Source organism: Haliotis rubra, unplaced genomic scaffold (genome assembly GCF_003918875.1).
Source record: "Haliotis rubra isolate DU_JTF1 unplaced genomic scaffold, ASM391887v1 Scf3, whole genome shotgun sequence".
In the NCBI taxonomy this organism is placed as follows: Eukaryota; Metazoa; Mollusca; class Gastropoda; order Lepetellida; family Haliotidae; genus Haliotis; species Haliotis rubra.
This window is the reverse complement of record NW_025766968.1, coordinates 5442462-5514550: the sequence shown is the minus strand read 5'-3', so window position 1 is coordinate 5514550 and position 72089 is coordinate 5442462. Positions and strand designations below refer to the sequence as shown.

The window sequence follows — 72089 nt, the reverse complement described above, 5'->3', positions numbered from 1 at the left end:
CCTCTAAGTCGTCATCAAAATCAGTGTTGAAATTTACTGCTGCCACTGTAGATACTCAGACCTTCGCGAAGGTCTCAATGCCTGTTGATGAAGCAGACAATCTATCCTTCTGACAACCACCAGTTCTCGAACACGTTATTATTGTGAGAATGGCACCGCAGACATCTATCTACCATTGAGAATGCAGCTGGGTCAGGAACTACGTTCCCGAACCCTTCCCAGCAGCGGACTATGATTTCGACATTCCGGAACCCAGGTTTCTGTCAGCCACCTAAGTGTGACCTTCGCAGACATCAGGGTTTGCGAACCCTATTACTCTACGTCACGCATTGTGAATGTTCCTCCTCACTCATCCATGAAGCAACCGCAAGCAACCTTCGTGAACCCTTCAATTATGTCGTTGATCAGGACGTTTCCAGCTTCTCAAACATCGGCGAACCCTGCTACACATACGGCTACATTGTTTCCGAACGTCCTCAGATTTCCATCTACCTTCACGAACCCACATACTTCCTTCACAAACCCACCTAATCTAGCCTTCGCAAACCCACCAATACCTGCCTTCGTGAACCCTTTTGCAACATACCAATACCCAGGAATGAATCCTCAGGCGTTCAGTCATTCATAACCAGATTTCATCACCAGGCAAGTCATGATGGCTATACATCAACAACAATCAAATACGGAATTGGATCGACCTGTTCGTCAGTCGACTCCTATTCCATCTATTGCTGACGATTCCATCTGGGAAGAGCCAGAGATCTCAGATGATAATACACAGGAGGATCTAAACTCTTCGATTAACACCGTCTTGGAACTCTTAGCCTGGATCGCCTATTGCGTCTCCTACACATAACTCATTGCTAGCGGATACATACCTTGTTCAGGAGGAGGATATAAACACCTTGACGATTCCGCCCATCAAACCTGTTTCGCAAGTGGCAGATACGCTGAAAGCAGCGTTCGCGAAAGCAATGAAATCACAAGGTCAACATACGCCACCATTTAATCAAAGTAAGTTCCCTCTTCATAATATGGATGACTTCCTTAAAGCACCTGAAATTAATGAGGATTACATATTAATGAGTGACTCGAAGTCTTGCTCTAACAGAGTTGAGGATAAGAAATTGGCTAAGCTTGATACTCGCCAGACACTCTTTGGGCTTGCATGCTCCAGAGCCATTAATGAAGCTATGCTTAAAGATTTACAGAATCCTCAGATAGACAGAGAAAGTATGTTCTTGTCAGCTATAGAGGCTCAGAAGAGGGATCAGGAATTCTTTTCAGATCATCTGGCATCTACTTCAGCTGAACTCACTATATTTCGACAGCAAGGTTTCCTTGCATCTTATCAGTGGTCTGACATGTACACTAAGCCTGTTCTTTGCAAACCAAGAAAAGTCTCTCAAGACTCGAAGGGCCAAATGCTAATCAAGTCAGTCCAGATAATGAATACCATGTTCAAACAATCGGTCCAGCGGACTCAATTCCAATCTCGCTTCTTGGGAATTCAACGTGCCAAGGATAGAAAGTTTACGGCTTCACAGAACTCCAAACAACCTTCTCGTTGCTCAAATGATAGCGCAAGAGGCCGATCTGCTTGAGGCTGCTTCTCCAGCTGTTCTCGCTTCTCGTTGATGAAGTAAAGGTTTGGAACGAATGGTCGCTTCCATCTCCAGTTGTTCCCATACAACTTTCAGAAGTGTGTAGATATCTTTGACATTATTGGAAAAGGACGACTACGTAACTTAAGTCCTTCGCGAAGACTACCGGATTCAGCTGAAAGCCACGCCCCCCTTGACCAGGTTCCACCTGTATTCAAGTATCCGGAGCTTCAGCTATCAAAATTGTCGGAAGCAATCAACATGCTCCTCATCAAGGATGCAGAAGAAATATTGACTCAGGACACGTTAAGTCCAGGATATTATTCCCCCGATTTTGCTTGTACCCAAGAAAAACTCAAAGGAGAAATTTTGTCTACTCTACAACATGAAGAAGTTCAACTTAGATTATCTACTGAAGCTAGACAAATTCAAGATGGTACATCTCTGCCAGAGCTACAACATCTCATGAAGCCAAACAACTTTCTGGCCAGCATCGATCTGCAAGATGCCTATCTGCACATCCCTATACACCCAGCCTCAAGGAAATATCTCAGATTCCTATTTCAAGGGCGACACTACCAATGGAAGGTCCTCCTCTTTGGAATTTCTTAGGCCCCGTGGCTATTTACTCGTGTAACCAAGCCCATAGTAGTTTTTCTACATCACAAGGGAATTCGCAGCGCCATTTATTTGGACCAAGGCATACAGGCTAATCAAGCAGATCAACTCAAACTTTGGTAGAACTTCACCATACAACTATTAACCCAGCTGGCTTGGCTAGTCAATCTCAGTTCCCAGACCTAATAAAGCTCTTAGGAGAACCAACCATTCAACTACCAGACTGGCCGAATCTAATAACACATCCGCACACAAGGCGGCCTCATGCAAATCCACAAGGATTCTAATTACATGCATGGAGCATATCGCGCACTGCCTCACCAGACAAGGGTATTCTACTAAAGTAGCTAAGGCAGTTACCTGAGCACTTAGATGCTCAGCTAGAAATCTTTATGATGACAAATGGAAGAGTTTCGACCAGTTTGCTACTCGTAAAGGATTCTCAGCCATTAAAGCTTCACACTCTCAAGTTGCAGAATATTTATGTCGTATGAGAGCTGTTAGACACCTAATAGTATCTACTCTCTCAACCTAGCTAGCGGCCATTAATTCAGTTCTCACTATGAACACGGGAGTAAAACTCACCAAGGTTCCAGAACTCGTCGTCTTATTATTTAAACTTGAAGATCAATCAAACAAGTTTAAGGTTCCCTCGTAATATCTCAACGTAGTTCTCCAACAGCTCACTAGTGACGAATATGAGCCTCTGATGGAAGCTAATTTTGAGTTGCTAACTCAGAAGACGCTATTTTTACTCGCCCAAGCTACAGCGGCTAGAATGCTGGAAATACACACCCTAGGCTTTAGCGGAATAAAATTCCACTATGGAGATCATCCAGCAGTTCATCTAGGTCTTCTGGTGTCCCCTGCCGTGATGTTGCTGGAATATTGCTAACAGCGGCGTAAAACCAAACTCAGTCAGTCAGTCATCTAGGTCTGAGATAGGACTTCATTGTGAAGAATCAGCTACCAGGTCAACTGGACAGACAATTCAACATTCCGGCTATATCTTCAATATTAGGACCCAGTGACACACAGGACTTATAATTATGTCCAGGCAAGGCATTGAAGATCTATCTTAAAAGAACTGCTATGAGAAGAAGGAATTTTAAATGCGTCTTCATCCTGTTGTCGACCGTAACATCTATAGAAGTCTCCAGAACTACAATCTCCTTTTGGATAAGAGCGTCATATTACAGGCATACAAAGCAGCAGGACTGGATCTGCCTAGAGCTTCCAACCCTCATAAAGTTAGAGCATTCGCGTCAACTTTAGCTCTACACGGCAACTGCTCTCTATCATCCATCATGGAAGGCTGCTTTTGGAGATCAGAGACTGTCTTCGTCAACCATTATCTCAGAGATATCGCCACAGAAGATCTATCCGGTACCCACAGTTTGGTTTCTCATAGACGATAGACGGGAAAAAAACCAACTCGACCTAATCATGTAGACTCGTAGACGTCAGGTTACTGTCTCATAACCACCGACAGAGAGTCCATGCTCCCCTGTCTTACAAGATAAGTCAGCACATGAGTGATGCGATTCAGTTTCGAAAGTAGCCCCTTTTTAAACATATGGATCATTAAGACAGCTAGAATCCAGGGCCCCATTCCTCAAAGCGATCGTAGGGCTACGACAGTCGTAACTCCCATACTTTAACATAGACTTACGACTGTCGTAGCGCTACGATCGCTTTGAGGAACGGGGCCCGGAATTCTCAGCATGTCTTAAATCCACAAAATGGTAAGATTTGGATTGATCGAACAGTCACAGGGAATCCAGATAGGTGGCTGTGGGATTCAACCAATAAGTATGAGTCAAGATAAGGAAAAATATGTAATTTTTGTGATAAAATTGATATTTTATACTTATCCTGACTCATACGCTGACGGCCCTCCCAACCGTCCCTTCTCAACACTATCTGGCCTCCCTGCAAGCCTTAGTGGGGAGAAAGTGACAATATGGCCACTGGTCACATGGGACAAATGGCGGGAAAGAGGCAAGGGGGCCCTGTTTGGGTGAGTAAGTTTTTGACTGTTCTTGGGAACATAAGGGCAAAGGTTTCCATTCAACCTTCTGAGGAAAAGGGAGATAAGGCAATAAGTATGAGTCAGGATAAGTATAAATATCGATTTTATCATAAAATTACATTTCTTTGAGATATTACTATGTAATATCAAGAGCTTTATGATAGAATATTCTTCAACAAGAAAAAAGGAAAGAATGAAAGAAGAAATTGTGAGTAAGTGAGTTTTGTTTTACACCACACTCAGCAATATTCCAGCTATATGGTGGCGGTCTGTAAAAAAAGAAGAAAGAGAAGTCACTGAAAAGTTAGAAAAGCTAGAAGAGGATACAGACAAATGTCCGGTTGATAAGAAGCCTATGGTGTTGTCCCGCTTGGACTACTGTAATAGTCTGCTTGGAACATGAACAAAGATCTGCTCTCCAGGTTGCAAAAAGTCCAAAATGCAGCTGCCAGATTGATCTGTAGAACCACCAAGCACAGCCACATCTCCCCAATCCTCATGCGTCTGCACTGGTTACCACTCCCAGCTAGGATAGAATACAAAATACTTAGCATGACTTACAGATGTCTTAACAACGCAGCTCCATCCTATCTCTCTAGTCTTGTAAGGGAGTATGTTCCAACCAGGACTCTGAGATCAGCCAATCAGTCGCTGCTCATCATCCCAAATGCACGTCTGAAGACATATGGACACCGACGTTTTTCCTACTTGTCAGCTATCCTCTGGAACAATCTGCACGTGTCTCTCAAAGAATCCCCCTCAATAGCCAGCTTCCAGTCTAACCTAAAAAGTTTCCTGTTCAAGAAGCACTATGACTTCTAAATGAACTCCTATTGTAAATATGTATATAGTAAGCGCCATGAGCAACCACTTGGTGATTGGATATAGGGCGCTATACAAATGGACTTATTATTATTATTATTAAGAACGATCTCCTTACGCAAATAGAAGACATGAAATGTAGACAGCTTGAACTGAATATAAACAGACAGTATAACATTAAGATCTAAAGCAGCTTGTATTAAAAAGCTGAAAAACCAACAAAATATTTCCTCTCATTAGAAAAACAAATGTTCTGAAATAGAGCTATCACTAAACTAGATGAAGAAGGTAATACCAAGGTTGTCACTTGAAGCAACTGGAGTGAGTGATTTTGAGTTTTACTGTTGAAAGACCAACCCCGTTTACCAAGTGATGTGGTGGGATAGCCTAGCGGTTAAAGCTTTTGCTTATCACGCCTGAGACTTGGGTTCGATTCCTCATTTTTGTATGATGTGTTAAGCCCATTTCTGGTGTCCCCCTCTTGATATTGCGGGAATTTTGCTAAAGCAGCGTGAAACTAAACTCACTCACACACTCACCTGCTTACCAAGTGAATTGTATCACCATTCTGTTTCTATAAATACCCTGGACCGACAAAGCTGTATTTCAAAATAGGTATCACCACTGCCATTCCTCTTACCAAAGAATTACTGTCACTCTTGAGCTTAAAATCATCAACCATTTCAAATGGACCAAAGAGTTTGGTGTAAATATTTATATAATACAGCCATGCACGACAATTCCCTCAAAATACCCAATTCAAGAATTATAGTAGATTATATTTCATATGAAAAAACGGGTCATGACTGTCATCGTCAGAAGGGTTTTGGAAGGGAAGTGTTCATACATTGCCTATTGTATTTGAAGTACTGTAGATATCATAGCTTATTTGAGTCGGGAATGAACAAGATCATTTGAATAGACAGCATTTCATAACATATTTGTCTCTTTAACTTTACCAAAACCAAAGTTACTATTACAGATAGGTCCAGGACAGTTTTCATAATAGAATGGAAATATTCTCTGGATGATCTTTAAAGAGGGATTTTGTCAAAAGCCTGGTGCCGTTCCAATCTACATCTAAGCATTGTAGTTTGTGCAATGAGTAATACTGAAAGTCTCATCTTTGAAAAATGTTCTTTCTTTTTCTAGGGGCACAGGGCCAAACACGTCAGGCTCCAAAATGTCCTTATGTAGAGTTATGTCCCTTGGTCATGCCAGAAACCTATGACTATGCGTTAGAATCCAAGTTTGCCCACTTTGTATTGAATGCACAATGCCATTTACAAAGTGGTCAAATGTAAAATGTTATATTTGGGATTACACTTTCTTAGTAAAGTACAGATTATGGTACTTTGTTGGGTTGAGTTCAATCTGGGATTCGAACCCACTTCGTATTTCCAGTTTTTTCATCACCATACCTGAGGTTGATTTTACCAGATTGGCAACTGCAGCACTTACTAGTTATAACTGGAATGTAATGGATAAAACTGCTGTTTAAAGTCACAATGTCACACGACATTTCTCTAAAAATACATAATGCATTTCTCTCAGTAATACTATGAGCCCTCAGGAAAGCAACAATATAATTTATTCCCCAAAAAACTACGTGTTTAGATTACAGTATTAAATAAAAGAGTTCAAATGAATAATTGCAACGTTGCATTAAATGGACTCTCGCTCCGTCTACCAAGCGAACATTAATTCAAGCAAGCCCCATAGAGTTATGGCTCTTGAAGCGCTCTTTACAACTATCCTATAACGCAATTTGTGATTGAGACCAGTTCGGCAAACACGGACAAACAACACATGCAACAGTTTTCAATGTATGGAGCAATCGTTTACATAATATGTATGGCAAGTGTTCTCTGTTTGGAAGTTGTTCGCCTCGAAGTTTCAATTATTGATTTCAGGAAAGTCGTAAGGGATAATAAGTCTTTTATTGCATCAATAGGAAGCTTAAGTGAGTGCATATGGCCCCAATATACAAAACATAGGCCAAAATATTGTCGGAAATATGTGACATTGTGCCTTTAAAATGTTAAAATATAACTCACTCCCTCCATTTCTTGCAGCTTATGAAATTGTTTCTTGTGTCATAAATACAATGTTATCCAAATTCCTGCAGGAGCGGAACTCTTTGATGCAGTCCATGCTGAGGAAGGAGAGTTTGGCGGCATGCCAATATATATCCAAGGATGTTCAGCCAATCAGATGCCTACTGGCTACATCTCATTCGATGATCTCATGGCAGCATCGTCTCCTGCTGGAGTTGACGCCAGCGTCCGTGCAGGTTTAACACCAATGACCCCAGGTTGTTACATTTACACATCTGGAACTACAGGTACTACAGTCATACCTTCAGAGTTTGTTTATGAACAGAGATGAATTCTTTATTGACAGGAGTGGATTCATACAGAATTGGTAGAGCTCAAAGTTAACAATGTCAAGCAATTCTGCAGTTTTAACATAACATTGGTGGAACACAGTTGTTGAAAAGGACTGGAATGTGAATACAATTAGTCTTAATGTCAATATATCTAACGAAGATTATTATCATCTGGGTTTCAGTGTGTTGTTAACTTCCTGTTGCCTGCAACTTGAAAAGGATTTCCATATTTTATTGTGTATAGTGCACTAATTATTTCATAAAGCATGTTTTAGTTCATATTATCAGCTCAGCTGCATTAGGAATAAACAGAATATATTTTCCGAGCCAAGGCTCGCTAAATACAATGTTTATTCCTAATGCAGGATATTACCATCAGAAAACACACTCATGTGATAACCTATATGTTAAAAATAATATCCATTTCCATATAGCTGACATGTTTAGCCATGATACTCATGAATGTTGCCCAGCTGTCAAGTGTCACGTCATGGACAACATCTGTAATGGCAGTTAGGTATGTCAGGACCTTAGCTTCATCACTAGCAGTGTCCTAGAGCCTGATATAGGTGTCGAGGCTATGGTTCACAAATGGAGACTCAATAAGCACATTTCTGTGTTTGATGAGGCTTTCACACAAAGCAGTTGATGCTTAACAATGTCCTACCATTCGCGGTCACAGGGCAGACATTGTCTCGAAGTTACAGGTAACATACTAAGATTTCCGAGGGCGTAAACAGGAGGAGATGCAATCTCATACACACAGATTCCAGAGACGATGTGGAGCAAGTTCGATGTTAATATCACTGAACCAATACACATCTTGATGTTGTTGCAAAGTGTTTCTACCCTTCATATTTTCAGATCTACATAAAGCTTGTTGCACCATTCTAGCCAACTTGTCTTACGGAGTTGATTGTCTGTTTTGCTTTAGGATAAGCTCGAGTATAGTTCCTCCTCTTGCTTCCTCCCTGTGTATCAGAGAACCAGCTTCAATCATGTATACAATGTAGATTTTGTCTGCACATTATATTTAATAAATAATAATAAATATTTGTTACCAAAATACTGAATGTCCTTGAGGGGGTGTGCTATGCTCAAGGAATGTGTCACCATGGTTATGGCTGCGTGAAGGAAATTAATGTTGATCTAATTATACAAAGGGTTCTACTATCTCACAGACTAATTGTAACTAGAAACAATGTCTGTCATGGCTTTGAGTAAATGTTCAGGATTCTGGCTCTTCGGATGTCCTTTTGGATGAATAAAAGTGGTCGTTGGAAATTGTTTAAAAAGCAAATCCAGAGATGAGTATGAACCCTGTGGAAGTCTGGTGATGTTTATATTATTTGGGTCGTTTCATATTACACTGTATACTTTGTTATCCATATCTTTATATTATTTGGGTTGTTTCATATGACATCTTATACTTTCTTATCCATACTGAATACAGTAATGTCCTGTTTGTTTTGTTTTTGATAAAAGAGGGTGATCTAAAACATGATGTAAGACTTTGTCTTGTCACAGTAGATGTATTATAAAATGAGATATTCCTGCTATATATTTCCAGCATGCCACAAATCTGATAATCTGCCCTTGATTTTAGTGCTGTGCTGGTTTGTAATGTAAAATGTTAATGTAATAATATCAGTCTCATATTTGACTCTCAGGAATGCCCAAACCAGCACCTATTTCTGTTTTGAGGGAATTGAGCATCGGCCTCGGGCCTTGCAATTGTCAACTGCAGCAGCAATGACATCGTGTACACCGTACTTCCACTTTACCACAGCTCAGGTGGAGGCCTCGGACTGATGGGGACAATCAGAGCTGGTATGTCGAGGATGCAATACATTTCTAATCCAAATTAAGAAATGTTTTTATACTTAATTCAGGGCTGCCCAAACCAGTGTTTATAAGGCAAATCAAACTCACGTCACTCAGTGGTGGTTTCTTGTTGGTGGACTTCTCGAAGGATGACGTGTTGTACATGACGTTGCCGCTGTACCACAGCGCAGGTGGCGGGCTGGGTTTCTACGGGTCCATACGTGCTGGTATGATGTCAAATGCCTGTCTTGTCCATTCCACAGCGCAACCTTAAAGAACAAATAAACTTTGTTTTTTTAACTCTTTTAACTATTACATATGAAAGATTTGTGTTCAGTCTTATGCGGAACACCAAATTCATTCTTTAAAAACTTGTGGTTAATTAGTACCAAGCAAATAAAAGTTGCCAAAAAGTCGCCTGCTTCACTCTCGCCCGCCAACGAAACCACAGACAGGCTACGTAACTCTGTCACCCGAGCACTGCAGTGACGTCATATGAGGAAGGATTTTCAGTTAGTTGTATATAAAGTGTGTAGCAAGCTCGTCATTTTGATGATTTCTCGACATCAACGAAGACATGCCAAATCGTTGCGCTTGTCGTCAATTGCTCCTAGAGGTCGGGCGATGGTGTCGCCATGCACAGATTTCCACAGGACCGCGCGCAGTTTCGCGGCAAAATGGGTTATGTTTGTGAGTGCGCGGCTTAGCGTTGTGGGAAGCCTGAAACGATATCTTACTTGTGTTCAGATCGCTTCACGGAAGTTAAATAATCAAAACTACATACTAGTCGTAGTAACATATGTATATGATTGATGACCATAAAGATTTTCCATGACACAACTTGTAACATAACGATTTCTGCCTCAGAAGCGAGGTTGTGGTCGGTAACAATAATACTGTAAGTACATGTAGTATTATATTGACACTCACCTCGCTTCCACGAGAGAAATTGTTATGTTATACGCTATGTCATGCAAAATCCTATTGGCCATCAATCAAATACATATTTTACTACCAGTAGAAAGTAGTTTTGATTTTGTAACTCGGTGAAAACAAACCTAAATAGCATTTATACTCAGACTGGCGGATGTTCGCGATAGGGTGCCGCCATTTTTGAAAATCGTGAAGTCACGGGCTAAAGTCTGTTAGAATTAATGAGATTATGGTTTGTGCTCATCAAGTTAGAAAATCAAATTTGAATCATAACCAAAAGCATTTTGCACGACACAACTTATAACATAACGATTTCTTCCACGGAAGCGAGGTGGGGGGGTCAAAGTGACAATACTGCGCGATAAATTTCTTGCTACATTCACGTGGTTAACGTGCACTCACCAGTATGTAGATACTAGTCAATATACGTCTTTATATTTGGTCTTATAATCCTAATTAGTTTATTATCATACTTGTATGCATTTTGAAACTAAATAAAAAGCAGACGATCTGCTGATACTTAAAGTGCATTTTTAAAAGGACTGTAATATCTAGACATTTTATAGTTTGCCAATGTGAATCATGATTCGCACACACGCCCTAGTGTATGTCTCATTACACTTCACGGCAAAAACAACGATTCTGTTGAATGCTACGACTAATGAATAAAAACAAAATGCAAATATTAAAATTAAAACATATTAAATTTATAGGAACAATGTCAGGCTATTACCTTGTTCGAGGAATGTGTCCATCAATATCCACAAAAACGAGTGATATGCCATTCATCTGCAGCTGTTCCAAGTAATGTGTCTTTTAACAGTCTAGTATACGAAAAAGTGATATATCGTTTCAGGTATGTCACATTGGTGTATAGTCTCATTGGTCACCCAAGATAGCACACCTGGCAACTGATTGCATAATGTCCGCCATTCTTTAAAAACGGTAATTTAGTTAGCTAATAATGAGCAATCAATCACTGTATTGGCGGTTAATCCTTTGAAGGAAGGACGTTGTTTTTAAGCAGACACAGACACGACAGAGTGTATTCAGTATAGATTAGTAAATCTACATACATAAACACTACCTTTTGACAAATCTGCAGTGTAAGATAAAAGTAATTAATCAATCAGCGTGTTATCGGTTAATCCTTTGATCGATGTTTATAATGTTGAATATTTACTCCAGACACAAGAAATGCCAAATGGGAACCTTTGTCGGGTAATCTAAGTGGTGTTACCACTAATTATACCTGTTATAAATTCATTAACTGACCATCAAGTGAATGATGACAAATAACATGTGTAGGTTTATACCACCTAACACAGGTTTTCAACGAGGGAGTATTAATTGCTGTATTGCATGCAATTTCAATTGCATGTGAAAACTTATGGGCCGACACTGTTTTGAGAATACAAATAGAACTTCATTGTTGCATAAGAAATACATATAATCATTTGCTGTGTGCTAAAACTGTATGTACCTATTTACCTAAGTAATGGCAAAGTAGGTTTTTTAGTTTACCGATTCAAATAAATCAAATGTCAATTTTTAATATCATACGTAATAGACGTGATATTTTTACATGACATGATTAAATATCGAGGTAAAAAAACACAGAAATGGGATCAATTTGGATCAGTTATTATGCAAATAAGGCCTAACTACACCAAGCGATTTTGACAGAATCATCTATGAAAACAAGTTGTAACCCGGAAACTAGGCAAAGCAGGAGACAAAATTATATGACAGTAGATTGTGAGAACATATAGTTTTCATTTTCCACAACAGTTGTCACGATTTCAGGTTTATACAAACTGTAAACAAGATAATTTACCCCCTGAATCGTAGATGAATTCTGCATCGGCCCTCATATCTATTCCTCATATGATGTCACAGAGACGCCCCGCTCTGATTGGTTGAAATTTCGTTCGTGGATGAGAATTGTGCACTGTTGTCAAAAAGGTCGATTTAAGTTGCTTAAAGATCGAAGTGAGTAGTTTTAATGAAGGGGTTTCATTTATAGCGATGCCAGTTAGTGATTTATGTATTTGTACCCCCCTAGAGTATATGTGATCTTTAAGGGCTCTCCTTATGTGTTTTATCAATCCAAGCTAGCAACTCAGTAATTTCTTTGCACATTAAAGTGCAAATGACCTCATCCTAAAACCAACAACAACAAAAGCTAATCAGTTGCAACTCAAGTACTCTTCCTTAGTTATTAACTGATGACGTAGCCCTGAAAAATCATTAGAAGTTAATATATATTCTGTTGTCATCATTTTTCACTCGGATAAGACACGATTACTCATAAAATGTTTAATATGAAAGTTTATGAAGCTAAAGTTTGTATCCAAAGTTCTGAGAACTTTGCAATGACGTATGTTTTTTCGCTTGGCTCATTTGCATGCTGTTTGAGTCCACTGAGTCTCCCAATAAGCGTTGTCATTTTTTTGATAGGTGATATAAGCAAATCTGTCACTTACATTTTTCAATAGTAAATTTTTGTTCTGGTGAGTTATGTTTCAGTAATCTCTGTTTCAAACTGTGACAGTATGATATGTTATTATTCAGAAAGGTCTCTTGTTCTTCAAGTTCTAAATCGCCAGGCAATCTGATTGTAAAGGTTTTAAAATAACAAGACTGACCACATGTCTTTTATTGTCCAACAAGGTGTACTCACTATATTACTGATAACTCTTAGACGGTGATTGGCTAAAGGTAAAACCTGAATCCCACAAAAAGTCATTGATTTAAAACTAGAATTATAGAAAATGCATTTCTTTCCCTGTGATTACTGCTCTAAGGCAATGCTCGGTGTGTCATGGTGGCACTAAGAGTAGATAACATTGAAGTCAGCCTGTCTCTGTCCAAATTTCTAGGATTTTTTTCAAAAGTAAAAAGCTTGAGTTCTATCACAAGTTAGCAAAGTCTGATGAATAACTATTGCTATTTCAAATGATTGTATCCTATTATACTGATTGCATAAATGCTCTGGTCAGTTAACTTTCATTTCTGGTGTCCCCTGCGATGATACATTGCTAAAATCAGGTTAAAACAAATTTCACTCACTCACTAACTCTCAAGTGTTGCCCTGTGTTGCTTCTTGTATCGTCATGGCTGACTGCAGTCATTTTGTAACACTGGTGGAGGAGGCTTTGTACTGCATGCATCTCTGCAAAGTTTGTATTGTATGTGACATGTACATTAGCAATTAAACAATTACTTTGCTGTGTAAAACAGACTGACGGACCTGAGATTGTAAGCTGTTGTGTTGCTATGAGATATTAATCAGGAGTCAGTTAGCTTCAAGTGTGTCACTCTAAATATTTTTGTTTTTTATATTCCCAATTTATGTTTTTTATCTGCTTGAGAAACAACCTAACCATTAATTGATTTGAATGATCAAAAGAAATGCATATGGGTAGAACTTAAAGCAAGGTAATATAATCATATGAACAGATTTAAAATATATGGCTTTCCAACTTTGTAGGTGCAACTATGGTTCTACGAAGGAAATTTTCAGCATCTCACTTCTTTGAGGACTGCTGTCGCTACAGGGTCACCATTATACAGTATATTGGTGAACTGTTCCGCTACCTTCTTTCACGGCCAGAGGTGAGTTTACTGGGTGTCGACCTACAGTATATTGGTGAACTGTTCCGGTACCTTCTTTCACGGCCAGAGGTGAGTTTACTGGGTGTCGACCTACAGTATATTGGTGAACTGTTCCGGTACCTTCTTTCAGGGCCAGAGGTGAGTTTACAGGGTGTTGTACTACAGTATATTGGTGAACTGTTCCGGTACCTTCTTTCACGGCCAGAGGTGAGTTTACAGGGTGTTGTCCTACAGTATATCGGTGAACTGTTCCGGTACCTTCTTTCACGGCCAGAGGTGAGTTTACTGGGTGTTGTCCTACAGTATATTGGTGAACTGTTCCGGTACCTTCTTTCACGGCCAGAGGTGAGTTTACTGGGTGTCCTCCTTCAGTATATTGGTGAACTGTTCCGGTACCTTCTTTCACGCCAGAGGTGAGTTTACTGGGTGTCGATCCTACAGTATATTGGTGAACTGTTCGGTACCTTCTTTCACGGCCAGAGGTGAGTTTACTGGGTGTCGACCTACAGTATATTGGTGAACTGTTCCGCTACCTTCTTTCAGGGCCAGAGGTGAGTTTACAGGGTGTTGTACTACAGTATATTGGTGAACTGTTCCGGTACCTTCTTTCACGGCCAGAGGTGAGTTTACAGGGTGTTGTCCTACAGTATATCGGTGAACTGTTCCGGTACCTTCTTTCACGGCCAGAGGTGAGTTTACTGGGTGTTGTCCTACAGTATATTGGTGAACTGTTCCGGTACCTTCTTTCACGGCCAGAGGTGAGTTTACTGGGTGTCCTCCTTCAGTATATTGGTGAACTGTTCCAGTACCTTCTTTCACGGCCAGAGGTGAGTTTACTGGGTGTCGTCCTACAGTATATCGGTGAACTGTTCCGGTACCTTCTTTCACGGCCAGAGGTGAGTTTACTGGGTGTCCTCCTTCAGTATATTGGTGAACTGTTCCGGTACCTTCTTTCACGACCAGAGGTGAGTTTACTGGATGTCCTCCTTCAGTATATCGGTGAACTGTTCCGGTACCTTCTTCATGGCCAGAGGTGAGTTTACAGGGTGTCATCCTACAGTATATTGGTGAACTGTTCCGGTACCTTCTTTCACGACCAGAGGTGAGTTTACTGGGTGTCCTCCTTCAGTATATTGGTGAACTGTTCCGGTACCTTCTTTCACGGCCAGAGGTGAGTTTACTGGGTGTCGTCCTACAGTATATTGGTGAACTGTTCCGCTACCTTCTTTCACGGCCAGAGGTAAGTTTACAGGGTGTCATCCTACAGTATATTGGTGAACTGTTCCGGTACCTTCTTTCAGGGCCAGAGGTGAGTTTACTGGGTGTCATCCTACAGTATATCGGTGAACTGTGCTAGTACCTTCACAACATGCTCTTTTTCACAACTGGTTCATCTCATCCAATATTCAGATATAATACCGATGGCTCTGGACTCATTGACTACTTCATTGCATGGTTGTACTGTTTTCCTTTCAGAGCCCTGAAGAGAAAAGTCATCAAATTCGAGCAGCATTTGGCAATGGTCTGCGCAGAGACATTTGGGAGCAGGTGCAGGCGAGATTTAGAATACCCCAAATAACTGAGTTCTTCGGGGCAACAGAAGGAAACACAATGTTGTTCAACGTCAGTAACAAACCTGGGGCTATTGGAAGACTCTCTCCACTGTTGGTGAGTTCAGTACGTGGACAGGTTTGATGGTCAAAGTCCCACTTTCACAAATAAACTTAAAGTGAAGACAAGTGAACTACTAAGGATGGAAACTGACAGCAGCATAACGCAACATACAGTCAATGTCCTTGACCATTTGTTCTTGTTTTCCGATGATGATTGAAACATTATCCAGAAATGGCAAACTTTTATGGCTGTGACTATGATTTTTTTACGCTCATTACATGAATATACAAATAATGTAAGTCCGTACGTACGAATTGGAATATCTTAAGAACTGTTCACTAGATTATTTTCATATTTGGTACCTATGTTCATCACAGTATAAGAAAGGTCCGATTCAGGTTTGGTGAGCTTGACCATTTCAAGGTCACAAGGGGACTTTAACGTTTTACCTGCATGTTAAGCTATCTCAAGAACCGTTCACTGGATTTTCTTCATATTTGAAACCAAGCTTTATCTAGGGAAAGCCAGGGCCCAGTCGATTTTGATGACCTTCACATATTTGTCAAGGTCATGGCAACACTTTGAAGATTTCAGCATGTAAACCTGCATGTTAAGCTATCTCAAGAACCGTTCACTGGATTTTCTTCATATTTGAAACCAAGCTTTATCTAGGGAAGGTGCAGGGCCCAGTCAATTTTGGTGACCTTCACTTAATTTTCAAGGTCACAGAGACACTTTAAAGATTTCAGCATATTAACCTGAATTGTCAGCAAGATATTTAACTGGTTAACTGGATTTTCTTCATAGACTTTCAAGACTTCCCTTGAATGTTTTTCAATAAGCAATTTCTTTAGTACTATTTTTGCTTATTTCATGCACTATGACATTCATGTCAAGGTCAAAGTCAGTCTTGAAAATATGTGAGTGTTTGAACATCAAAAGAGCAAGATATCAAGAGAGGTTGGCTGGATATGTTTTTGTTGACATTTAACTTAAACTTTCATTACTTTATAAGTTTGATTTGATATTTTGCGATGGGGGATTATGTCACCTTAGTGACAATGCTTGTTTCAAATTTTCTTTTGTCTTAATTACTTATTTATATTATTTTAACAGCGGATGTTGAGTCCAAATTACCAAACCTTGGTCAAATATGACATTGCAACCGCAGAACCAATCAGAGACAGCAACGGACATTGTATAGAAGTTAAACCAGGTTAGCTTTACCTCCACATTCAATATATATGTCTGAAGTTTGAAGTTTGTAGCACTTCCTAAAGAACTGGCATCACACCTTTGACACTTTATGCGAAATTTCATGAGATTTGAATCAGATTAAACCCCAAGCTTATGCCACTCATATACTCCATCATGCCCCGTTGCATCGTTCAAAAAAGTACATTCCAAAAACTGAACCACCAGAATTCTGCTATCTGCCAGCTTCACGCAAGACTATCACTGCTGGTAATCCATGTTCGTACACTTTCAAACCGCTTGGCCACAATCCTGTCCCAAATGATGAAAAAATTGTCCAAGAATCCCAAGTCCTAAGTAAATCATCAATAATAATTCACCATATTTAAGAATATACAACATTGTACAGTATGCAACACAAACACCACTCACACTCTCAGCTAATAAATTGTATGTCTAGCCAGTCGATTGTCATTAAATCACTTGCAATTCATTTATTGAGACTGAACTGTCACTACTGAAAACAAAGTATATCCTTTGGATGAGGATGCCAACTGTTGTGATTTGAATTTTTTATTGAGTACTTTGTGTGTTTTATGTAGGAGAGAAGGGCCTGTTCATTTCGGCCATTGCTCCTGAGTTGGAAGAAGTCAACTTCTATAAGGCATCACAGGAAGCCAATGAAAAGAAGCGTATCCGTAATGTTTTCAAGAAAGGTGACTCTTACTTCAACTTCGGTGACCTCTTCTACCTCGACCGAGACTACTTTGTGTACTTTGTTGATAGAATTGGTGACACTTTCAGGTTGGTAGCCAAATGTGATGAAACTATTTCCACTAGGATTAAGTCTAAAGAATTTTCTTTAATATCAGATTGTTTAACCAGATGCAATACCTCTTTACAAGAAGAGGACATTGTAAGAGGTCATGGCAGGTCAACTTTCGAATTAACCAATCACCATCAAGTCTTCTAATGTATAATTTCCGGATTTAATCAAGGAAATTTGAATTTGAAAAAATAATAATAAACAATAATATTGCTATGATATGTTGTATATACTGTTGTTTGTGAGTTTGTGACATTTACTAACTGAAAGGCTTTCCAGGGTGGTATTTGTTGTGTAGTGGTTTCTTTGGCAGAGATTGAAAATTTCCAATTCAAGGTGTTAAAGAATTTAAGCCATCTTGTTTTTGAAATTTGCACCCACACATCCTTTATTTTAATTGACTGGTAAAAGTTTGTGGGCTTTCTATGGAGGTGGGGTAGCCCAGTGGTTAATGCACTCACTCATCACACTGAAGACATGGGTTTGATTCAGCACATGGGTACAATGTGTGAAGACCATTTCTGGTGTTCCCCACTGTGATATTGTTGGCATATTGCTAAAGGTGGCGTAAAACTAAACTCACTCACTGACTCATTTCTATGGAGGTGTTGTCAAATCTTGATGCAGACAGCAGTTATATCACTGGAAGTTCTGATTCTTTACCAAGATTGTGTTTGATTTTTAAAATAAAACAAAAAGGCAAACTTTCTATTTAGTTACTGCAATATTTATCAGAACATAGATATCCTCTTTTCATCGCTGACTTGATGGATTGTCCCACAGCTATTACCATGAAAAATATTCAGTGCCTCAGAATGAATCTAAAAAGGTTTGTTGTCGTTCTCACTATAGTGTTAGTACATCGACTAACAGTGTCAACTCTGCTTGGTTTCTAGATGGAAGGGTGAGAACGTATCAACAACGGAGGTGGCCAACATTTTGACTTCCCTGGATTTCATCCATGATGCCAATGTCTATGGCGTCACTATTCCAGGTGGGTGTTTTCAGGTCTGTGGAAGACTTTTTTGCTGTAAATTGGTGGGAAATCTGAGGTTGTTATCCCAGTTAGCATGCTTGTATCATTTGTCCAATACGTAGTGTACCAGTTGCCTTTATTATAAGTTATCTGGATTCCAAGTATACCATAGTTTTACACTCATAAAATTCGAGGACAGACACTGGGTGCATCCTGTCTCATGAAGAATTTTATTAACAGTGAGTGAGTATGGTATTCTGATGTTTTTAGCAATGTTTCTGCAATAGTTTTTAGTTTTACACCGCACTCAGCAATATTCCAGCTATATGGCAGCGATCTGTAAATACTCGTATCTGGACCAGACAATCAAGTGATCAACAGCATAACATCGATCTACGCAATTGAGATACGATGACATGTGTCAACCCAGTCAGCGAGCCTGACCACCCGATACCGTTTGTCATTCCTGCAAAATCCCGGCAGAGGACATCAGAGTCAGAAAAAAGTATTAATATGCCAAGGTATATGCAGATTAATAGAATCATTCTGCATCATTCTATGTATTACTCCCAATTGTGTAGATCGATGCAGGCCACCGTCAAATAACTGGAAAATTGTTGAGTGTGGCGTTAAACAACAATTTAAGCTAAACCATCAGAGGTCAAATCAAAAGATACCTGTACAACCTGACCTGACCTGTCTAGATGAACGATGTGTTGAGCCAATCAAATGTTACCTCTGTAAAGTAATACAGTTTCATTTGTGGACCACCTCAGTTCGGCTATTTTGATCCTAACAATATAGACTCAAAATGACACAAATACTTCATTGTGTTCCCTTTTGTACGTACATGCCATGGTGCCAAGTACTGCAACTTTTAAATGTTTAGATTCATAACAACCATTGTTGTTGCTGAAATTGAGATGTCTGCTATTCTGCTCGAATAATTCACTTAATTTAGAAGCTTTGACTGTTTTCATGCAACTGACTAAACTGTCACACAAAGTGATATATTCAGCTTGTTCCGGAATAACACGAGTTGGTCAGGAATGGCTGATGTATATGTCTTGTGTCAGCTAGTTTTGTTATCAGTTGATTAGTTGAGCATCTTGTGTATTTCAGGGCAAGATGGTCGAGCCGGCATGGCAGCCCTGACACTCTACGATGATAAACCCTTCACCCCCGAGCTCCTGCGAAAAATCTGGAAACACTGTGAGGAAAATCTAGCTACATATGCCCGTCCAATGTTTCTGCGTCTTCAAAAGGAGGCTACGCTGACAGCTACATTCAAACAGAGGAAGGTTGAGCTGGTCAAGGAGGGATTTGACATCAACCTAGTGGACGATCCTCTCTATTTTGTTGACCAGGTCACTAAGTCCTACATTCCCTTAAAACAGGACACATACTCCCGAATCTTGACCACATCCAAGTTGTAGCTGTGGCAATGGGGTAGCCAGTTCAAATTGTAGGTGTCAGCACCTGTACCATGAACCACTGTTGCCTTGTAACTGACCAGGGGAACCTTATATCCTCAGTATTATGACATAAGTAAACTCCAGGTGTAAAGTCGAAGGAATATTGCTATTAGTTGTTACTATCTGTGTTTTCATGCGAACTATGTGCTTTGTTAAGAGTTTATATCTGGAATAGACAGTTTACTTCATCTTCCATCCAAAAGAAATACTTACTGTAATCAAGAACCGATCCACAATGTCTGTCCATTTTTATATTGTAATTAATGATTGTCCATTCATAGCACCATCTCAATATTGATGAGGGATGTGTTCAAGCACATAGCTTCTTATTATTATCACGTAAGGGAATCAACAAAAATCAGTCCACAGACTGAATTTCGTCTTTTTTAAGGTGATGGAATTAATCATTACTATACAGATCTCGTGATATTAGTCAGTGCTCTTTTGTTGGAAACTTATAGAATATATGCCCCTGGTCCCAATCCACAAAGCATTCGGAGCGTTATCTTAAGTATATTAATTCATTATAGGTTTATGAAAATCAAAGTGCCATGAACTCTTTGTGTGGATTGGGCACCTGGATTTTAACATATATATTGTGACCTGTGCCTGAAATTTACTATTGCTCAAAACCAGCATACATGTATGTGGCGGTCAGTGATTTTTTGTCTTGTTTCAGATAAACTAAAGACACTGTTTTATATGCTACTTTTTTGTGTCATGGCATGAAATCCATTTAAGAGGAACTCTGTAGATGATAGAGGATGTGAGACTTTTCTTGTCAAAGGACATGCTGATCTACAGAGACATGACAAAATAGATACTAGTATTATCGTGTTTGAAAGTGCCAACTTTTAAAGATCATGAGATGGGATAAAGGTTTTCCTTGACAAGAAAGGGTAAATGTTCTATTTGTTACGACAGATCTTACTGAAACAGACTGCAAGTAGTTTTTTCATAGACTGTTATTTCATTCAAATGAGCTGTAGAGAATCACAACCTTGTGTCTTTTGATATCAACACTCATTGATAGAAACTCTGAGGGTCTCTGATAAATAGCATCCCACCACATGGAGGCTTGCAAAATACTTCTGTAGACAATCTTGGATGTATATTTTATACAAAAAACACACAAGGAGATTCTCTTTATCGTCTCAAATCATTCTTCATAATTGTACATTAGTAGAATTCACGTTGCCTGCAAGCAGTGTGATGCAATTTGATGGTGGTTCTATAGTAATTCATCACTAAAACATGAGTCTGTGTATGTGTGATTGGCTGCAAGAAGTAAAGCATTGTACAGAGCCTATATAGATGTGCAACTGAGGACAATATGAATATTGAATAGATGTAACCAAAACGGCAGCAGGTATCAGGTAACATTTTTACGGCTTGTTTCTTCTGCTTTCTAAAGTCAGGAGCATGAGTCAAATGTTAGTGATGTATATTTATTATGAACCAGTAGCAATTGTCCAGTTCTCCTTGGTTGTTATCTGTTATATGCGTTAAAGTCTATATTTTAACCATCTTGAGTGACGCACAACATCGCTTTTTTATCAACAGATCATTCCAAAATGTAACTAAAATCTATTATCTGATACAATACTGCTCTGAAAATCTATGGACACCTGTGCCCGAGTTTGTGTCAGGTAAACTAATAACTCTGTGTTTGTTGTTTAACGTCACACTCAGCAGGATTCCATCTGCATATATGAAGACTGTAAAGCAAGCCTGGACTAGACAATACCATCATTGATATTATGGCCAATGATTCATGTCATCTGTGAACCTTGGTGTGCCAACAACCAAGTCACTAAGCCAGGATCATGTATCCATTGTATCTTGATGTTATTGGACACATGAAAAATGGTGTGAAGATTGGTCTTCACTTCTGTCATATGATGACTAGAGGGATCGGGTGGTCAGACTCACTGACAGCTGATGCATATGATCTTATCCCAGATCGGTGCTCATGATGTCCATCACTTGATTGTGTGGACCAGATTTGATTATTTTCTGTCCACTGTTATATCGGTGGAATATTGCTGAGGATGCGGTTACACAACAACCATGATGTCCCAGTATTCCAGAGTGATGCATCAGACTTAATGTAGAGTGGACGTTATAACAAAATGACAGATAATGCTTGTGGGTCATTTTTCAGTGTCAATACATTTATGTGTTTTTAGGTTTGTGGTGGTTTTAAATGAAATTTCCATGCATTTGATACTCATTAACACCCTCAAATCTGAAAACACATATTATTTATATTCTAGTTTTTGATGACAAGGTTATAATTTGTTCCTGTAGAATCAGATTTTACTTCAGTGTTCATTTATTTGACATTATATATCACAGAATTAATTCAGCCTCTTTAGTGTACACATTAATTACTTGTTGTAACTTGGAATAAGCCAGCTTGCAGAGTTTGTTTGAAATTATGCATGAAAGCCAAGGGGTACTCACATAACTGTAGAAGTACAAACATTCCAGATTCAAAGACCACAAGACCAGCTGAAGCAAACCTCTGTGACCAAAGGATCCCGATTTCTGAAACACTGCCTTAAATTGCTCCCATTGTCTGATGCCAGTGTGGGTAAAACTGGTCCATAATACCTACTTAAGTTACTGACTGTAAAAGTGCAACTAAGATCAGCAAGAGTGGAAACTTTATAGTCAAATTTTACAGTCAGTTATCTCCCTTGCTTATGGAAGACGTATCATAATGGCTTCCACATTCTGGCAAGGCCGCCAACCATGGCTTCTTAGTTTGCTTCACTATTTTTGCACAAAGGTTTCCTTATATAGCTTTGGAAAAACTAAGAAAAATGGCCGGGCTCAAAATAAACAGGGCAGGGTGCTGCACCCTGCTAAAAATGCCTTGCGGAAACTCTAAAACATTTTTACCGATATCCAAATAGGAGTTTTTAGGTATCTGTTCAACTAGATACCGGTGATCGAAAAACTGTTTCATTTGCTGTGTTATGTCATCTATGCGAGGCTTTGACATTAAAGTGAAAAGCTTTCTGTTGTGATCATGTGTCACATGCACATACCTGACCAGTGTTGTCTTAGAAATGTCCATGTTGTCTGTTTAGTGACTGCTTTTTATATTCAGATTTTCATTTATTCCAGGCCTCATTTGACTTTTTGTCAGGTTATATTTTAAAATGTTGTTTCATTAGTTATATCGATGTGTTTTTGTATCTGAAATCGACTATATTCACTTGATCTTGTATCATCACTGTTACAGTGTGGCCATATGTTTTGACTATTGGGTAACAGAAATCAACATAGTTTTTGTTACTGTCCTTCACAGAACAGCTATTATGTTATAGCTGTTTTTAGCCTTTGACAACTGTGCTTCATGAAACTAGTACATTATTCACCTTGAACTTGGAACATGTCAGTACTGATTCCTGGATATACATGCCGCCCTGAGTTAATACTGTCAGTGGTCGATATATTCTCATAGACAAATAACACCAGAAGCAAGGAGCAATACTTCATATAAAAAACTTGAAGTTGTAGTTGTTTGGAATTTTTTGTAAATATTTATTAAAAAGCCAATAATTAAATGAACTTAAGGTTTTAAAAAGAGTCTTTGCAAGAGAATTTGATGATGACATTGTCCATATTTTATCAATATTCTAGATGGAGATCTTTTACATAATTTGGATCACAGTAAGTCCGGATCCATATTCAAGAATATGAACCAATCTTATACCTTGGAAAGAAATCCCATAATCTCATCAATGTTTTGGATAGTGTATATCAGCCAAACCTATGCTTACAACAGTCAAAACATGTCACCTGTAGAAGCTGTTTTCAGTTGCCCTATTTAACCATGAAAACATATTAATAGTTACAGCTAGATTAACACTTGATGTTACCAAACATACTTTCCTGTCTTCCATTGCCTATATGATAGAAATAGACTGTAGCTTGTGTTATACATTGAATATACATTTTCAGATGATTATTTGTTGTTTGTATAACTAATAATAGAATGATTTAAGATGATTACTGCATTTGATACCAGACTAAACTGGAATTGATTATCAGAATTCAGGGATATTCTTGTTTTAAGCTAGATGACTGATTTTAGAGCTGTGATACCTGTATAAAATGTGAATCAATTCAAGATAAAGTCCATTTTTGCAAATGATGGGATTGTTTTGCTGAAACATTTTGAGCAAGTAACTGTTTTCATTCATCGATTGAAGGACTAAAAAGTATATCCAAGTTGTTCCTCAATATAAAGAAGTTGACATTCATACATTCTAGCCTTTATGTTGAAAGGATGAAATGCAAAGTTTCAAAGTGTTCATCTGAAGTCTGATCAATACTGAAATCAACCATACACACACCCTTGTACACAAACTCAAATACAGAGGAAAATAGATGTTCTGTTAGTCTTGGGTAAGTCCTCTTGTCTAAAGACTGCCTCCGTGGTGTAGTGGTTAGAGCGTCGGCTCGGAGAGCAGAAGGTCGTGGGTTCGATCCCCGACTGCGTCATACCAAAAGACGTAAAAATATGGTACTTGTTGGTCCCTGCCTGGCTCTCGGCATTAATAGGTACAACAAGGACTGGTCGGCTTGGAGTCAGTATAATGTGTCTGAGTGGGGTATTCATGCTTCACTGCGGTTTGGTATCTCAGTGGGCTAGCACTATAAAACCAGCTTAAGTCTGGGCTAGTACAAGCAGCTGCACATACACATATACATCGTCACCTCATCTAACCTCTTGTCTAAGAGAGGGATGAACAAGTTTGTGATGTGCTACCAAATTTTGGAATCTCTCATCTTGCATCTGCCTCAAGTATGAATGACAACTAAAGACAGGTGAACTTCAGATACTAGGATTTATTCCTTTGAAACAAATTTCATCTTAGAAGTATGAATGAAACAAAGAAAAGAGATAGAAGTAAACTAAATCTAAACATGCAACCTTCATAATCTTGGACAGTTTATGTTTACAGATTTTGTATTCATTTACACATTGTATACAAATCAAACTGTGGCCTCCACCTCCCCATCTAGCCACACCTACACCACCTGTACTAACCATGACTTTAACATGTTGTACACTGTATACAAACTACAAGCCTATCCAAACAGTGACCTCCACCTCCCCATCTATCCACACATACACCACCTGTATGACGTCACTGCAGTGGTCTGGCGACAGAGTTACGTAACCTGTCTGGTTTCGTTGCCGGGCGAGAGTGAAGCAGCCGATTTTGGGGCAACTTTTAATCGCTCGGTATTAATTAACCACAAGTTTTTTTTTTAAGAATGAATTTGGTTTTCCGCATAAGACTAACCACAAATCTTTCATATGTAATAGTTAAAAGAGTAAAAAACAACAAACTTTATTTGTTCTTTAACATTACATCTTGTACACTGTATACAAACTACAACTTGTCAAGCCTATCCAAACGCCATCTTTACCAGCTATGACATATATTATAAGTTGTATGCTTCTCTAGAGGGTAATACGGTCTGATGTACGCCTCTTTGTAGCGGTGTCATCCCTCGCCTACCGGTTCGGGTGACACTGCTACAAAGAGGCGTACATCAGACCGTATTACCCGAGGGAGAAGCATACAACGTATTTATCTTACCGCAATGTTAAATGTACAAACTATTTTATTATATGATCGCTACCGACTATATGACATGTAAACAAAATGGCGTCTGCCACTCGACTGGATTTTTTTAAATCAGTGAAACATATTCTGACAAAGGTGAACACTGCTATAAAAATGGAGTGTGCAAGCGATTCAATGTTTAAATGGTTTAAATAAAGCAGTGGAAGTCGGTTAAATACATCTGTATATAGTGAAATCAATAAAGCCTAATCGAACGGTTTTTGAACTCCGGACACTGCATGCGTCAGGGAGACGGTGATTTCGTAGACAAAACCAGTTCGTAGACGCGGTGAATTCGTAACCCAGACCGGTTCGTAGACGGTGATTTCGTAGACGTGTATAAATAATTGAATAATAGTATATATTAAGTTTGATTTTTACTTAGAATGTTTATAACGAAGTTGTTATGCTTTGTTTTCAGTGATACGAAACTAAGGGCAGCTAAAGACTCAAGAAAATGTGAATGAATATTTTCCCGTATGCTTTGTTTTCAGTGATACGAAACTAAGGGCAGCTGAGGACACAAGAAAATGTGATTGAAGTGTGAACGAATATTTTCCCGTATCTTGTCTACCTTCTTGAGGTTTATATACCATAAGTGTGTGTACAGGTAAACTTTGTCGGCGGATTAGAGAAAATTAGTCTACTCATCATAATTGCCGACTGGTTTCATTGTTGTGGGAGGATTAACAGTTTTCACTGAGTTGTTGTGAATGTGGAAAGAGTTCCGCCCGTACGAATTCACCTACAGCCATGCGTCATACGATTGTTAGCGATACAGCTTCTCGGCGGAGAGTTTGGCGGTTACCGTGGCAGCCGGTAATATTTTTTGCAGTCGTCACCCTCCTGGGAGGGGTGACACGGAAACTTATTAAAGCGTCATTGACCAATGAAATTAAAGTATTTTACATGAAGGTAAGATAAGTTATGTCCTATCATCTGATATCTAACAGAAACTGGTCTATGAATTTGAGTCCAGTTCAACATTATAACATTGAGTTATCACTTCACTTCTTCACTTGTATGTTACTTATTCCTAAGAAGTATAACTACTGGACAGGAATGGGGAGCTATAACTCTTGACAGGGAAAGGAACTAGAAGTACAGCCTCTGATAGGGGCAGGAAATGGTGCTAGAGGCACAGGGAAGAACAGGGCCTGGATTTTCAAAGCTCTCTAGCGCTAAGATAGTCGTAAGTTAATGTTAATGTATGGCACTTACGACTCTCTTAGCGCTAAGATAGTCGCAAGTTGATCTTAAAATATGGCACTTGCGACTATCTTAGCGCTAAGAGAGCTTCGGAAATCTAGACCCAGGACTAATATGCGCACTTTATAGGAAGAAAATCTGCAGCTTCCATTACCAAGAACCGAGTCCATGAATCAACGTTTTTAGTTGCTTGGCTACTTGATTGATCTACTTCGTCAAGACGTCGTTTCTTTTCATGGCGAGATGAACCAGCTTGTTGTGACATGATGAAAGGAATATGATTAATCACTCCTGTTCCCCACCCACCAGGGATACAAGGGTGGTATACTCCAGTAAATACGACATAAATAGCTACCAAATAAAAGCGTCTACCAAATGTATTGTCAGGCTGGTTCGGCTCTAAAAACACCCTTGGAGACATATAGAATTTTGAGATTTCTACTTCACCAGATTGGCCCATGAGCCACCGCCTTCTGGCATAGGACTCCAGGCAATGAAATATATTGATAATATATTGATAATTTGAAAATTGGAAAGACCAACACACCAAAATGAGTAAAATGTGCAAAAATAGTCACCATGCACAGGGCTTGTCGTGAGCAGCCGACTGATAGAATCGGGCCTATTCTACCAGCCGTCTAGGTGAAGTAAGGGCATAAGTGGTGTGTTGGGCAAAAGGAACACGGTTCTAGGCTCCCTTGCCCTCAACCACCAGAATCCCGCACTCCACCCATACAGGGGCGCAACCCACGGTAAACAGGTTGCCCAATTCGGTCTTACGACCAGCAATAGGGTGCTGTAAACTTATATGCCCCCGGGTCCGCACGGGGATGAAGAGGTATTAGCGTTACCCAGCACCCACCACGAGGAGGTTGCTCTTCAAGGGTGCCTTCTACACAGATACCCCAGTGGGGAAGCCTAGAGGTTAAAGCGTTCGCTCGTCACGCCGAAGGCCCGGTTCGCTTCCCCACATTGGTACAACGTGTGAAGCCCGTTTCTTGCGTCCCCTGCCGTTGTATTGCTGGAATATTGCTAAAAATACTCTCTTCTCTCCTCCTCCCACCCTAACTTCTGCACATATGATACTATCATCTACGTAGATGGTATATTTTAGTCTGTGACACAAATAAGCTTCCACACATTTGCACCATTATATAAACTGTTATGAAAATATTCACTTGGTGGAGAACTGTCTCTGTGAAATGAAAATTATAGTATGTACAAAATATCATAACAATATTATTTTTTATATACTGAGTCAAAAAAGAAACTTCACATTTTTTCTTCAGGGCACTATAAAAGAACAAGAGATGGTAAGATGGTTAAATTGTTATTATTTCATTGCTGAGATCTGTGTGATGTACTCGATACACTGACAGTGCCATAATCAGTTCCATTAGGCTATGTACACCGCCGTTCCAAAACATGGGTATACAGAATGTCAAGTCACAATATGGACGTCGAAAATGGAGATTGGCAGCCCGCAACCGATTTCGAATGGTCTGTGAGGACAGTCGACCTCTAAACATCTCAGCCCTGGTTCGTGTAGCCGGCAGAAATCTGTCACGTAGGTGACGTAGGACGAGTTGACGGTCTTCTGCTCGTGACGTCACACGTGGACGACCCGAACTTGGGCGATCAGAAGTGGTGCCAGTTTGTTGTAGACGACCTCGCAAGTCATACACAGTCAATAACTGATCATCCCACTTGCACTTGCGACGTCAATAACTGATCTTCCCGCTTGCAACATGCCAACGGCACGTTCACGTTGCACATTTGACAATTGTGGCATTTCAAGTACCGTTAGAACTGTGGTTTAAAAGTGTTTTTTCAATTCTTGAGGCCAATGCAAACACGTGCATATGAAAAACCTGATATGGCACTAACGTCATTTGCACGACGAATGGATGGGTTTGAGTGGGTTTTGCTAACGTTTTTCTAGAGTCGAAAGATAGGGATCCCATTTTGGATACATAGATGTATCATGAGAGAAAAATGATTCATTATTTTTCAAATTACATTTTGTGAAGTTTCTTTTTTGACTCAGTATATATGGTTTCTTGGTTTTATATGCCTACCCTTACATTTTCAGTGGTTTTGCAAAGGGAGATCATTTTTGTAACGTTAAGAGTAGGCTCCCTTTAATCAATTAACGTTAGAAAAAATAAGTCTTTGATTTAACATGTGCATTTCCGGGGAAATTCATTTTGTTGTTATCCTGAATGTTTCACTCATTTACTTAAAGATGTATTTAGAAAGATATATAAAAAATTTCCGCTGTTGTTTAGGTCACGATTGCTAAGTTCAAGCTCGGCTCCTATGAATCTTCGTTTATCGAAGGGTATCATCGCTGTCACACCTCTGCTCTTTTGAAAGTTTGTTCTACATATTTGAGGTCGTAAGCTTTCTGCTTGCTTCAGTAAAGTAATTCAATGTATAGATACAGTGTGTGTGTGTGTGTGTGTGTGTGTGTGTGTGTGTGTGTGTGTGTGTGTGTGTGTGTGTGTGTGTGTGTGTGTGTGTGTGTGTGTGTGTGTGTGTTTGTGCGTGTGTGTGTGTTGTCGTCGGTCGGGCAGTAGCATTCAATGCTGTAGCACACAGATTTATATGTTTAGGGTCCCTTGTTATACTGAGTGATGTTCTTTTTGCCTTTTTTCAAAGGAGACTAAGTTCAGATTGTAATTTAGTCTTTGATATAACTCTATTTCGATTGCCAAGTCATATGTTTAGGATTTGTATTTAGTACTTAACAAAGGCCTGGCTATTATAGGCTTACACTGACTCATGTTGTTAGAATAAGGCCCTTTTTGAAACATTTATGGTAAGAATAAACTGAACCCCTTCTAAATTTATACATAGATGATATGCAGGTGGATACTGATGTCCAAGATCGACTTTGTTCTAATTGAACATGAGGTACATTAGGTAAAATCACTGAATGATCCATGCATTGTACTTTACAGATTTTTCTGACTAAAGTTGGGGCCCCTTTGTGCGTGCGATTTCGTTTGGTTGGGAGACTGTAAAGCCACTAGATTCAGGTTCTAATTTGTGCTATTGGTAATATAACCAGCTGATTAAGTCAGCTCATACATTATCATACTTGCATGTATTCTATTTTACAGATTTCTCTTGTGAGACTTGAGTTTGGAGTTGAATACTCTAGTATAATCTTGAGTTGGTGCAAGAGAGATAAACTGTGAAGGTAACTGACATGAATTGCTTTAGGCATTGGTATCAGACATTGTCCCTCTCACAACTTCACACATGTATACAATTACATTCATTTCAAGAAACAGTGAAATAAAATGTATTATGATTTAATAAATGTCTCTTTTCTAATAATTTGTACTTAGAATTACATCCAACTGCACTTTAGAACCACAAGATGTTGTGTCCCAACGAGAGTTGGGTGAGCCTGGATGACTTTCAGCCTCACTGTACCTGTCTCTACCCTCACACAACTTGGACCGATGCAGCTATCCCCCCCAACACCACTAGGTCCATCAGCCCCACTAGCCCTACCCCTAGATCACCCATGTTTGGTAGTAACAGACCAGACAGCCCCATCAGCAAGTATCTAGAAAACCAGGACTCATTCTTTTATCCAGAATGTCCCAGATTTAATTCATTCTTTGACACCAGTGATCTAACACCAACATTTCTATCAGTCAATCCAGATATCTGGTCTGTCAGCCCAAGTGATGAGTCTCTCCCAGCCAGCACCAGCTCCAGCCTGACCAGCCTGAGCTCCACCAGTCTTACTGACCCCTTCCCCAGCTCTTCTACCCTTTTCCAGAATTCTGAGGAATTTTTCGATGATCTTCTTCCCTCGCCATCTTCCAACACAACCTGCTTCAACTATGGCCTCACACCTAGCAGATCTCTGGAATCAGACATGTCAGGTTTGCCAGATGACATGAACCTCTCAGATACATTTTACAAAGAAATCTGGTTATATAACACCTATGACCTTTTTCAGGATGGACCACTACTGTCCGCACGCTGCATGTCTCTTCCTGTCAGCCCAGTGAGCAGCTTCACCAACCTGAGTGAGTGCAATGTGTCCTGCAGTCTGACCAGCCTGTGCCACCAAGGAGTGTCACTTCCAGTCCCCAGCAGGAGACCTGGACCCCTGAACAAGGTGGTGGATAGGAAGAGAAAGAGAGATGAGGTGGAGGTGAAGGTTTGTAAGAGGGCCAGGCTATAAGTATGGTAGTCAGATTTACAATGTTTGTCTGAATGTATGTCTTAGACACTATTTTAGTACAATTAATTAACTTTTCAGGGTTTTATATTTTACTGACTAGTTCTAAGTGTCTTGCTGTTGTTCTAGTCACAACACTCTACTCCAGTTAGTAATACCTTACAGCCCAGTTCTTACTTACAGTCGCTACATATGTACTTTAATTCCTTTACTGATGGTCCTAGCTCATGTCCCTATCTCTTGATCTCACAACCATTACATTCCTTGTTCCTGGTGCTACTTGCTAATCATGTTCTTGTGGTCTTTTCCGATATTTGTGGCCCTGCCATTGGTTCCAGGTCCTGTTCCTTACTGTACTTATTCGGCGGTGGGGTAGTCTAGTGCTTAAAGCGTTGGCTCGTCACGCCAAAGACCCGGGTTCGATTCCCCAAATGGGCACAATGTGTTAAGCCCATTTCTGGTGTCCCCCGCCGTGATATTGCTGGAATATTGCTGAAAGTGGCGTAAAACTAAACTCAGTCAGTCAGTCAGTACTGTACTTATAGCACCATTTCCTGCTCCTATAAGCAGGTGTACTTCTAGTTCCTTTCCCTGTCAATAGTTACAGCTCCTCATTCCTGTCCCTGCCAGTAGTCGTACTTCCTATGTAACATACAAGTAAATTAATGTAACAACTCAGTGTTGTAATGTTAAACTGGGCTCGATTTCATAGACCAGTTTCTGTTGATATCAGAGGATAAAATATAAGATTATGTTATAGCTGGTAAACATGCTGAAGCTGTGGCTATGGGGAGGTGGTGGTGGTTGGAGGAAGGGGGGGGGGCTGTTTGTGTAGACTTGTATTATACAGTGTATAAGATGTAACTTTGAAGTCGTGGTTAGTACAGGTGGTGTAGGTGTGGCTAGATGGGGAGGTGGAGGTCACTGTTTGATTGGTATACTTGGTATGAACTGAAACTGTGTCAAAGTCTCTTTTTAAACCGAAAGCACGTTTATGTATTGTCATTTTAACAATTTAAGAAAAAATTCTGAACAACTACTTGGATCAGGTTTGTACATGACGTATTTCACCTTGCTTTTGTCAATGAGAATATATTGACCACTTACAGTTTTAGCTGAGGGTGGCATGTTCATTCAGGACTCAATATTGACATGTTCCAAGTTCAAGGTATATAATGTACTAGTTTCATGAAGCACAATTGTCAAAGGCCAAAAAATAGCTATAACATAATAGCTGTTTTTCAAAGTACAGTAACAAGAACTATGTTGATTTTTTTAATACTTAATAGTCCAAATATATTGCACATGATACAAGAATGAACGAAAATCTGAATATGAAAAGCAGTCACAGACAACATGGACATTTCTAAGACAACACTGGTCTGACACATGATCACAACAGAAAACTTTTCACTTTCATGTCAAAGCCTCATATTGATGACATAACTTAGCGAATGAAACAGTTTTTCAGATACCTAAAAACTCTTTTTTGGATACTGATGTACCGTATATTACCGTCTATAAGCCGACCCCATAGATAAGCCGACCCGATAGATAAGCCGCCCCCAAACTTGACCCTTAAAATCAGTGTCAAAATGGTATGTTTCGTGCATAAGGTATGTTTTCCAAAGCTATCTAAGCGAACCTTTGTGTAAAAATAGTGAAGGAAACTAAGGAACCATGGGATGTGGCCTTGCCAGAATGTGGAAGCCATTATGATCTATCTTACAAAAGCAAGGGAGATAACCGACAATAAAGTTTCCATTGTTGCCGATCTAAGCTGCACCTTTACAGTCAGTTAGTAGGGGTAATGGACCAGTTTTACACATACTGGTACCAAACCATGGGAGCAAGGCAGTGTTTCAATAATCGGGGATCCTTTGGTCACAGAGTTTTGCAGAAGTAAAATCTGAGTTTTCAGGAACAAATTATAACTTTGTCATCTAAAACTAGAATATATAAAATATGTTTTGAGATTTGAGGATGTCAATGCGTATCAAATGCATGGGAATTACATTTAAAACCATCACAAACCTAAAAACACATAAATGTATTGACACTGAAAAATGACCCACACGCATTATCTGTCATTTGTTATAACGTCCACTCTACATTAAGTCTCATGCATCACTCCGGAATACTGGGACATCGTGTTTATTGTGTAACCCCACCCTCAGGATTATTCCACATATATAATAGACGACAGATTAGATTCAAATCTGGTCCAGACAATCCAGTGACTGCCATCAGGAGCATCGATCTGGGATAAGATGATATGCATCAGCTGTCAGTGAGCCTGACCACCCGATCCTGTTAGTCATCGTATGACAGAAGTGAAGACCAATCTTCACGCCATTTTTCATGTGTCCAATAACATCAAGATACAATGGATACATGATCCTGGCTTAGTGACTTGGTTGTTGGCACACCAAGGTTCACAGATGACATGAATCATTGGCCATAATATCAATGATGGTATTGTCTAGTCCAGGCTTGCTTTACAGTCTTCAGATATGCAGATGGAATCCTGCTGAGTGTGACGTTAAACAACAAACACAGAGTTATTAGTTTACCTGACGAAAACTCGGGTACAGGTGTCTGTAGATATTGAGAGAAGTATTGTATCAGACAATAGATTTTAATTACATTTTGGAATGATCTGTCGCTAAGAAAAAGCAATGTTGTGCGTCACTCAAGATGGTTATAATATAGTCTTTAATGCATATCACAGATAAAAACCGAGGAGATCTGGGCAATTGTTACTGGCTCATAATAAATATACAAACATATGACTCATGCTCCAGACTGTAGAAAACTGAAGAAAGAAGCCATTTTGGTTACATCTATTCAATATTCATATTGTTCTCAGTGGAACATCAATATAGGCTCTGTACAACTCGTAACGTACTTCGTGCAGTCAATCAAACATATACATACTAGTGTTTTAGTAATGAATTACTATAGTATCACAATCTAATTTCATCACATTGGTTGCAGGCAACGTGAAATTGTTGGTACGATGATGTCACCGGTTTCTCTGGCCCTGAAGATGTTTACTTTTAGATACTGGCTATCGTCATGGACAGTTATGAAGCATGATTTGGGACAATAAAGAGAATCTCCCCCCCCTGTGTGTTTTCGTACCAAATACATCACGGCTTGTCTACAGAAGTTAGGTATGTTCCAAGCCTCCATACATAAATAGATAACAAATAGAACATTTGCCCTTTCTTGTCAAGGAAAACCTTTATCTAACCTCCTGAACTTTAAAAGTTGGCACTTTCACGCACGATAATATCTATTTTGTCACAAAAAGTAGCCTGTAAAACAGTGTCATTAGTTCATCTGAAAACAAGACAAAAATCACTGAACGCCACATACATGTATAGAGGTCACAGAATATATGTTAACATCAAGGTGCCCAATCCACAAGAGTTCAAGGCACTTTGATATTCATAAACCTATAATGAAGTAATATACTTAAGATAACGCTACGAATGCTTGTGGATTAAGACAAGGGGCAGATATGTTTCTGTGAAATGAGCACTGACTAATATCGCTAGATCCGTATAGTAATAATTAATTCCATCATACTAAAAAAGACCACATTCCAATCCAGACCAAAACCAGTCTTGGTATACGTTCGTGGATTGTTTTTGTTTACTACCTTTCATGATAATAATAAGAAGCTGTGTGCTTGAACACATCCCTCATCAATATTGAGATGATGCTATGAATGGACAATCATTAATTACAATATAGAAATGGACAAAAATTTCGAATTGGCTCATGATTACAGTAACATAAGTATCTCTTTTGGATGGAAAATGAAGTAAACTGTCTATTCCAGATATAAACTGGTAACCAAGAATATTCCTTTGACTTTACACCTGGAGCTTACTTATGTTATAATACTGAGGATATAAGGTTCCCCTGGTCAGTTACAAGGCAACAGTGGTTCATGGTACAGGTGCTGACACCTACAATTAGGACTGGCTACCCCTGCCACAGCTACAACTTGGATGTGGTCAAGATTCGGGAGTATGTGTCCTGTTTTATGGGAATGTAGGACTTAGTGACCTGATCAGCAAAATAGAGAGGATCGTCCACTAGGTTGATGTCAAATCCCTCCTTGACCAGCTCAACCTTCCTCTGTTTGAATGTAGCTGTCAGCGTAGCCTCCTTTTGAAGACGCAGAAACATTGGACGGGCATATGTAGCTAGATTTTCCTCACAGTGTTTCCAGATTTTTCGCAGGAGCTCGTGGGTCAAGGGTTTGTCATCGTAGAGTGTCAGGGCTGCCATGCCGGCTCGACCATCTTGCCCTGAAATACACAAGATGCTCAACTAATCAGCTGATAACAAAACTAGCTGGCACAAGTCATATACATCATCATTTTGTGAAGTAAACAATAACAATACAGAGAGAGTTTTTTACAATCACATTTTTCCTCAATATATACTCATGGAAACGAAAAAGGGAGCACATGAAAGTACAGGTGTTCCTTTATTTATTCCCTTTATTCATTTCGCCCACAGTGCAATATAGGGCTGGGACGGATACTCGGGTACTCGAATCCGGATCGGGTACAGCTGGATTCGAGTCCAATTCCAAGGAATCGAGTACCCGGAAAGGGTGAGAACTCTGTAATGTCAAGGGCATGTAACTCAAACCAAGAACAAAATGGACGACACACATGCTAAGTGTGTTTGGGCTCATTTTGAGCTTGATGCAAATGGCAAGAGAACGAAATGCCAACTCTGTGGTACCATGTTATTTATTGTGGAAGCAGTGCAAGTTCAATGAACAAACATCTTGCTTTAAAACACAACGTAAAACATAAAGGTGTTCATTGCATTGTGTAACTCTAATTGCTTATTAAGTTAGTTCATTAAATGCTGTTAAGATTACGTTGAATTTTGTTATTTCAATTTCATGAACACATCTTTTACTTCTGTGTCAAGGCTGAATACATTCACTATATAGAGACTGACTGACTGACTGAGTTTGGTTTTACGCCGCTTTTAGCAATATTCCAGCAACATCACGGCGGGGGACACCAGAAATGGGCTTCACACACTATATAGAGATTGTAATTAAATGATTCTATGTGTTGGGAATATCAATTAAAACTAATGAATTAACATATTAAAGCGAACGTTTATTGAAAGAGCACATTCTGATTTGCAAATACAATGTTCGACTGATTATCATGACAATAAGAAGAAAGTGATCAGAAATATATAGAAGCACAATTCACTTAGATCACATATAATACCATTTTAGTTAATATACATTTTATAGTTTAACAAATAATATCAGCATACAGTTATTCCAATGAAGATACGCAATGTTCACTTAATGTATACAAATTTAGAATATTTAAATAACAATAGTTTTGTGTGTTTTATTTATTTAAACGTGAAAATATAGCATTTAGATATATTCTCTTTATCCCTACATTCACACAAAAAGTATTTCAATGCAACTTTTAATAATCTTCTGGAAGGATAAAATTTAATCACTGTATTAGTTTGTATTGTATATTAGATTAAATAATGCAACTGAGTTAGTGCAACAGAGCAAAATGACCAGTCTTCCCTCATGCGAGCGAAGCATTTTGCTATGTTGCTAACTCAGTTGCATTACAGTTTGCCGGTCTGTATATCTCGTATAGACTTCTCCAGTCAGTAAATACATCAATCAAATTTTATTCTAGGTAAGTTTACAATAAATCTACATGTAAAACATTATAGGTTCAGTTAGAATATCACACCTGAAGGTAGTTGTGTACTAGTTGACAAAATAACGTGTCTTTCTCATTGACGTAACACACATTTACATCTTTGGTATTGTCCGGTTAATGGATGTTATTATTAACGATTGTTATTTAGTTGCACATGAGCAATGAGTTGTCATGTCACAGTAACAGTGCGAACGAAAAGTGCTGTGGAATGTACGTAATGGTGTTACCCTCTATATTAGTTAAACAGACGTAAATTAAATAGTCTAAGATCAGTTTCAATGTCTTATTGCCATCCTTTCAAATTTTGTATAATAATTTCTGTCAAATCGTGATTGGATATTCAGAAAGTTGACAGAGCGCTGTATTCCTTACATTTCCGGGTACTCGATTCCGATTCGGGTAAATACATGCGGGTACTCGATTCCATTTTTTCCTACCCGTCCCAGCCCTAGTGCAATACATACCTTGTGAAGAAACCTGGAAAAGAATAAAGGAAAACTTGTACTTCCATGTGTTCCCTTATTCGTTTCCATGAGTATATCACTCTGTGTGAAAGTTTAGGCAGTCAAGTTGTGTGAAAACAGTCAAAACTTCTAAATTCTTGGTACAAGCAAGTGAATCATTTGAGCAGAACATCGGACATCTAAATTTCAGCACACAAAAACGGTTGTTAAGAATCTAAATACCTACAAGTTGCGGTACGTGGCACCATGGCATGTACATACAAAAATACCATGAAATATTTTTGTCAATGTGAGTTTCTATGGTTAGGATCAAAATAGCTGATAAAGTTCAAGTAATACATCGAAAGATGCAAATGATTCTATTAATCTGCATACTTTGGCATATTAATACTTTCCTGACTGGTGATATTGCAGGAAAATTGCTAAAACGGCAGAAAACTATACTCACTCACTGTTAATCCTTCGTCAGACAGTCTGTCCTCGAATGTTATGAGTGTATAACTATGGTATACTTGGAATCCAGCTAACTTATAACAAGGCAACTGGTACACTACGTATTGGACAAATGATACAAGCATGCTAACTGGGATAACAACCTCAGGTTTCCCATCAATTTACAGCAAAATGTCTTCCACAGACCTGAAAACACCCACCTGGAATAGTGACGCCATAGACATTGGCATCATGGATGAAATCTAAGGAGGTCAAAATGTTGGCCACCTCCGTTGTTGATACGTTCTCACCCTTCCATCTAGAAACCAACAGCAGAGTTGACACTTTTAGTCGATGTAATAACACAATAGTGAGAACGACAACAAAGCTTTTTAGATTTATTCTGAGGCACTGAACATTCTGAATGGTAATAGCCTGCGGGACGAGCCATCAAGCCAGTGATGAAAAGAGGATATCTATGTTCTGATAAATATTGCAAAAATTAGTTAAATCTAGTTAAATGTTTTTTTGTTTATTTTAAAGATCAAACACAATCTCGTTAAAGAATCAGAACTTCCAGTGAGTGATATAACTGCTGTCTGCATCAAGATTTGACAACGTCTCCACAGAAATGAGTAAGTGAGTTTAGTTTTACGCCGCTTTCAGCAATATTCCCGCACTATCAAGGCGGGGGACCCCAGAAATGGGCTCATGCATTGTACTCATGTGGGGAATCAAACCCGGGTCTTCAGCGTGACTAGCGAATACATTAACATTAACCTTTAGGCTACCCCACTACCCACAAACTTTGACCAGCCAATCAAAATAAAGGATATGGGGGTACAGCTTTCAAAAACAAGATGACTTATTCTGAAACACCTTGATTTGGAAAATTTCAATCTCTGCCAAAGAAACCACCACACAAATATAACCCTGGAAACCCTTCAGTTAGTAAATCTCACAAACTCACAAACAACAGTATGTACAAAATATCATAACAATATTATTTTTTATATACTGAGTCAAAAAAGAAACTTCACATTTTTTCTTCAGGGCACTATAAAAGAACAAGATATGGTAAGATGGTTAAATTGTTATTATTTCATTGCTGAGATCTGTGTGATGTACTCGATACACTGACAGTGCCACAATCAGTTCCATTAGGCTACACCGCCGTTCCAAAACATGGGTATACAGAATGTCAAGTCACAAGAATAAAAATGCGAAATGTCTCAGTTCAATATCGTGTTTGGCCGCCCCGCGCATTCACCACTGCCAAACACCGTCTCCTCATCGACTGCCTGATGCTTGTGAACACGTGGTTGGGGATTCTGCGCCATTGCTCTTGCAAGGCAGCGCCAAGTTCCTGCAAATTCTGAGGTTGGTTCCTAAGACCACGAACCTTCTCCCAAGTGCATCCTAAGCGTGCTCTATTGGATTAAGGTCAGGGGACCTCGATGGCCAGTCCATGACGTTGATTCCAGCGTTTTGAAGGAAATTTCGTGTCAACATCGCGGTATGCGGCCGAGCATTATCATGCTGGAACTGAAGACCTGAGCCATGAGCCGCCATGAAAGGAACGAGATCAGGGGTGAGCACCTGGTCGCGGTAAGCAGCAGCTTTGAGGTTTCCACGGATGACCAGAAGTCGGGAACGGTTGTTCCCACAGAAAACACCCCACACCATGCAACTTCCGCCCCCCGAATCTTTCGACTTCCTGTACACAACATTGGGCATACCGTTCACGACGTCGTATCCAGACTCTATGCCTGCCGTCCGCGAATCTGAGGGTAAACCTGGATTCATTGCTAAAGACGACTCGATTCCAGTCTCTCTGGGTTCATCGGAGGTGTCGTTCGGCCCCCAGCAGACGTTGACGTTGATGAAACGGCGTCAATATTGGCCCACGATATGGACGTCGAAAATGGAGATTGGCAGCCCACAACCAATTTCGAATGATCTGTGAGGACAGTCGACCTCTAAACATCTCAGCCCTGGTTCGTGTAGCCGGCAGAAATCTGTCACGTAGGTGACGTAGGACGATTTGACGGTCTTCTGCTCGTGACGTCACACGTGGACGACCCGACCTTGGGCGATCAGAAGTGGTGCCAGTTTGTTGTAGATGACCTCGCAAGTCATACACAGTATGACGGCTGCATCCCATTGCTCTTGCGACGTCAATAACTGATCTTCCCGCTTGCAACATGCCAACGGCACGTTCACGTTGCACATTTGACAATCGTGGCATTTCAAGTACCGTTAGAACTGTGGTTTAAAAGTGTTTTTTTCAATTCTTGAGGCCAATGCAAACACGTGCATATGAAGAAAACTTCGATGCGAAAATCACGTGATCGACTGCACGTGCAAAACCTGATTTGGCTCTAACGTCATTTGCACGACGAATGGATGGGTTTGGGTGTGTTTTGCTAAAGTTTTTCTAGAGTCGAAAGATAGGGATCCCATTTCTGATACATAGATGTATCATCAGCGAAAAAATATTCATTATTTTTCAAATTACATTTTGTGAAGTTTCTTTTTTAACTCAGTAATTCCGGAAATTATATATTAGAAGCCTTGATGGTGATTGGTTAATTCGAAAGTTGACCTGCCATGACCCCCTACAATGTCCTCTTCTTGTAAAGAGGTATTGTATTCGGTAAAACAATCTGATATTAAAGAAAACGCTTCAGACATTTGGCTACAAACCTGAAAGTGTCACCAATTCTATCAACAAAGTATACAAAGTAGTCTCCGTCGAGGTAGAAGATGTCACCGAAGTTGAAGTAAGAGTCGCCTTTCTTGAAAACATTACGGACACGTTTCTTTTCATTGGCTTCCTGTGATGCCTTATAGAAGTTGACTTCTTTCATCTCTGGAGCAAAGGCCGAAATGAACAGGCCCTTCTCTCCTAAAACACACAAAGTACTCAATTAAAATGTTCAAATCACCACAGTTGGTATCCTCATGAAAAGAATATATTTTGTAACTTGTTTGAGTGGCATTTAGAAGTTGGTGTGATGAACAACGAGGAGAGTTCTATGGATATACAACTTCTTTATATATTATAATAATACGTTTCGGTGTAGCTACTAACACCGTTATCAAGCAAATGATGTTTGAATATAATATATATTTTGTTTTCAGTAGTGACAGTTCAGTCTCAATAAAGGAATTGCAAGTGATTTAATGGCAACTTAGTTGATTGAATTAAGTGTGAGCTAGGTTTCATTTGGCAACCTTCAGGGATTTCGTTTGTTTGTATGTTTCTATTTTTCTGGTATTTTTTTGTATTGTCATTTCTTAAATATGGAGTATTTATTGCTACAACGTATTTAGGACATTGGGTTTCTTGGACATGTATATCATCATTTGGGAATAGATTGAGGCCAAGCTGTTTTAAAGTGTACAAACATGGATTACCAGCTGTGACAGTCTTGCGGGGAAGCTGACACAAAGGAGGATTCTGATGGTTCAGTTTTTGTTACTTTTTGAACCATGCAACGTGGCATACGGGAGTGTGAGTGGCATAAATCTGGGGTTTCGCATCAACCAAATCTCGCAAAGTGTCGAAGCTGTGACACCAGTTCTTTAGGAAGAGCTTCAAACTTCAAACTTACTGGATATCTCATGTTGTGTAAACCATTCTATTACTAGGTAGTCAAATTTTACTGCTGCTTTGCTGTAATTTGTTTATATATAGGGATGTATTTTTACAAGGCTTTCTGATAAGTTAAATATTGTATGTTTATGGTTGGGCCTATATATTGTAATTGAGTTTGAATATTATTTCCATCACGCCTGTAGTGGTGGCCAACCGGAAGTAGTGCAGCAGCGTTGTATACGTGCTCAGTGAAGCAGTCATAAAATCAGACGCATTTTTTCAATCCAAATCTAATCTTAGTAATTGTCCAATCAAACTGGAGTATTTCACATAGTCATGGTAGAATTATTTATAAGAACCAGCTTTCTATATCATAAAAAAATCGCAAGTATACATACTGCAAATCCTCATAGATTCGGAACAATGTTTAACTGACAAATAAACCCCTAGTCTTTGTTATCATTTACGTTCTCACCCACTGTCTGCTAACTAAGAATTATTGATGTTTTCCAAAACATCAAAGAACTCTAAGGGTATTCATTTTTTGTTAGTTATTTTGTTAAGACCCTACTGCCACCAAGTTCACAAGAATGATAACAAATGAAGGCAGAAATTAGAAATATAAATAGAATGGCATAAACACATTTATAATAAGGTGAAACGGAAAAGATCCCATCATACACATGACTTTAACACTGCTGTTTGCAGGAAATGGCAAAAATACAAACAGAAAACAATAATTTAATGAAAAAGCTTATTCATTTCTCTCTCATATTCATTTAGAGAATGGATAGATAAACATATTGAAAGTGGAAGTAAAGCTAACCTGGTTTAACTTCTATACAATGTCCGTTGCTGTCTCTGATTGGTTCTGCCGTTGCAATGTCATATTTGACCAAGGTTTGGTAATTTGGACTCAACCTCTGCTGTTGAAATAATATCAATAAATAAATTTGTATAATCATTTATTGAGTACATGAATCATAGTCACTGCCATAAAAGTTAGCCGCTTCCGGGTGTTTCAATCATTATCGGAAAACAAGAACAAATGGTCAAGGACATTGAGTGAATGTTGTGTTATGCTGCTGTCAGTTTCCAGCCCTGTGGAAGTCCAGACTGTATTTATCGTTTGTGAAAGTGGGACTGTGATCATCAAACCTGTCCACATACTGAACTCACCAACAATGGGGAGAGTCTTCCAATAGCCCCAGGTTTGTTACTGAGGTTGAACAACATTGTGTTTCCTTCTGTTGCCCCAAAGAACTCAATTATTTGGGGTATTTTGAATCTCGTCTGCACCTGCTTCCAAATGTCTCTGCGCAGACCATTGCCAAATGCTGCTCGAATTTGATGACTCTTCTCGTCAAGGCTCTGAAAGGAAAACAGAAGTAGTCAATGAGTCCAGAGTCGTCTGTCCTATTTCTGAACATTGGTTGAGGTCAACAAGTTGTTCACAATTAAGAGAGAGTCTGTAGCCAGAACAAGAGCATGTTGGCACGTATATATAAAGGTGCTAGAACAGATCACCAATACGCTGTAGGAGGACACCCTGTAAACTCACCTCTGGCCGTGAAAGAAGATACCGGAACAGTTCACCAATATACTGTATAATGGTGACCCTGTAGCAAGAGCAGTCCTCCCAGAAGTGAGATGCTGAAAATTTCCTTCGCAAAACCATAGTTGCACCTACAAAGTTGGAAAGCCATATTTTTTAAATCTTTGTTGATATGATTAAATTACCATGCTTTTAAGTTCTAACTATCTGCATTTCTTTTGATCATTCAAATCTATTAATGCTTTAGAAAAGCAGATAAAATGATAAACCCATAACATGATAACATAAAAATGCATTTTATGTATTAAAATATATTTTATACTTATCCTGAACAATTTTATTTGCTTCTCTCTCTTTCAGCCCGAGATACAGTGTCTATGTTCCCCAACAACATGAAAATCATCTCACTTGAACACACCACCTCTTGCGCATGCGCACCAGCATGACTGTACGGTGACTTGCTACTCTCTCCATTTTCGAATCCAAAAACTTTGATAGCACTGTATTTAAGCCCCATGCTGGTGCTTTGAATTATTTCTGTTGATCTTCCAATCTTGAGCTTCACTTGAGGATGAGTGGCCTAGTTGCTGAGAACCCCTTCAGGGATGCAAACTGGTCAAAAGTCTTTCATTTATCGTCATAAAGACATCTGGAATATCTTCTCAAAGCTAAAGAGGCAGCCTTGGTTGCTTTAGCTGAGTACCCTCATTTGGTAAGGCAGTTCTTTATACATTCCATACGTGAAACTCAAAGACATCCGGTTTTGAGTGTGGTTGCCTTGCGTGTGGATGTTTGGCCAGTTTGGCAGTTTTAGACTTGGTTTTCCCGCTAACGCCATCAGACTAGGAAACCACATTCTCGATGGCCAGTAAGGTGCTATCAAAATCAGTCTCAGGTTCCTTGTGCAATCTTTTCTAGGACTCTCAGCAAAAACACAGGTGGAGGGAACGCATATGTGTGAAGTCCTTCCCAGAATATTGCTAGCAAATCTATGGTCCATGCCAGTGGGTCTGGAGCTGGGGAAACAAAGGTTGGGATCTGTTTGTTGAATCTTTTTGCAAACAGGTCTATTTGCCGACAACCTTGCTCCTGGGCCTCTAGTTGAAATTACTTTGAATGTAACATACGTTCTGTTGGCGATGGCTTGTTTGGCCTCGATAGCGCATCTGCTATCACATTATTCTAACTGAACCTATAATGTTTTACATGTAGATTTATTGTAAACTTACCTAGAATAAAAATTTGATTGATGTATTTACTGACTGGAGAAGTCTATCTGAGATATACAAACCGGCAAACTGTAATGCAACTGAGTTAGCAACATAGCAAAATGCTTCGCTCGCATGAGGAAGACTGGTCATTTTGCTCTGTTGCACAACTCAGTTGCATTACAGTTAGTCTATTATACAATACAAACTAATACAGTGATTAAATTTTTTTATCCTTCCAGAAGATGATTAAAAGTTGCATTGAAATACTTTTGTGTGAATGTAGGATAAAGAGAATATATCTAAATGCTATATTTTCACGTTTAAATAAATAAAACACACAAAAACTATTGTTATTTAAATATTCTAAATTTGTATACATTAAGTGAACATTGCGTATCTTCATTGGAATAACTGTATGCTGATATTATTTGTTAAACTATAAAATGTATATTAACTAAAATGGTAAACACCTTTATGTAGCTCCTGGGATGTGCCTTGCCTTTATCTTTAGGTTTAGGCTGTCTGTCAGTTTGCAAAGTCGACACGTCAACTTTTGCAAACAAGCCGACCTCATTGTGCCGTGAAGGTTTATGTAAAAGTTGACAACTGTGTTGTCTGTGCGGATCATCAGGAAATCAGGAACTTGTCCTTGAACTGATGAGACCCATCAGCTATGGCTCTGATCACTGCTTCATACTCTAGCTGGTTGATATGAAGAGATGCATCTTCCTTGGACCAACATCCGGCTGTCACTTCTAAATTGATGGTAGCTCTCCAGACTTTAATTGAATCTTGAGATCCGGATGATCCAGATATGGTCTCAGGTATCTCAGAATTGGTCTTAATTGCAGTCTGCCCCTCACTGTTAGAGATTGAGCTGACGTGAGGAGTCACTGTATCTCTTGCCAACGCTTGACTGAAAATCTTGCGTTGAGAACTTGCGGTAGGTAACTTGCACCTGGATTTTTATCCAGGGATCTTCAGGTACTTAAATGCAATTCCTTTTTTGTAAGGAATCTGATTTCCAGAAATTAGAGATCTTGTGACATTAGAAGCTACGACTTCTGAAAGTTGATTCCCCACCTCAGCTTAGTTAACAACTGTATGGTGAAGTTCAACTGACGTTTGAGTAGCTATACTAGTTGGTGAGCTTGAATGCAGTCGTCACTGCATATTTCCCCTCTTGTGAAGATAAGCCACATGGACTTTGTCACACGTGTAAACAACCACAGGGCCATAGATAAACCTAAAGGAAGGACTTTCCATTGGTAGTATCGGCCTTGGTTAATGAAGCACAGGAACTTCATGGACTTCTTATGAATGGGTATATGTAGGTACGAATCTTGAAGATCTATGCTTGCACGATAATCGTTTGGTTTTATCAGGCGCGTCAGGTCTGGAAGATCGAGGATCATGTACTTTTGTGGCTTTTGAAAATGCTTTCTGTTGAAGTTTTTCATGTTGTAGATTAATCGGACCTGGTAATTGGTACCAGGAAGATCGTCAAATATAAACCCGGAGTCAACTCTTTTGGTTGAATGAAATCTACCACGCCTTTGATGAGAAGTAACTCTATCACTTTCGACAACTTTGGCAGGACATTCTCTGAAGATTCTATCATTGAAGGGTTTGTAGTTAAAGGAAGTATTTTTTGTAACTGTATCTTGTAACCGTCTTTTAAAATCTCTGATGTGAATACGTCTTCTAAGATGTCCCAGTTCTGTCAACATATCGTCAGTCTTTCACCCACAGTGGACGGTTGTATGGGAATGGCTGGGGGTAAAATGCAGTCCCGCATATATAGCTTAAACATCGAGTTCATTTGAACTGATTTGATCAGCATCTGATCTCTTGAATCTTGGGCAAGGTATCTGTTCACACGTCGGATAGAACCATCAAAATAATGAAGTAAGGGCTTCGTGTAGAGGTCTGACCATTGATAATTGCAACAAAGTGAGGCCTGCTGAGGTGGAGCTCATATGATCTGGAATGAACTCCTGGTTTCCTTTCTGTGTGACCATGGCAGACAGAAACATTCTCTCTCAGTCTGACTGTGGGTTCAACCCTTTCCAGTGCATTCAGCATAGCTTCGTTAATCACACAAGAGATGGTCAACACTGTAGTATCCAATTGCGCTAATTTCTTATCTTCAACCCTGTAGGTCTTCGATTTGGAGTCACTTATTAAAGAGTAATCTTCGTCGACCTCTGACACTTTGTTGAAAACCTCAGTATTGTGTAGAAGTATCCTCTTAGAACTGAATGGAGGTGTAGGCAGCCCTTGAGCCTTAGTGGTCTTCGTGAAGACCATTTCAAGATTTTACACCACTTATGAAATAGGCTTCATTGAGGGGATTGTTAATGTGTTGATATCTTCGCTCTCGGTACAATAAGTGTCTGCAGGAGACGAATCTCTTGTTGGCGAAGAAATAGGTAGGCCATCGGCAATCCAGGCTAATAATAGCTTGAGAAAAGTAGAATGGCAGCATGAACGCTGATTGGTGCATGGAGCCCTGTTGCTGCGTGAAGTTATGGGCTTGTGCAAAGGGTTGAGGCTGTGTGAATGATTGAGGCTGATGGAACGCATGCGGCTGCATGAAACTGTGCGGCTGTGTTAAGCTTTCAGCGTGAAGGCCTGTTGCTGTGTGAAGTTCTGTGCCTGTGTGAAGAGGTGAGGCTGCGTGAAGGCATGCGGCTGCGTTAAGCTCTGAGCCTGCGTGAAGCTCTGATGCTGCGTGAATGGCTGAGACTGCGTAAAGGTCTCCGTAGACACTCAGGAGTGTGAAGGCTTTGCAGATGAAAGCTGGACTACCTCGACTTCTGGCGGAGCTTTTGCAAACGGCATATCATCTGCGTCGCATGATGTACTCTTCTGAGAGTCCTGTGTGCAGGTCTCAATTTCTTCAGTCAGCATAGGTGGAAGCAATGCTCTTGATGTAATAGTAGCAGCTGGATTCATAGAGAATTTTCTTCCAGCTTTGTTCTTTAGCTTGGTTAGCTTTTGAAAACTCTTCTGTTCTCCCAAAGGAGCTTTCCTCTTAGAACGGTAGCCCTTCACCGCCTTTGTATTGACTAAGTCAACAGAAGAACTATGTATTGGTATTTCTTTTGTTGACTGAAAAATAATCCAGATTGATAGCATGTAATACATTATTGTCCATAGGGAGCTGTAGTGGAATGAATTCTGCTAGGTCAATCATCTTGTATGTGGGTGTAGACGACTGTGACGACGATCTGGAATTTTCCTGCCTTTTCTTGTCCATCTTTTTGCGTTGCACAGCAAACAAGTGATTTGCAAATCTGTTGTCCCTTAACGGGCGCAGAAACTACATTTACTATTTATATTCCATTTTTGTTGACGTATGATGAACAAATTGGAACTGAGTCACAGTCTGACACTCTCGATTTGCAGACGGAGCATGTTTTCATGTGACCAACGTGAGTTGTAATTGAGCAAAAACAATTGGATAATTAAATATCAATTTTGAAAAATAATCCATGGCTATGAAAATCAGAGGATATATTAATCAAACCTAAGTATTGATTTTGATAGATGACTCATTATTAAAGAGGACTGACTTGGATTTAGACAACATAGTGATTTTCTCCCAACCAAATGGGGGGAAATGGGGAGAGTGACGAGTCATCGCACGGTCACGGGGATGATGATGTGCATGCACAGGAGGTGGTGCGCTCGGGTGAGATGTTTTTCCTGTTCTTGGGGAACATAGACACAGAAGTTTCCACAGACGGAGGGTGAAACAAATAATATGAGTCAGGATAAGACAAAAAAACATAACAAAACAAATATTTTAGAGTGACACACTTGAAGCTAACTGACTCCTGATTAATATCTAACAAAACAGCTTACAATCTCAAGTCCTTCAGTCTGTTTTACACAGCTAGCATGTAAAGTAATTGTATAATTGTTCTAATTGTTCATGTAGATGGTACATACACTACAGTCAGACACAACATTGCAAATATGCATGCAGTACAAAGCCTCCTCCACCAGTGTTACAAAATGACTGCAGTCAGCCATGACGATACAAGAAGCAACGCAGTGCAAAGTACCAAGGCTGCTCTCAGAACTTTGGATAGAAACTTTAGCTTCATAAACTTTGATATCAAACATTTTACGAGCAGTCGTGTCTTATTCTAGTAAAAAAGTATGACAACATGACATATATGAACTTTAACGACTTTTCAGGGCTACTTCATCAGTTAGATATTAAGGTTTGGTATATTTTACGATTAGGTTATTTGCACTTTAATGTTCAAAGAAATTACTGAGTTGTTGTATTCTTGAATAGATAAAACACATCAGGGGAGCACTTAAGGTTGAACAGACAAGAGAGGCATTTGACATCATCAAAGCACGTCATCCTTCTTAGAGTCCAGCCAACCTGCGCTGTGGTACAGCCACTGTCAGGTACAACACGTCATCCTTTGATGAACTCCACCAACATAAAACGCCCACTGGTTTGACGTGCCTTGAAGTATGCCTATAAAAACACTGGTTTTAATTTGGTTTGGAAATGCATTTGCCTATTCGACATACCAACTTTGATTGTCCCAAACAGTCCGATGCCTCCACCTGAGCTGTGGTAAAGTGGAAGTACGGTGTACACGATGTCATTGCTGGTGCAGTTGGCAATTGCAAGACCGATGCTCATTTCCCTCAAAGAGAAACAGGTGCTGGTTTGGGCAGTCCTGAGAGTCAAATGAGGAATATCAATGGCAGATTTTCAAATTTGTGGCATAACAGAAATAGATAGCGGGTATATTTCATTTTATAACACATGTACTGTGACATGACAAAAACCTTTATCATGTTATAGATCACCCTCTTTTATTCCAAACAAAACAAATGAGGACATTGCGTTATGCGGTATGGATAAGAGAGTATAAGGTGTCATATGAAACAACCCAGATAATATAAAGATATGGATAAGAAAGTATACGGTGTAATATGGAACAACTCAAATAATATAAAGATCACCAGACTTCCATAGGGTTCATACTCGTCTCTGGATTTGCTTTTTTTTCCAAGGACCACTTTTATTCATCCAAAAGTACAAACTAAACGACTGAATCCAGTAAATTTACTCCTTACAATGACATTGTTTTTGGTGACAATAACTTGTCTGTGAGATAGCAGAACCCTTCCTCTAATTATGTCAACATTAATTTCCTTTATGCAGCAGTAACCATGGGAATACATAATCACTTGCTTTTGTCTTTAGTTTCATGAACCCATTGGTACCTTTAAACTGATGCACGATGAAAAACACTCCTCCTCATAATTTGAAGACATTTCTGAAGCTAACTATCTGTCCGGCTTCCAGCGGTGTCTCTATAACATTCCTGACATTGTTCTGGTTCCAGGGAGAAAAGAGTTCAAGAGCTGTATTATAAATCTAAAAACTTAAAGTATGTAACCCATGATAGAAGATACCATATTTCCTTGAGTATAGTGTGCACGAATGTATAATGCACACACCCTTCAAGGGGAATCAGTATTTCTGTTCGAAAGATTTGTGCATAATGTGCAGACAAAAACTACTAGTTACAATTAGTCTGTGAGATAGTAGAACCCTTTGTATAATTAGATCAACATTAATTTCCTTCACGCAGCCATAACCATGGTGACACATTCCTTGAGCATAGCAAACACCCCTCAAGGACATTCAGTATTATGGTAACAAATATTTATTATTATTTATTAAATATAATGTGCAGACAAAATCTACATTGTATACAGAATTGAAGCTGGTTCTCTGATACACAGGGAGAAATCAAGAGGAGGAACTATACTCGAGCTTATCCTAAAGCAAAACAGACAATCAACTCCGTAAGACAAGTTGGCTGGAATGGTGCAACAAGCTTTATGTAGATCTAAAAATAAGAAGTGTAGAAACACTTTGCAACAACATCAAGATGTGTATTGGTTCCGTGATTAACATCAAAGTTGCTCCACATCGTCTCTGGAATCTGTGTGTAATAAATTTGTATGAGATTGCATCTCCTCCTGTTTACGGCTTCGGAAATCTTGGTATGTTACCTGTAACATTGGGACAATGTCTGTCCCGTGACCGCGAATGGGAGGACGTTGTTAAACATCAATTGCTTTAGTGTGAAAGCCTCGTCAAACACAGACATGTGCTTAGTGAGTCTCCATTAGTCTCGACACCCATATCAGGACACTGCTAGTGATGAAGCTAAGGTCCTGACACATGTCGGTGCCTTTACAAATGTGGTTCATGACATGACACTTGACAGCCAGGCGACATGTGTATTGTGGCTAGTGATGAAGCTAAGGTCCTGACACATGTCGGTGCCTTTACAAATGTGGTTCATGACATGACACTTGACAGCCAGGCGACATGGGTATTGTGGCTAGTGATGAAGCTGAGGTCCTGACATGCCTCGGTGAAATTACAGATGTGGTCCATGACATGAGTCATTGGCACTTGGCAACTGGACAGCTGGGCAACATTCATGAGTATTGAGGCTAGTGATGAAGCCTACCCGTGAAGGTCAGGGTTAGAATAATGATCTTCAGTAACCCATGCTTGTCGTAAGAGGCGACTAACGGGATCGGGTGGTCAGGCTCGCTGACTTGGTTGACACATGTCATCGGTTCCCAAATGCGCAGATCGATGCTCATGCTGTTGCTCACTGGATTGTCTGGTCCAGACTCGATTATTTACAGACCGCCGCCATATAGCGGGAATATTGCTGAGTGCGGCGTAAAACTAAACTCACTCACTTAGTGATGAAGCTAAGGTCCTGACATATCTCGGTGCCACCACAGATGTGGTCCATGACATGACACTTGACAGCCAGGCAACATGTCAGCTTACGGAATGCAACATGGATATTATATTTGTAAAATGATGTACACACCATGTAAATACAGTTCTTCACATTTCTCTTCATGTCTGCCAACTCTGTTCAACTTGCCACATGTATATATCTACTGCCATTTCAGATTGACAAGTAATGGAATGACATTGCATGTACTCTATAGTGCACTATACACAAGAAAATATGAAAATCCTTTTCAAGTTGACGGCAACAGGAAATAAACAGCACACTGAAACTCAATGTGACGGTAAAACTGCAGAATTGCTTGACATTGTTAACTTTGAGCATTGTTATCAGATCTGTGTGGACCGCCTCTGTGGTGTAGTGGTTAGAGCGTCCGCCCGGAGAGCGGAAGGTCGCGGGTTCGATCCCCGACCGCGTCATACCAAAACACGTTAAAATATGCTACTTGTTGGTCCCTGCCTGGCGCTCGGTATTAATGGGTACAACAAGGACTGGTCGGCTCAGAGTCAGTATAATGTGTCTGAGTGGGGTATTCATGCTTCACTGTGGCATGGTATCTCAGTGTGCTAGCACTATAAAACCAGCTAAAGTCTGGGCTAGTACAAGCAGCCACACATACATATACACACGCATGCACGTCGTCATATGAGCGAAATATTCTCAAGCACGACGTTAAACCCAATTTCACCTCACCTCACCTCAGATCTGTGTGAACCCTCCCCTGTCAATAAAGAATACATCTCTATTCATAAACATTTAGTACCTGTAGTGCCAGATGTGTAAATATAACAAGATGGGGTCATTGGTGTTAAAGCTGCACGGACGCTGGCGTCAACTCCAGCAGGGGACGATTCTGCCTTGAGATCATCAAATGAGACGTAGCCAGTAGGCACCTGATTGGCTGAACATCCTTGGATATATATTGGCATGCGACCAAACTTTCCTTCCTCGGCATGGACTGCATCAAATAGTTCCGCTCCTGTAGGAATTTGGATAACATTGTGTTTATGACACTAGGAAACAATTTCATAAGATGCAAGAGTGAGTGAGCATTTTTAACAGCACTCCAGTTATATCATGTCATAGCATCACAGTGTAGGAAGAAGCCATTAAGTGCTGCAGTGGCCAATATTGTAAAATCAATGACCTCAGGTATGGTGATGAAAAACCTTGAAACATAAAGTGGACAAACTTGGATTCTAACCCATAATCATTGGTTTCTGGGATGACCAAGGGACAAAACTAAACATAATGAATTTTGGAGCTTCAGAATTGGTCCTGTGCCTACAGAACATAAAAGAAAATGTTTCAAAGACGAGAGTTTCAGTATTCCACATTGCACAAACTACAATGTCTCGAGGTAGACTGGAACGGCACCAACCTATTGACCAAATCCTCTTTAAAGATCATCCAGAGAACACTTCCATTATATTATGAAAACTATCCTGGAGCTATCTGTAATAGTAAATTGGTTATAGCAAGGTACAAGAGACAAAATGTTAACATTGCTGTCCATTGAAATAATCCTGTTCCTCCCTGGTGCAAACAAGCCATGATATCCCCAGTACTTCATTTTTCTTATTCACTGTCTCAAATACAACAGGCAGACCACCTCCCTTCCACAACCGTAATACACTGGAAAACCCTTTTTCTACATATGAAGTATAATCTACCACAATCTTTGATTAGATACAAGGTTGTCATACAAGGTTGTAATAATATTGAATATTTATACCAAATTCTTGTTCAGAAGGTCCATTCTGAATGGTTGTTGATTTTAAGCTCAAGAGTGACAGTAATTCTTTAGTAAGAGGAATAGTAACGGTGATATCTCCTACAAAAATAACTTTGTCTGTCTGTCCAGGGTATTTTAGAAACAGAATGGAGATACAATGCACTAAGTAAGCAAGGTTGGTCTTTCAACAGTAAAACTCCGAACACTCACTCACTCCAGTTGCTTCAAGTGACAACCTTGAACAAGTTGACGAAGGCAGCCATTAAAACCTTAAATAAACAGAAGCATATAGCATAATCAGGAAATACTTGAAAGCATCAAATCACCTGGTCCAACGATGAATGCCTTGGCTCCGATAGCATTGACAGAATGACTCAGCTGTTTGTGACGCAGGTTACAGTTGATCAGAGCTGCTGCTATTCCCATTTTCTGAAGACCTGTAACATAATATATGGAAGTTACCAAGGCTACCACACTTCTGCTATGGTAGAATAATCATTTGGAACTTCAAATGACAAACGACTGAGAATCCTATGAAACAGAAAGGGGTCTGAGCTGATGAATGATATCGTTTACTTTCCTTACAGCCACAATTTTCTCATTTATTTGTAAAACATTTACCTTTTTGCACAAAACTGATCTCTAAACACACTGAATACCTCCAAAGTTAATTTATCAATGTTCTTATCCGTAAGTTGTCAACCTGTTATTTGTTACGATATGGTACGATGTGGTACGATATGATATGATATGATACATGGTATGATATGACATGATGTAATATGGGGTGTTATGATATGATGTGATACGACAAAGTATGTGTAATGGCGATGTTATATGACGTGATACATTTTGATGCGATATGACATATTGTGATTTGACTATTTTTATTCTTTTCTATGATATTGTGTACTATGATTTTGTATACTATGGGCCTGTGGCCTTCGGTATGAATAAAGATTGAAAGATTAATAAGATTCCTGCACTGATCCACCAATTTGACGGTAAAACTGTAGAATTGCTTGACATGGTTAACTCTGAGCATTGTTATCAGATCTGTGTGAACCCTCTCCTGTCAATAAAGATTTCATTTCTATTCATAAACAAACCCAGAAGGTATGACCGTATTACCAGTAGTGCCAGACGTGTAAATATAACAAACTGGGGACATTGGAGTTAAAGCTGCACGGACGCTGCCGTCAACTCCAGCAGGAGACGATGCTGCCATGAGATCATCGAATGAGATGTAACCAGTAGGCATCTGATTGGCTGAACATCCTTGGATATATATTGGCATGCCACCAAACTCTTCTTCCTCAGCATGGACTGCATCAAAGAGTTCCGCTCCTGCAGGAATTTGGATAATATTGTATTTATGACACAAGGGAACAATTTCATAAGCTGCAAGAGTGAGTAAGTTAGCATTTTAACAGCATTCCAGTTACATCATAGTCACAGTAGCACAGTGTGGAAGGAAATCATTAAGTGGCCAATATGGTAAAATCAATGGCCTCATGTATGGTAATGAAAAACCTGGAAACATAATCATTGGTTTCTGGCATGACCAAGGGACATAACTCTACATAATAAATTTTGGAGCTTCAGATGATTGGTCCTGTGCCTACAGAACATAAAAGAAAATGTTTCAAAGACGAGAGTTTCAGTATTCCACATTGCACAAACTACAATGTCTCGAGGTAGACTGGAACGGCACCAAGCTATTGACCAAATCCCTCTTTAAAGATCATCCAGATAATATTTCCATTCTATTGTGAAAACTATCCTGGACGTATATGTAATATTAACTTTGGTTTTAGTAATGTTCAACAGACATAATGTTATACATTGCTGTTCATTCAAATAATCATACTCCTTCCTGATTCAAACAAGCTATGAAATCACCAGTACTCCATTTGTCTTATTCACTGTCTCAAATACAGGCAAACCACATCCCCTCCACAACCTCAATACACTGGAAAACATTTTTTTCAAACATAATATGAAATATAATCTATCACACTCTTTGATTAGATATTTTGAGCCTTTTCAAGTCATACAAGGCTGTAATAATATAAATAGTTATACCAAACTCTTGTTCAGTAGGTCCATTCTGAATAGTTGTTGATTTTAAGCTCAAGGGTGACAGTAATTGTTTGGTAAGAGGAATGGTAATGGTGATGTCTCCTACAAAAACAACTTTGACTGTCCAGGGTATTTTTAGAAACAGAATGGAGATACAATGCACTTGGTAAGCGAGGTTGGTCTTCCATCAGTAAAACTCTGAACACTCACTTACTCCAGTTGCTTCAAGTGACAACCTTGACACCCCTTGAACAGGAAGAAGAAGGCAGCCATTATTGGGCAACAAATGTTAAAACCATAATTAACAGAAGCATATAACATAATCAGGAAATACTTGAAAGTATCAAATAACCTGGTCCAACGATGAATGCCTTAGCTCCGCTAGCATTGACAGAATGACTCAACTGTTTGTGAGGCAGGTTAAAGTTGATCAGAGCTGCCTCAATTCCCATTTTCTGAAGACCTGTAACATAATACATGGAAGTTACCAAGGTTACCACACTTCAGTTATGGTAGAATAATCATTTGGAACATCAAATGACAAACGACTGAGAATCCTATGACACAGAATGGGGTCTGAGCTGATGAATGATATTGTTTGCTTTCCTCACAGCCGCAATTTCAATGTTTTACACAAAACTGATCTCTAAACACACTGGATACCGCCAAAGTTTATTTACCATACTGTATCACTAACCCCTGTGTTACTTGTAGCTTGTCATGCTTCACATGGATACTTCAAGATTATGTGAACATCTTCTTGTTGCGTGTAATGGTGTTACACTGATGTGTCATTAATCATGTTAATCTATGTGACCCTGACAGCATATCGGTCTGTATTCAACGAAGGCAAATTCATGGGACCATGGTGTAATGTGGCCCTGTCTGTTACAACTTGCTTTTCACATCAACATGCACCCTCTACCACTCTCACATCAAGTGCAGATAATAGCAAACTTTTTATAATGAAGTGATATTGATGTGGCAACCCATCTGAAAATGCTTATCAATATTTCTTTGAGCGTTGAGTGAGTGAGTGAGTGAGTTTAAATGTATCGTCACGTGGGCAATATTTCAGCCATATCGTGACGAGAACAATTAATTTTATACATAGTAATTAATGGTAAATTGTAAAAACCTGTCAACGAAGGACAGTAAAAAAACAAGATTATCACAGATTCGAATTTAAAACTAGTAATGAGATCTAAAACAGTTTAACTTTGGATGACAATACAATATAAAAACGTTAACAGGCTATATTTTGCCAACAACTGAAGGTAGATCACCATACTAGGGGCCATGGGGACTTACAGTACATTTGCTTCCTGCATGGGCCCTAGCTGGATTTACACCATCCCTTCAGCCGTTAGCAATTTAGGTAAAAATAGCCATAGATTCAAATAACATATATACTACGATTAAAAATAGTAGTAGGTTTAAATTTACTGTGAATTCATTGGGACGTGCCCTCTCAGGAGGACAATGATTTTACAATATTTCAACCACCTTTGAGGGTACAGCCACTAACAATCTAAGTTACTAATCTAAACTACCAATCATTCTTTTTAAAAACCAATCATTAAATGAGAATTAACAGTAGTAAAAAGATCATTAACTGTTTTCACATTGAAATATTATCCCTTACGATGGATTGAGCGTTGAGTTAAACAGCAGCAAAACATCATGTTTAAAGCTATCGAAAATGTTTGTGATTGCTATTCTAATCTTCCTTGTGTCTGTTTTTAATAGTTACTCTTCATGTGATTTGTTACAGTGAATAATCTCGGAGAGGTTTTATAGATTGTAAGAACTTGGCCCCAATCCGTCTCATTTTGTGAATGCAATATGTCTAAGGTGAGATGGTCAGCTGAAGAAAGGCTGTAAATGTTGAAAGGTATCACAAGTTTGTGTAATTATTTAACTGCCATGTATTCACTTTGCCTGCTTTGCACAAATGTGGTCTGACATGACCTAATTGGGCAAACTTATACCAGTAACAGCCAACAAGTTTACAAATGGATATTGGTAAGTGTGTTATGGAAAATCTTGACGGAGACCAGAGAAAACATTAGTAATATCGGAGTACATTCTTCTAACTTTTTATTTTGTTGATCTCTGGTCATGGCTATGTTAAAATACCGATCAGATTTGTACAAGAATGGAAAGAAATGCCACAGTAACTTCCCCAGCTATTCAACATGACCAAACTACATTAATCATTACTCTGACATCTGTATTAATGGATTGTAACTCAACACAGATCTCTTCCCGTTTTGGTAATAATTGGCTTTTACTGTCCAGCAAGATACGTAGACTGTGTTACATCTTCCTCAACAGTTCAAGGGGCGGTGAGGTAGCCTAGTGGTTAAAGCATTGGCTCGTCACGCCGAAGACCCGGGTTCGAATCCCCACATGGGTACAATGTGGGAAGCCATGCGATTTAAAACTTTTAAGGGAAACTGATTCTCTAACATATAAAGGGAGATTATTCCAAAGTTGTGCAGGTGATGGGAAAAATGATTGACTGTAGAGATTTGTGCGGGAATAGTACAGGGAAAGATCACGAATGTTTCTAAGATTATAATTTGTCCTAGATTCAACAGTTTGAGGCATAAGATCACAAAGGTAGGATGGAGCATTTTTGTTGTAGATATTATAGAATAAAGACAGTTTACGACATCTTATTCTTTCTTTTAACATTTCTCAACCTGTTTCATATATCAGAGTATCTCTAGTAGCATATTTTGGTAAACCAGTAACTATCCTGGCGGCCTCAAACTGAACTTTTTCAATTTTATCGGTTAAATCTACCGTACAACCATCCCACAATTTACAAGTATATTCATTTCTGGTGTTCCCCTCCATGATGTTGCTGGAATATTGCTAAAAGCGGCGTAAAACCAAATTCAGTCAGTCAGTCAGTCCTCAACAGTTCAGCCATGAGTAAATCGCAAATGTTATTTAACAAGGCAAATGAACAAAATGCTCTATTACTTGCACATTTTATCACTGAACATGCTTGAAAAAACAATAGTCTAACTAATGAACATGGAGAGATGTTCCATTATAATGTGTCATTTCACTAAATTGCTGATAAACATAGTATTTTATCACTATATGCACTGTAAATGTTCATGTCTTACTTTAAGAAACTAAACATTGTAAAAGAGATATTACAGCAAATGTCTCAAAATTATCTCACCAAGAAATGTCCACACAAAAACATTAGTCTAAACAATGAACATAGCAAGATGTTCCGTCATAAAGAGTTACATACATACATTGTAAATGTTAATATCATACCTTTTGAATTTAAACACTGTACAAGACATTAGTAACACTAAAGAATACAGGAAAAATCTCAAAAATATCTCACCAAGAAATGTCCACACAAAAGCTGGCTCATTGTAGATCATCATGGCCACTGTGTCCCCCACCGACAGCCCCCATGTCCTCACAACATTTGCTACTCTATTGGCTTGCTGGTCAATGTATTCATAAGTGAAAACATTGCCTTCAAAAATAATAAACGGCTTCCTGGGTTGATTATAGACATGTTTCTCAAATCTGTCTATCAGAAACTCTCCACTTTCCAAATCTTTATCCTTTTCAGTTTTGAGGCGCTTCTGCACCTTGATGATCTTGAGGTCATGATTTATCCAAGGAAACATGGTTTTCCAGGCCACAACAGACGCCCCTGCTGCCCCAGCAACACCGTACACAACCTTGTCCAACATGCTGCCAACTGTATCAGTTCACGTCTGCTCTCACATAACAGGTCGCCTGGAAGAAGAAGGAGCACATGGATCATGATGGTGCTTCATGCAGTATTAGATAGGACTGTATTGTATTGACTCATGCTATGGGATCATGCTGCGATCATGTATCAATACAAATATTGAAATTGATTGTAAATTACTATTTTCTGATAGTGTGGTCTTCTCAAGAACCAGGCCCCGATTTCTCGAAACAAACTTAAGTCTGAGTTTTGACTTAAGTTCGAGTTTTTACTCAAATTTGAAAAACGCAGGAAAATGCATTTCACAGAACGAACTGAAATCAGTATTAAACTCGAACTATAGAAGATAATTTGAGTTTGGTGGATAGATTACTTAAGTTGTTTGGGCTTTTATATTTTAAAAATGCAGTAAAGTTAAAAATTCAGCTGTTCCAAATTGTGAACTCAGTTTGAGATTTGAGTAAAAACTTAAGTTTGTTTCGAGAAATTGGGGCCAGGTGAGATAGGTTATTAACCATATTTTCATGACAGAGGTCTGTGAGATAAGTTGATTAGCATGTTTTGATTATCATGTTTTCATGACTGAGGCCAGTGAGATAAGTTGTTTTTGCTATGGGTAAGCACATCAACTGTTGTCCCGTACCTTGCAGCAAGCTCCCAGACCAGCTGATGCCGAAATAAGAAAACTGAGTAAGTTTAGTTTTACACCGCTTTTAGCAATATTCCAGCAATATCACGGCGGGGAACACCAGGAAAGGCTTCACACATTGTACCCATTTGGGGAATCGAACCCGGGTCTTCGGCGTGAAGAGCGAACGCTTTAGCCACGAGCCCCACCTCCCTGAAAACTTGAGACTGTGAAGAGAAGTATACCAGTACACAATAAAAATATCTATTTCAAAATAAATTGTATGCCATTTTTCACAATGTTGGTATTTTGTCCACAGTGTGCAGACATTTTGTCCTATGGGTTTTTGTCCTCAATTTAAAGGGGTACTGATCCAGAGCAAATAATGTGGTTTAAGCATTTTTTTTTATTCATGAAAACGAGTTGGGATTGGTGAACAAGCATTACTTCTTATGTTAGCGCCGCTCCCGTGCAACATAAAATACGAAATGAAATGGAGGATGTGACGTCATCGATAATGACTATTGCATAAATATAATATTTATAAATATATATACATATACATGTATACAGATTAACCAAATACAACTATTCTCTAAGTAGTCATACTTATCATAATTAGAGAGTTACAGTTGTGTGTCTAACAAGCCATTGTAGAAATATAATCAATCATGAGAAGGTTGTTGAGTTAATTTAATTATTTTCCTGAGAATATTTGAAGCGTTGTGTCTTGATGTTATAATAGTGGACGGATTCAACAATTTTCTGGTTTGCACAAAGAGTAAATTCTTTGTTCCGGTTCAAAATGTTATCCAGGTTATAACCGGTAGTGTAAAAATACATATTAATTCTTATCTGAGTATAGTTACCGCAAGTGAGGAAATAGTGTAGGGTGTTTTCACTCTGATGTCCACAAGAACAACATGGGCTGTCTATTCAATGTCTGTTATACTATCCAACGTTTTACGCACAATAGTGTGGTCATTCCATGTACAGTTGCTTTGGAGTGTTAATCCTAATGTTTATGACTTTTGACTTCTTTTATGATTGTTCCGTCCATGAGAAGGTTCGTTTTCAGAGATGGTTTCGCTTTACGGGCCCATTGTGGAATTTTAGCTAGGTCATTGTTAAGACGGGTAGCAGCAACTGATGGATCTTCTATGACAACATATAATGAAGTGTCATCCGCATAGAGACAAATGTTACTGTAAATACCACATACAATATCATTGTATATAGGAAACAGAAGTGGTCCAAGGACAGAGCCCTTTTCTTGTCAGATTTATACTCGATAATTGCTACCCAATTCTAAACAATTTTGAAACCATTTTAATAGTTCGCCTTGGATTCAATAAGTTTTCAGTTTATAAATAATTCCTCTATGACAGACATTATCAAATGCTTTACTTATATCACAGAAGACTGCTCTAACTTCTTTTCTTTCGTCAAGAGCTTTGGCTATGAAATTATACACATGGGTTAATTAATTTGTTGTGGAATCTCCTGGCATGAATCCTGATTGTAACTTGTCAGTATGTCGTTATCTTTTAGGAAGTTGAATACATATTTATATAATTAAATACACATTTCTCAAAGACTTTCGATAAACAAGATGTGAGTGCGACAGGACGGTAGTATGAACATTCATGTACGCTATCTTTCTTGTGAATAGGTATTACCGATGCTTCTTTCCATGAACAGGGAAAGCGACTGGCTAAGCGATAAATTGAATAATTTCGTAAGTATGGATGTTAGACTATTTGCGGTATATCTGAGTACTTTATTTCCTATCCCATCCGGGCCGGTCGCTTTTGATGTGTCCAGTGACATTCAAATATCTCTGACGTCTGAGTTACAAGGAACCTCGGTATCGGGCAAATCTCGATTTGGACTACAATAGTAGACTGAACGATAAAGTCATTGTTTGAAACATTTGCGATTTCTTCAGGGTCATTATAGACTGTATCGTTGAAGATAATTGTTCGAAATTGATTGTCATTGTTGCGATATTTTATTAACGCTTTAGTCAGGCGCCACCACATTTTGGTACAGAGCGAGGTATTAACAGAATCTTCAATTTTAGAAACGAATATTTGTTTAGCAGTTCTGATAGAGGAAGTAGCTTTATGTCTTGTTGATTTGAAATTAGCCAAATCGTTGGATGGTTACATTTCTTTGCATCTTTATGTAAACGATTACGTTTCCGAATCAAAGAACGTATTTGACTCGTCATCCAGAGCGGATCTTCAGGTCTAATAGTGACAGTCTTATTTGGTATATGTTGATCGCAGATTTTCGTTATTGCGGATGTTAAATCGGTTGCAATCTTACCTATATTATTGGTAGAAAATACATTTTCACCATCAATAACATCGACACTCCTGTTCATACTTTCTGTATCAGCTAACGAATAGTTATAAACTTTCGTCTTATAGTTTATAGCGAGGGGATTTGGGTTTTTTATGGTCACAAAGATCAGATAATGGTCACTGCAGATATGATTAAGAACTCTCGATTCATTTACAGCTTTAATACTCGAAACAAAAATTAAATCTATCAGGGTACTTGAATGTGGTGTAATTCTAGTTGGTTCTGATATAATCTGTTTAAGGTCATACATCAATTGAAGGTAATGTATTTTTGTTCGATTTTACCCAAGGACGTCTATATTAAAGTCACCGACAACGATAGCATACATGTTCAGGTCGACGGCGTTATCGACAGATTCCTGAATCAGCTCCCAATACCCCGCTTTCTTATATTATCTGCTGGATAAGCAGATCCGATAGGTAAGAATGGTGTTTACACTTTATCTGTACCCACACCACCTCAATCCCGGGAGTGTCAAGGTTGTCCATATATGCTTTGCGTGTAAAGTACTTGTGACATAGATTGCGACACCGCGACCACGAGTTCGGACATGGTATCGGACATGCATGAATGGTAGCACTTCGGATATCTGCATGCAACCAGGTTTCAGTTAGACATATAACGTCACAAGATCGAAATTCTTCGTTAAGTAAATCAATTTTGTCTTTCAAACTGCGTATGTTTAAATGTATTATTTTAAGGTCTCTGAAAAAATTCGGCCCTGGATTAGGATGAATGTCGCCACAGCACAGCAGGATGAGAGAGGAAATTACAGATACTTGAGGACTGTAGAGACACAAGAACTTAAAACTGTGTATGGATTTCGTAAATCTGACTGCAAATTTTGAATGTATATTAACAGCAAAAGAACCCACTGCCTGTCTGTACTGCTCAATATCAGCCATAATCAAATATCATACATATAGTCATAACAGGTAGGAAAGTGGGTTCCGGTAGGTAAGTAAATGGAGGTAGACACACACAAACTGAACTGAAGTAATTAATACATGTACACACGTTTGTTGTAATTTGATGTAGATATAGGTCAAATTATACGGTGTAACATGATTTTGAATGCAACGCTGAAAACAAAGAAAAGAAAGAAAAAAGGAAGATTCCGTAGACCATCACCATGGTATACCTAGATAAAAGAAACAAAAGGTAACATGCGGTCTGTGGGAGGAACAACCCAAGAATTTGAAACAAAGGGGAGTCTACAGATTGGCAATTTCAAGCTAGCATGCTTGATATCTACACAATATATACATTAGTGTTGGGAATTGGTTAAAATCTCATAATTGATAATTGGTTCATTACTACCGATCAATCATCGAAAATAATTGGTTAGCGTCATTATTGAAATGTGTTAATGCACATAAAAATAAGGGAAAAATGCAGTTCTTTGGGGTTTTTGGCAGAATTTCACATCTTTAATGGACGACTAGTATGTTAGGAACCTAAATTTCTTGGAATCTTTAAGATAAATTCAATCATGACTTGAAACGAGCTTGTTGTGCTTACGAAATGTAACAGACAAAACCAACCATGTGAAAAATATTGTTAATGGAAACAAGTGTTCCAGAATTGTTTGTGTTCGATTATGAGAAATTATGATCGATTGCTAGGTCGTTTAGTCACTACGACCAATCTTCGATTATTTCAATTAATCGGACCACCACTAATATACATACACATCCATACGCATACGCTCGCCGTTCTATCCGTACATGTTTACATCAAACCATACACAACTGACCAGGTACACAACTAACCAGATACACGCACTTATACATGCATACACACGCAGATACTTACAAGTTTGCACTTACATACATGTATTATAAAGGTAATATGAAACATTTATACACACGGAACATACATGTTCTGCACACATGCAACAAACAACAAAGTGCATGTAGGCTTAGTTGTACACATACTACACACATACTACACGCTAAACAGTGCATGTATTCTTAGTTGTACACATACTACACACACACAACACACACGATACATGTAGGCTTAGTTGTACACATACTACACACAAACACAACACACACGATATAGTGCATGTAGGCTTAGTTGTACACATACTACATACACACAACACACGATACAGTGCATGTAGGCTTAGTTGTACACATACTACACACAAACACAACACACACGATACAGTGCATGTAGGCTTAGTTGTACACATACTACACACACACAACACACACGATACAGTGCATGTATGCTTCTGGCACACATGCTACAGTGCATGTAGGCTTAGTTGTACACATACTGCATACACATACTACACACACAACACACGATACAGTGCATGTATGCTTAGTTGTACACATACTACACACACACACAACACACGATACAGTGCGTATGCTTAGTTGTACACACTACACAATACACAACAACACACACGATACAGTGCATGTATGCTTAGTTGTACACATACTACACACACACACACAACAGTGCATGTACGATACAGTGCATGTATGCTTAGTTGGCTTACACACACATACACATACACATACAACACACACACGATACAGTGCATGTATGCTTAGTTGTACACATACTACACACATACACACACACGATATAGTGCATGTATGCTTAGTTGTACACACACACACTACACACACACACAACACATACACAACACACGATATAGTGCATGTATGCTTAGTTGTACACATACTACACACACACAACACGATATACAGTGCATGTAGGCTTAGTTGTACACGTACAACACACACACACAACACACACGATATAGTGCATGTAGGCTTAGTTGTACACATACTACACACACACACACACAACACACACGATATAGTGCATGTATGCTTAGTTGTACACATACTACACACACACAACACACGATACAGTGCATGTATGCTTAGTTGTACACATACTACACACACACAACACACGATACAGTGCATGTAGGCTTAGTTGTACACATACTACAGCACATACACAACACACGATACGATACAGTGCATGTATGCTTAGTTGTACACATACTACACACACACACACAACACACGATACAGTGCATGTATGCTTAGTTGTACACATACTACACACACACACACACACACGATACAGTGCATGTATGCTTAGTTGTACACATACATACACACACACACAACACACGATACAGTGCATGTATGCTTAGTTGTACACATACTACACACACACACACACACGATACAGTGCATGTAGGCTTAGTTGTACACATACTACACACATACAACACACACGATACAGTGCATGTAGGCTTAGTTGTACACATACTACACACACACAACACACGATACAGTGCATGTATGCTTAGTTGTACACATACTACACACACACAACACACGATACAGTGCATGTATGCTTAGTTGTACACATACTACACACAACACACACGATACAGTGCATGTATGCTTAGTTGTACACATACTACACACACACAACACACACGATATAGTGCATGTATGCTTAGTTGTACACATACTACACACACACACACACGATACAGTGCATGTATGCTTAGTTGTACACATACTACACACACACAACACACGATACAGTGCATGTATGCTTAGTTGTACACATACTACACACACACAACACACACGATATAGTGCATGTATGCTTAGTTGTACACATACAACACACATACACAACACACACGATATAGTGCATGTAGGCTTAGTTGTACACATACTACACACACACACACACACAACACACACGATATAGTGCATGTATGCTTAGTTGTACACATACTACACACACACAACACACGATACAGTGCATGTATGCTTAGTTGTACACATACTACACACACACACACACACGATACAGTGCATGTATGCTTAGTTGTACACATACACATACTACACATACACACGATAGTGCATGTATGCTTAGTTGTACACATACTACACACATACACAACACACGATACGATACAGTGCATGCTATGCTTAGTTGTACACATACTACACACACACAACACACGATACAGTGCATGTATGCTTAGTTGTACACATACTACACACATACAACACACACGATACAGTGCATGTATGCTTAGTTGTACACATACTACACACACACACACACGATACAGTGCATGTATGCTTAGTTGTACACATACTACACACACACACACACACACGATATAGTGCATGTATGCATAGTTGTACACATACTACACACACACACACACACACACACACGACAGTGCATATACAGTGCATGTATGCTTAGTTGTACACATACTACACACAACACACACACGATACAGTGCATGTATGCTTAGTTGTACACATACTACACACACACCACACGATACAGTGCATGTATAGCTTAGTTGTACACATACTACACACATACAACACATTACGATACAGTGCATGTATGCTTAGTTGTACACATACTACACACATACACAACTCACGATACAGTGCATGTATGCTTAGTTGTACACATACTACACACATACACAACACACGATACAGTGCATGTATGCTTAGTTGTACACATACTACACACATACAACACACGATACAGTGCATGTATGCTTAGTTGTACACATACTACACACACAACAACACACGATACAGTGCATGTATGCTTAGTTGTACACATACTACACACATACAACACAAGATACAGTGCATGTATGCTTAGTTGTACACATACTACACACATACACAACACACACGATACAGTGCATGTATGCTTAGTTGTACACATACTACACACATACAACACACGATACAGTGCATGTATGCTTAGTTGTACACATACTGCACACATGGTGAGTGTTACTGACTGTAGGCGTGAAGGAAGACGTTGACAACATTCGCAGCGCGTTTGCCGTTAGCATCTAGCGGTGAGTGTTACTGACTGTAGGCGTGAAGGGAGACGTTGACAACATTCGCAGCGCGTTTGCCGTTAGCATCTTGCGGTGAGTGTTACTGACTGTAGGCGTGAAGGGAGACGTTGACAACATTCGCAGCGCGTTTGCCGTTAGCTTCTAGCGGTGAGTGTTACTGAAGGGGAGACTGTAGGCCGTTAGAAGGGCGAGTGTTACGACTTGGCAACGTTGACATTCGCAGCGTGTTTGCCGTTAGCATCTAGCGGCGAGTGTTACTGACTGTAGGCGTGAATGGAGACGTTGACAACATTCGCAGCGTGTTTGCCGTTAGCATCTAGCGGTGAGTGTTACTGACTGTAGGCGTGAAGGAAGACGTTGACAACATTCGCAGCACGTTTACCGTTAGCATCTAGCGGTGAGTGTTACTGACTGTAGGCGTGAAGGGAGACGTTGACAACATTCGCAGCGCGTTTGCCGTTAGCATCTAGCGGTGAGTGTTACTGACTGTAGGCGTGAAGGGAGACGTTAACAACATTCGCAGCCCGACCACCTAATTCCGTTAGTCGCCTCTTACGACAAGCATAGTAGCCTTTTGTGGCAAGCTATGGGTTGCTGAAGACCTATTCTACCCCGGATCTTCACGGGTCTCTCATCACAAGGGATACAATAGGAAAGGAGCTTCGCTTTCACTAAATATTCGTGAGTATATCTAGTATGGCCAATGCGACATCGTCGCATTATGACCTTTTCAAAGCTGGACTGACAACCCAAGTAGGTGTAACCGATATAGGGTTTTATTGCATGTAATTTATTTATCCCACTTCTTTTGCATCCAATCACGGGTCTAATGATAACTTTGTAATCGGAGTATGGAATTAGAAGTGGTGTCACCGATTTGCTGAGTGCTGCCTTGGCAGCAAGATCAGCCATTGTGTTACCAGAGATTCCATCATTGCTGGGTAACCAACAAAAGACGATGTCGCATTAGCCGGTAGCAAGATCATTATATATCGTCAAGTCACATAAGTTCGATCGTCATGTAACTTCGATCGCCCATTTTGAATGGTAATTGTCGCAATACGTCGCGATAACTTACGATATCTGCAGCTTTGATCTTCTGGTGACACCACTTTTATTCGGTTGGACCGGAAAATGTTTCGTGTCAAGTTACCAAACGTAAGTTATAGCTCATATTCAGCAAACAACTACTTTTTAACCCTAGATCAATAATGTAACTTTATCAGCTCCAATAAAATGTAAACAGTACTTATTTCACACGTTGTAAATTGACAGCACCCCTGTCTTCTGTTTGTTTACGTTGCTGGTCTAATTGTGACATGTCCAGACACGTGATGTCCTTGTCAAAATTTAAAACTTTGGAAACAAGTAAGGGCCATTTCTTATAGAAAACTTAATGCTTTTTGAGAATTTCCGTGAATTTGTACCTGATGAAGTTCGAGCTATTGCCTCATTGATAAATACAACCTTGGCACAATGTACCCACCCTACATGTCAGCACAGAACACATTTACGTTTCTGCAAGCCAGTTCGTGGTATTTGTGACTTTTCATCGTTTTTAGAAGTATTGAAACATAAAATGAACGTTTCATGGACATAAATACCATAAAATTACTTGGGACTGCTCTAACTCTGAATTTGACACAAGAAATCGCCCTTACAAGTCATCCTGTTTACGTGACTAGCCAGCCAATCATATGATCGAACTTATGTGACGTAGCTTTCTGGGTCACTTGTGTTGACAGTGAGAGGGCGGCCATGCCGCGATTGTGAAAAGCAGTAAAAATACCTGGATTTTGGAAATGTTTGACATAAATAAACAAGTTTAGAGGTAAGAGATTTGAAAATAAGATTATATGAATATAACTTTGAAAATTCAGCGACAGTTCTTAAGTGATCGAACTTACATGACACAAGGATAATTCAATAATTTCGACTAAAAGTGGATGTTTACACGAAAGATTTTTAATAGCCTGAAGGCTCGAAAGAGAGTCTGAAAATAATATATATTGTTTGATTTTAGGGTGTTTTTAATGTATTTTAAGGCTGTTAATATGGTGTTTGCTTCTGCTGTAAAAACAGAGCTGTTATCTGGTAAACGAGAAGGTACTGTTCTTGATCCAATGACAGTGGCACAAGCCACTGCGCCACCATGCTTGGACCCATCTGTAAATAAGGACTGGTATGTACTATGTTTACTTTTTCAATTGATTAAATTCTTGTTTATATTGTAATTCATTAGTTTCTGATTTTTAAAACTTTGTCAGTGTTAAGTCAACTTCTGGCCTCACCAGTTGTCAAGGAGGAGAAGAAAGAAGACAAGAAGGATATATATTTTCCAGCTCTATGCCAGCAGCAGAAAGAAAAGGTTTGACTCTTTGTCCCAGAGGCGGACCAATAGAAGACTTTTTGTTGTACAGATCCTCATAAAGAGGATAAACACAGTTAAATGCAGGGTTAGTCTCGTTAGAATAGAGTTTTGTTATATACTGTAAGGATAATTTTATACGACGTTGGTTAAGTGATGGCACATCGGCCTCAACATAGAGACCGTCAACAGGAGAAGTTCTAAAAGACCCAAGAGAAAGTCTTAGGCCTTGATGGTGGACAGAATCAATAATAACAATACATGATATTTATATAGCGCACATATCCACGTGACTAGTACATGCTCAAAGCGCTGGTTATTCCCTCGAACACTGGATGTCAATCTCAACGGCACATTGTATTATCAATCTCAACTCCCCAGGGAGCATACAACTCTTGCAGCCACTAGGCGTACTGAGTTTCACGGCTTTCTCACCATGACGATGTACCCATTCACAACAGGGTGGACTGGGACACATAGTCACAGTAATTTGTCCAAGTTCACTGCACGTTGCACGTTCACTGCACCCGCAATTATGTGTTTGCACGTATTCATGTGGTCACCATCTGGTCATATACCAACGGATTCGTGCACAGGGTTGTGTACTGTACACTAGGGGTTGTGACAACACTGAAAAAGTCTGCACACAAAGTTGACTCCAAGGTTTTTACACCCGTCACAGGTGGGCTCGATCCCGACACCTCAAGCTCACTGGATCACTAGCCTGGCGCTTTAGCCAGCTCGCCCACCGCGCCCCTTATAGAGTATAGTTTTGTTATATACTGCAAGGATAATTTTATACGGCGTTCGTTAAGAGATGGTTCATCTGCCTCGATATAGAGACTATCAACAGTAGAAGTTCTAAAGGACCTAAGACAAAGACAGAATCAAGTAGTTGTAGGTTGCTTTTGCGGGCTCCACCATATACGATGGAGCCATAATCAAGTTTGGGACGGACAAGTGATCGACATAGGCGTAGGAGGGTAGTTTGATACTCTCCCCACTTAGAATTGGAAACGACTTTTAATAGATCAAGTGCCTTCAGATATTTAGTTTTAAGGGATTTAATATGTCGCAGAAACGTTAAAACTTAGATCCAAGAACTTGGCCTCCTGAAAATTTTGATGGGAGTGCCATTTAAATTCTGGATCCATATGCGGTTTGTATTTACGGCAGAAATGTATACAATTAGTTTTGAATTTAGAAAATTTAAAGCCGTTTTCAAGACACTATTTATATATTTTATTTAAACACAACTGCAGTTGCGGTTCAATAGTATGCATATTCTTACCGCGACAAGAAATATCAAAACCATCGACAAAAAGTGATCCATCGATTGAAAGCTTTAAAACCTTGGATAACTGTTGATCTTAATGCTAAACATTGTGACAGACAAAATACTGCTTGGTCGGACACCCTGATCCTGATTGTAATGATCAGACAGGGTTGAACCCACTCGGACTTGAAATTGCATGTATGTTAAAATCTGTGATATAAACAGAGGTAAACGACCCCTCAAACCCAAATCATGTAAATCCTTTAAATTGCCATGCTTCCAGGTAGTATCGTAGGCTTTATCGAAATAAAAAATATCGATACTGCATATTGTTTATTCATTATAGCATTTTATACAAAGGATTCTAAACGTACCAAATGATCAATGGTACTTCGATTTTTCCTGAAACCACATTGAATATTTGTAATAAGGTTATTGGCTTCAAGACACCAAGTTAATCTATTGCTTACCATTCGTTCCATGCTTTTACAGACACAACTCGTTGAAGAGACTGGTCTATAATTAGACGGATCAGTATGATCCCGGCCAGGTTTTGGAATGGGAACTTCAATGGCATTACGCCACGAAGTTGGGAAATTCCCTGAAGTCCATATTGTATCAAACATATTTAGAAGTGTTTCCAAACATGACTCCGGTAAATGCTTCAAGAGCTGATCGTGTATTTTTATCAGCTCCTGTTGCTGTATCATGAGCTTCCTCAAGGGCACTGTGTAGCTCATGTAATGAAAATAATTCATTATAGTCTTCGCCATTGCCTGAGATAAAAGTTATTTTCTTCTTCTCCTGTTGTTTCTGGTACTCTTGAAATTCTGTGACGAAATTTGACGAAGAAGAATGTTTGGCGAGAGTTTCACCAAGCTATTTGGCAATGTCGGACTTATCAGTTAATAAATTGTCACCATTCTTCAGATGGTGAACAGTAGATTTGGAACCTTTGCCCTTAATTCTTTGTATCATATTCCACACCTTTGACATATGTGTACGGGAATTTAACATAGTTCATCCATGACTGACGCTTATTCTGTTTAAAGGTGCGTTGAGCCTTGGCATTTAAAATTTGTACTTTATCTAAATTATGAACGGTAGGATGTCGGCGAAAATACTTTTCAGCTTTCTTCCTACTTTTTCTGACCTGTTTACAGTCATTAGTAAACCATGGTTTACGAATATGTGGAATTGCAGGGGACTTGGGTATAGTTTGGTCAGTAATGTCATTGAGTATATCTGAGAATAACTGTATAGGATCTTCGCTGTTCACAAAAACATCATGTTTCAAGTGATCAGTACATAGAGTCTCGTATAATGACCAATCAGCCGTGGTGAAGTTCTTTCTTGATAATGGTGGATCATCACCAGGGTTGACTGTTTTGAGAATGGTGGGGAAGTGATCACTCCCACACAGGCCATCATGGACCACCCATTCAAATTCATTACATAAGGTTGAATCGGTGAGTGATAGATACAGGGAAGAATACGTTCCCGTTCCTGGATGTAAATAAGTAGCTGAATCATCATTGAAAATACATAGATTATTATCAGAAATTAATTCTTCAAGGATTTTACCTTTAGTATTAATATGGTCAATGCCCCAAAGTGGGTTGTGACCGTTCAGATCGCCCATGATGAGGCATGGCTTCGGAAGCTGTTCATATAGATTCTGAAGATCGGACTGTTGAATATCAGAAGAGGGAGGGCTATATAAGCTGCACAGCGCCAATCCAATGTGAAGAGTGATACGGACAGCTTCAGTTTGAAGATTTGTATTGAGATGGTACAGGGCTATGTATTACACCCTGTCGTACCAAAATGGAAGCACATCCTGTTGCTTTATCTCCTGGAGGAGAAAAATCGTGATAATCACTGTAGTGTCTCAGAGTACACTTGTCAGTATGTTTTAGATAAATCTCCTGAAGACATAAATCTGACGATTTAAGATCTTGTATTAGTAAGTGTATTTCATTGAAGTTGTTTCAGTCCTCTGCAATTCCATTGCATTTAAGTAGACAACTGAGTCATGGAGGCTCGCTTGGTGATCTCTCTCGTGTATGTGAGGAAGAACTATTCCCCCGCTTGTCCTGTGAGGACAGCGTGACCTCCATATCAAGAGGTGCAAAAGGGTT

General features: G+C 39.3%; 2 protein-coding genes across 2 annotated transcripts in view; one reads left to right on the top strand and one right to left on the bottom strand.

Annotated features, from left to right (window-relative positions):
• The window catches only part of LOC124282457 (very long-chain acyl-CoA synthetase-like), a 42971-nt gene extending 18878 nt beyond the window's left edge, over positions 1 to 24093 (top strand). Inside the window, exons 4-11 of the mRNA XM_046718444.1 lie at positions 7205 to 7420; positions 9358 to 9516; positions 13716 to 13840; positions 15317 to 15508; positions 16571 to 16670; positions 17251 to 17452; positions 18371 to 18468; positions 19573 to 24093. Of these exons, the coding sequence (XP_046574400.1) occupies positions 7205 to 7420; positions 9358 to 9516; positions 13716 to 13840; positions 15317 to 15508; positions 16571 to 16670; positions 17251 to 17452; positions 18371 to 18468; positions 19573 to 19886 (1406 nt within the window). The 3' untranslated portion in view covers positions 19887 to 24093. The remainder of the gene's footprint in view (positions 1 to 7204; positions 7421 to 9357; positions 9517 to 13715; positions 13841 to 15316; positions 15509 to 16570; positions 16671 to 17250; positions 17453 to 18370; positions 18469 to 19572) is intronic.
• A 10073-nt stretch (positions 24094 to 34166) lies between these two features.
• Positions 34167 to 58602, bottom strand: LOC124282453 (very long-chain acyl-CoA synthetase-like). The gene is given in 11 exon segments (XM_046718443.1): positions 34167 to 35320; positions 37860 to 37957; positions 40345 to 40546; positions 42066 to 42165; positions 42419 to 42610; positions 42801 to 42925; positions 48566 to 48687; positions 48690 to 48717; positions 53705 to 53920; positions 55008 to 55118; positions 58032 to 58602. Coding segments are annotated over 11 exon segments (1869 nt in total). The 5' UTR covers positions 58393 to 58602; the 3' UTR covers positions 34167 to 35006.
• Between the last annotated feature and the right edge of the window lie 13487 nt (positions 58603 to 72089).